The sequence below is a fragment of the Amia ocellicauda genome, chromosome 18 (assembly GCF_036373705.1).
Source record: "Amia ocellicauda isolate fAmiCal2 chromosome 18, fAmiCal2.hap1, whole genome shotgun sequence".
Taxonomy (NCBI): Eukaryota; Metazoa; Chordata; class Actinopteri; order Amiiformes; family Amiidae; genus Amia; species Amia ocellicauda.
Window position 1 is genome coordinate 12,058,359 of NC_089867.1, and position 60,948 is coordinate 12,119,306.

Consider the following 60,948-nt stretch of genomic DNA (forward strand, 5'->3'; position numbering starts at 1 on the left):
ATCGCAGAGTAATAGCCCCATGCTTGAGGGCAAACAGAGCGGTGTCATCCCAAGATGAGGTGCAGGCTGAATGTGCATGCAGTGAGAGCCTGTGGGGTCCTCAAGGTCAGCTCTGGAGAAGCTTTGTCTAACCTGTTTGACATCAAGGCCTGTTTGTATCTTCATCTCGACCTCCAAGATTCCAGAGCAAGAATCATCTGACTGCTATGAATGTTCCCCTTCAAAGTGGATTAAAACCACGAGTGTGACCCAACAAATCAAACCAGCAGCTGGAAACATCCCAGCCTGCTACTGTTAGAAGGTTGACACAAGAGATCAAAGGGTATCAAATCACTCAAGCATTGTTTTTAAAAAGCATCTCCAGCTCCGTGATCTTGACATTGATATAATGTGTTTTGACCTCTCAGGGAATGATGCACGGACACCTTAAAGCTTGCTGGAGGGATGGCAGTGTGGGCGGTGTTACACCAAAGCAAAGACATTGCATTTCTTTTTAAATTTCTCACCACCTCAAAACAAGTCTTGGGCCCCTGTTTGAAGACGTGCAATGTCATGCTGGCCCCTACAGATCACTCTGCTGGTTTGCCCAAACTAACGTTTAAACATTAAAACAATGTCCTAGATGTGAGTAGTGAGGTTGGGGCCAAAATCTCTTTGGCAACCAAATCTCCCTCAGAAGATATTTTTCAGGGAACCTCCATTCTTCCAACACTACCTGGTTCACTTGTGCTGTAGAAGTACTCAAGTAGCTATTTAACCCTGGGAACACAGTGGTGAAGTGCTTGCTTTTCTTTAATGGGGTGTCTGGAGAACATTTTGCACTTTCCTTCATATACTTAAATTATGGATGAAATACTAATAGGTATTTTTCCACTGGCTTTCACTGCATCTCTCATCACCACGTTCTCATTAGAGAGGGTTTTGAAAGCAGTCTCCATACCCACAGAGTATGTCTTTTGTTGTTGATAACAAGGCAGGGACTAAAGGATATCTTTCTGCAGGAACAAACTTTTTGTAATTAACCTTATTCAAGCACAGAAAAGCAGAAGACCAGAAAGTATATTAAAGAAAGAAAAAAAACTCTCGAACAAAAGACAAGATGTTCTTTGCAATGCTGTTTTAAAGCACGTTGATTCCATATGAGTTCCATTAATTTGACGGTGCTTTTTCTATCCCATTTACATCATACTTAACTTCTGGTACTTAATGAGCAAAGTTTGGAGATATTTTAGAATATCCGTGGGACAATTTATTTTATTTCCTATTAATGAACACAAAACCAGAGATGAATGAATGTACTGTTTACCTGCTTTACACAAATCCCACCAAAGGTCTGAAGAATGCCTTATGTGCTACTGTGGGATAAAGCACAGAAAGTCATTTAGTTCTTACCATCCTGACTGCAGAGGTGGCTTTCACGGTACTTGTATAAAAGTAATCATTACCTATGTTAGTGTCCTCAGGTATTAGTCTTCAGACGCTTTGTACTTCTTGCTGAATGAAAGTCATATTAATAGATTTTTTCCAATCCTTGAAATATGGAAGATTTTACAAAAAAATAATAAAAAAAATACAACCATTTTCATCTTTTCTGCTTTAATATCAATGTTAGCTTTTCTGGACAGATGAAAAGTTATCCAAATTTAAAGAGTAATTTCAAAACAATAGCCTTCTGCTATCTTGAAGGCCAAATATATTGAATTCCAAGAAAAATGTGAGTTTAATATTTTTATATTAAAAAAAGATGATGATTATTATAGATTCATTATTTACAGTATTTTGGCAAACAGTCTCATAAATACATAATACATAAAATTAATATATAAATTTATGGTTAAAAATTGTTTTACAAAAAGTAAATCTTGATCTATATTTTTCAGCATATAAATATTCACCCTAAAAGACTCTGACCCTTTATATTGTCTTTATAATATATATCTTGGTATTGTACATTCCAAAAGTGTTTTGCTTTACAACACCTACGCACATGTAACAGTTTCCTCATTCTTAGCAGACTTATTTTTACAGGCCTGTTAGTTTAATTTATTAATTAACACATTTTCTTATTTACTTTAGAAATGGTGAGATTTTTGGAAAAGGTGTTAATCTAAATAATAGCGAGCCTCTGATATACACAGTGCCTACTACATACTATTGTGTTGGTAGCAGGATGCATATTTCAGGCAATTCCCTGTCAATGGAAATATATAAAAAAAAAATCTATTAAACACGCTTTCAACGATTTTCATCTCAACATCGTTAAGAAAGAGTAATAGTGAAAAATGCTTTTCGTTAGTGATTCACATTGAGTAGTAGTATATGGTGTGATGAATCAAGTCTAAAGTGATCTATCCAAGGAGTGTAATGTTAGTCTTTCAGTAGGACACATATAATTACAGTGATTTTTATCTGCTCTGTCCCAAAGACTGAACAGTCCTTACACTGTAACCATACTGTCCATTTGGAGAGGTAATACCGGCTGCCCTATTAGATTTAAGCTCTGAAAAATGGGTGAAATGTCTAGACTAACGAAAGATGTTTCTCCACCGTGATGTCCACATGGTTTCATTTCATTGCCTGTACAATGGCAAAAACTCTCCATGATAGAAAAAAACCTCAGAAACAGTTACCATACATTTTTCTCAGTAGTTCATCACAGGTTAAATCAATCCCTGGGTATTACTTTTATTCCCACATTGATAATCCCCAGGACAATTCATTCCTCTACCTGGCACAGTGAGGCCCAAATGGCACAGCCTGGATGCAAACCCCTGACCACCAGCTGTAGCATACATCCTGTCTTCCACACACTTTCAGCTGCAGGATCGAGCTCATTTTAAAAGGCAATTAGTGAGTTGCTCTTCACAACTGCTACACAGCTTTCTGGTTTAGTGATTAAAATCCCATTCTGCCAGGTGTGCAGAAACACCCAAGAAGCAATATAATTCCCAATGACCCAGGTATCTGAAATAGACCTATACAACCACAAATGTGATTAAATACACCTTTCAATCCTTGATCAAAATCAACCGTGTTATCAGGCTGCTGAGAAACTAGTCTTCGTTGTGACTGGGATGTTGCGCTCTTGTTGTAGTACTTGACCCCGGCTCTATTTTGGCTATCAGATCAGTTTTTTACAGTTTTTATCCAACACTTGCTTACGCCGGGATAAGGCATTGCCTATGGAGATCACACTTGGGCTATTTAAATCACACCCTGACTTTCCAGTCTGAAGAAGTGCTGGGAAGGATATCTGCTTGTATTGCTTGAGTATAGAGGGTTCTGTCCCCTCCACGACGTATTTCAATAATGCCACCCTCACCATGTAACAAGATGACTGAATCATAACTATTATTAATGATTATTGTATCTGAAATAAAAAGAAATGAAGTTCCCGCATTAATTCAATAAAATGCAAATTAATTCTATTTCATAGTGGGTCAAGATATTCCAAAAATATAGACTAAATCAGACTGAGGAAAATCACTGCTGGGCATCATTTTTTGGAATCCCTTCCTCCTTCGAAAAGTTATTTATAGCACTGTAGTATAGTGTTCCAAACAGTTTATCCTTTTGCTGTCATTATCACACACACAAAAAAAGTGATATTTAATTTAATGGTCTTTTGTATTTTTCTACCGCCCACTATTGCATCTCGGTGCCAAGCGAGTGTGCTGTGTGCAGCTATGAGCTGGCAGTTTTCCATCTAAGGTTTGTTACATTCAAATCATAGATAAATGATTCAACAGTCAACAGTCTTTGATGTTGTGCTTGTGGTCCAAAGTGCCGAAGGAGTTGTGTGAAGAGGAGTTACTAGGATGTAAGGCTGCTGTATTTCTTTATCAGACCTTCCTCCCAACTTAGTCATTGCATCCAGAACGTTAACTAACGGTTCTGTCATCGAGTCAACAGTTTACTAATTTTCACTCATTCTGTCAAGTAGCTGCAGGTCGTCTAATAACGGCCATTAAAGTGGAAACTCTTTGTTCCACGTGTTCTTATTTTCATGTCTGTTCTGTGTTGCTGAGCCTTGTTTTAATACAACAATAACAACACATTTTCATCCACAGTAAACAGACAGTGAACAGACAGTAAACAGACAGGCTGCTCTTCAATATAATATAAAATACACAGACAGTATTAGATAGTACTGTAAAATGTAACAGGTTTGACTTTGACTTCCATGAAGGTTATAAAAGTACATTTTAGATTATGATATTCTTTTCTCTGTATCAATTGCAGTCTCATGTTTTTTTTTTTATTTGTTTAACTTTTTGTTGTTTTTTTAAATGGAAAATACCAAACCAACAGAAACAAGTGAATAACATTGGAAGATTACCATTTGGTAATTCTTTACCATCATTATATCTGATGATAATCCTCCTATAGTAAGTCTTACATTCTACCTATACGACTCAGTCATCTAAATCTATCCCACGTGGCAACTTCCTGTGCCCTTACAGCATTGTTCTGACTGGCAGCTCTCCAGAAAACCCATAACATCATATAACCTTGGCCTTGACTAAAGCACAGAGGGAAACCCAGTCCACGATAACTCAGCAATGCCACAGCAGCCCTGGTCCTACACGGCAGGGCTACACAAAAACAAAAACATATTCTAGGCTTGCCAACAGGCCATGTGACATCTGTAACCTTTCTCCCTTTTCCATCCAGTCTGGCCGAATTCGCTGCACTTCAGACATGGTTGTATTCTTAGATAATTGTTATTTTTTGTGAAACTGGGGACTTCATGTTTTCATTGAGAAGACAGCAAGGTGTTATGTTTGAAGCTATAAATACTATGAAAGCCCTTTTAAACTGTATGAAGCCTACATACTGCTGCTTAACATTATTAGACATTCATGTAATACTTGTTTTCACATGTGACATCAAAGAGTTTTTATACTAAAGGTCAGCCCACAATGTGGTCAAGAACAAGATCATACCGGAAAACCCAAGACTCAAAGAGGATTACTACACTGTTGAATGTATTTATTAATATATACTATTCTACTACTACACTCTCTCTCTCTCTCTCTCTCTCTCTCTATATATATATATATATATATATATATATATATATATATATAATAAATCCATACCCTAATCACGTGTTCTTTATTTATCTTTTTAATTAGAGCGTATGTTTCATTTCAGGATGTCTTTCAAATACTGAGGCTGCATGGCATCAGATGGTTATTGCTCAGCTGAACCTTTCCCAGCTATCTAGGCTTCAGCTCACCCAGCCAGCTCAGATACCCAGAAAAACCTGCCGTGTCAGAACCCGCAAAAACCTAGTTTTTATTTTCAATATGTATCTTTGAAAGAGGTTTCATTACTCTTTAATTGTCAATGTTGTTATCTATCCTCTTTAAACTGCTCAGTCGTTTCTGACCTAATTTTTCAACTGCAAACTGCACAAACCTGTTATTTTCAGTAGTGGAAAACATTGAAGTACAGGGTTGAATGGCAAAGCTGGAACAGAGACTGTGCAGGAGGGAATTAGGGTGAATAACAAAAGCAAAACGGATAATTATTTTTAAAGTTTAATTTAATTTGTGCTGTGTATTTACATTTTAAATCTGGACATTATTTTATCTGGAACGCTCTGCAACCATTAAAACGTGTTACCGCTTATTGTCTGTGGTAGCCACATATTCTGATATGGCCGTAGAATGCTAGAGATCAGCGGCAACAGGGACCAAACCTGCTCCAGGGGCCCCAACAGCCTGCTATTTTATGTGTCAGTTCCTTCATTGAGCTAATAACTGGCCCAGACAGAGTTTATTAATATTTAACCAGTGGAGGTGTCAAGTTAAATATAAAAGTTTTGAATTGCTGTTTTAGCCAAATTGAATTTGTAATGTTTGATGCCTTGTACTTCTCTGTATTTTTGCACTTTGTTTGCACTTATGTTGTAAGTCGCCCTGGATAAGGGCGTCTGCCAAGAAAAATAAATAAATAAATAAATAAATAAATAATAATAGTAATAATAATAATAATAATAATAATAATAATAATAATAATAATAATAATAATAATAATAAAGTATATAAGGCACCTGAATTATCAGACTTTTTGTAAGTTAATCCATATTAAAAGTCAAATGAAGCAAATTATAAGTTCAATTAAACTAACAGAGTTGCAGTTGGATGAAAAAGTAGTCCTCAGGATCAGGGTTTGCTACTGATTAAGTGCAAGGCATTATCTGATTGGTTGTAACATCCGATCCATTGCAATTATCAAATAAAGCAAATGAGTGATGGAAGTTATTCACCAGGCTGTACAATCCATGGTGTCTTGTCTGCCAATTGTTAACAAGGGTTTTTAAATAGTTGCCTTGATACAGTTTTGGGATAGGGACTTAGGGCCAGCCTCAGTCAAACTAGATCAAAGCCTCATTGGCAGAAGTGAATTTCAATACATGTGGATTTTTTTACCATATTGACAGAAGGCAATGAAAAGAGTAAGCTGTTATGTGGTTAAAAATAGCGACAAAATGTATTGAAGCGAATAAACAAAACCCTTCAAATACAGCAAAAGGGAGAAAACCAAGGCCTGCATAACTTACCAGTTTAGCTATAAATAATTTAAAGAAAATTAGGTATCATGCCACCAGACACTGATGTGGATAAACACACACTGACCTCTGAATATCATTTTGTGAATCGCAGAGGAACCCTTCCCCCGAGGAATGAAATAAGGCCAGATCTCGTAATTTTCCTTTTCCATTTCTGCTCCCTTTCTTCGCCAGGTCTGTTTCTGAACTTCTGCCCCCCTGCCTCCTGTGTGACCCCCTCAACGGCCACCCCACTCACACCGATGCAGCCTAACACCCCTGCCTGGTCACCTTCCGTCTAACCAAAGTGAGAAAATAAGATGGCATTGGATCTATTAACACATTTCCTTGAGTGTTACTGAGAGGCCAGTGCTGGGGCCTTGCTCCTCTGATTGCCACGGGGTCGGAGTGGGCTCGGGGCAGCAGAGGAGGGCTGAGGGTAAAGGCAATTAGAGGCACTCTGCACACGGGGAGCAGAAGCAGCAGGGGAACGGGGGGGAGTGCAGTCCAGACTTGTCCAAACAAACCCTCTCCATCATTACCTGACCCACATAGATCCGCTGATCGATATCTAATAACTGCTGCTCCCGTGTTGTGTCAAAGCCAAACGCACTACAAAATTAAATAAATAAATTCATACACAAAAGAGGAAAAGGGACACGAGTACCAAGCCCACATCCCTTGATTGGAAATCAAACTTGTTGGTTAATTTCTTATGACATACACTAATAGATAGCTCACCTTTCATCAGATTAACTGCACTGCAACAAGAGATGTGATGTTATATTTGTACCAGAACACTTATTGTTCAATATATAAATTAGGTGGGGCTTTGTGTAGTTGTTTGCTATGGAACAGTAATTATGGTAGTCATAGAAACTTTGAAAGTCTCCTTTGGGTGTGTTGTTGCTTTACTGAAGGATGGTGTTTTTGAAGTCTGTAACAGCTCTGTGTTGGGGGTTAATACAATATAAATAGGTCACATCCAAAGAGAATTGTACATTCATTTGAATTCTCCAGTATTTGTGTTTTATATGATCTGGTTAACACTATAAACCTCCTGAGGGTGACTAACTGTTTCAGAGTGCTGGATCACCATAGACTATCGACTGGCATCTCTTTCATGAGACACTTCGAGATTGGAAAAAACTGAAGCAGTCCTGTATTAAAATTAAAATTAAGCAACAAGTAGTTTTCGTGATATCCACACTTCTGCATTTTCTAAAATACAAGGGGAATTTGAATCATCTGTTGCAATATTTTCAAAGCTGGCTTTTCTTTTCCAATTATAGGTAGATTCATTTGTAGGCACGTTCATTTTATTAAAATACATCACAAAGCCAGTGTTGTGCACTTAAAATGTGATTTTAAAATATGAATAATTCAGTAATGATTAATAAATGTGGGTGCCTGTGGATCTTTTCAATACACAAATTATTGCCACCTTTCCATTTGTTTACAAGCCTTTCATAAATCTTTCTCAATGGGGTGTTTTTTTTTTGTCCTGGAAGTGAAGGAGTTAATCATTCAGAACATAGTCGCATAAATACTGACACTTATTAAAAAAGTGTTACTGTTTGTATGTTTTCAACATAATTTACAACACACCCTGCCATTACCCTCAAATCATAATTTAAAATTGGCAAAAGTACCGTTACTTCCAAGTAATCTAAGCCACTGTCCTAGCTTTTGAGGAACTGGTTTCTCTAAGTTTCAAATGAGATATTTACAGGTGTGAAGATACATATTATATATACAGTGAGAAATTCTTCTGTTAAGTGTATCTGTTCCAAAATGCCTGCTTTCTGAATTTCCTCTGAACAAGTCGTCTCATTTTGGCTCTGTTTATTAAAAGGAGCCGAGGCGTAGCAGAACACAAGTCTTAAGAGAAAGTGATAAAATATACAGTGAGAAAAGCTTTCAAAGTGATGGAAAATTAAGGGAGGGGGGAAGAGTTCAATTGAAGAAGACAGCAATCTGGTTGTTTGACTTAAAGTAGAATTTGCAGGGCTACAATGTTTATGAACTGAAGAGGAACAATGTCTTCCTTCTACAGGCACACTTACTGGTGGGGTGCCAGTCTTTCTTGGGACACAACCTGAGCTCTGGACACCCAGGAGCACTTTGGGAAGGTGAAGAAGGTATGTGAATTAGAATACAGCTCCCACAAAACACAGGAGTGAACCAGCACTGGGGCGACGGCAGGTAGCATAGTCACTGCTGTGATACGAGGACACCGACATTAAACACAACCCTTAAAATGTCTTTACTTTTTATAGCAATATATAAACAAATTAGATTTGAACTAATATACAGAATGTATAGGATTATCATGTTAATCTGTTGTCATGAGTAATTATATATATAAACATTGTGGCCTTTGGAAAAAGTAATTTGACACCACAAATATATTATACAAATAAAATAAAAAACAAATATTTGTATTTATATTATAGTTCTTGTTAGAAGAAGAAGAATATGTAATAGTACTAGTGGGACCTAAGTAAATATAATTTACCTGGAAAACAGTAATATATTTTAAGGGAAATAAATACACAGTATGGCAATTCTATACAGGATGTTCTGGAATACACTGCAATAACCTACTATGTGTATTTCAAACTGTATATATATATATATATATATATATATATATATATATATATATACATACATACATTCTAGATAGATGTATGTAAATTTAAAGACTATTAGTACTTCCCCCCTTTAGTCATATTTATGTGCTAATATATATCTGATATATATGGAGCTGTTAAGCCTGACACAGTTTACTTTTGTATCAAGTATGTTCTGATAACAAAGCTCCGAGCGAGTGTGTGTAAGCTGTAGAGTCCAACACAATAACCCAGCAGGGGAAAATGGCATTAGCTCTTTGGGCCCTCGTCCAAGTTATGGGTCTCAATGCTAACAATGAGCTTAAGTATTAATAAAGCCCAGACAGAATTAAAGTTTTTGTTCCATGCTAACTTAACGAGCTGCCGACTCGAGGAGGACCGCGCCGTAAACACAGCCGACAGAATGGTACACAGTATCTCCCCCAAACATGCCTTCCTAGTTACATGCAGGAAATGCATTTTTCACACATACATTGGTTGAGCAAATGTGGCCGGGGGATAAATATCTGGCCGAGTTTTGCAAATCATCTTGTTCTTTTCCTTATTTGTCTTCTCAGAAATATGCACAAGTGTGTAGTGCGAAAGGCCAAAAATACTCCTCCTAATAATGTTCAGTTGTATATCTTTAATTTATATATAATGTTAACATTTCCTAATAAAGTGTATGAAGGTTTCTGTGAATGCATACATTGAACTGATGGTTATTCATGATGGCAAAGCTAGGTGCTACTGCTGCATACATAGTGGCAAATGGAGATTACTAACAAACACTGACATCAGAAACAACTTGGAAACATCTGGACATGTTAAACAAGCTCTTTAGGAAAAATACAAAAAAAATACGTAAAATGTGTAAAATGTGCCCAACATCCCTTCTGCAAGAAATTCATTCAGTCTGAGCATCGTGGTAAAAAAAACTGTTTGACAAATACACTTTTCTTTTACTTTAAATTTGTAACAAATTCGGTAATGAAATCCTATACAAAACTGGCTTTACATTCACCTCAAAATTTATTTTATGAAAACAACAAAATCAAGAAAAGAACACAGCCAGTAATTTTAGAAATATTGAAAAAAATATGTTTAAAGAAGATATTAGTTCCTGTGAAAACCATCAAAGTTACAAATGTTTATACCTTCACATATTCAATAAATTCTGCTTTATTCATTAAAATAATAAATACATATATATTTTCTATAAATATATATACAGATATATAGAATATACACTTCAATGTTAATTCAAAATAAATATTTAAGGAAAATTAGATCTGAAAATGCACAACTGGTTGCATCAAAGGCTATTTATCTTAATTAATATTTACGCTCACTTGTACCCATTTGAGTATGGCATTGTTTAACATCAGTACTAATAAATAAATTAATAAACAGCTCATACTCTAAGCACCATAAGGATCGGGAAGCATGTCTGGAATTAAGGCTTACACCACATCACCTGTACTGCAGAGAATATCTCAGCCTATTCTTCTATGATTTCTAATTATATATCGGCTGAAGCTTCCTTATGCTGTAGGCAGTTTCCTTTTACACTAACTTCTCTTTAGCATTTAATTAAATTCATAGAGGTCCAGACTTTTCATTTAGTTTCCTGGAAATTAAAAAATGAAAGGAATAGAAGAAATAAAATAAGGAGAGGACAACGTTTACTTTTTTTTCCTGTATCTCCACTGTCACTGTGCATTTCTGTCCCCCTCTCTCACTATTTACAAACTGCAGTGTCGTTTCAATTGAGAATATCTGAGCGCTGAGGCCTCTTAATTAATGTATGCAATCTCACAGCTCTCAACAAGTTTTACATCTCTGTTAATGAAGGGATTAACAGCAGCATTAAAATGTATTTAACCTGCAGCACTAGCTCTGTTTCAATAAGTATTAAACAGCCTATTAAATGAAGTGGGGGCTCAATTAACACAGACAAAGGCCACTGTGCTGAATGTGGAAGGGAGGCCTGCATTTAGCATCTGCCCAAACAGCTTGCTGTGAGCTGGAAATAAAGCGCGTGACATGTTCTAGCCTGGAGCCATGATATAAGTGAAATGGTAATTCTAATTCATCTGGGTCGACTGAATAGATGACAGCATTGAAACCCACCGCCATCTCGCCATATGACAGTTTGTAAAATCAGAGTGCACCCAACGGTCACCGGCGAGCCTCCCGTAGTATTGTCTTCAAAGCGGCTCCCTAATTCAATGGGAAATCAAGCTAATCGCTGTAGGAAATTTCACCACTGGAAACCGAAATGCGCCCAGCGCCCTGTGCAAGCACGGGCCCCGCAGATTTTCCTTTTGTGCGAGCGCTTGTTTGTCCTCGCTCGCTTTCGCTTCAGTCTGAGGACACTTAACGCGTTATGATCCTTTCAAGTTTTTGTGTAAGCGGTGCCATCAAATCCGTGCCCACACCGTACTGCTGGCTGCACAGTGGAGACCCACATGGGCAAGCAGAGAGGAACACAAGGGCCAGGGAATTTGCGGCAAAGATTTCAGAAGCTGTAATAAACTGCATTGTACAGTAGAGCGCTAACTTGATTGAGCTTTCATTGTATCTCAGCTGTATTGTCTCGCACATGTTCAGACAGTGCTGGATTGTGTTTTTATTTTCTACTAGTTTCAGAATCAGTGTTTTGTCCCTTCGTTTAACCCTGTTTAATAAGATTCTCTCATGGAAAAAACAAACAAACAACAAAACAAATCAATATGAAGTTTATGAAAGTTAAAATATATTTATAAATCTGGTTTGTTTCTGCAAGGGCACAGAGATGTTCATCTCAGCAGGTTCCATATTTTATTCTCTAGTCTATCCAAATGTCTTCTACATTTGACAATAGAAAGCCCACTTCAATTGGCATTGTTTACCCCCTGTAAAACATTCCTTATTTTGTGTGTTTGGAATAACCAGTGCCTCGTTTAACAAATTTCTGTTTCTCTGCATGATGTTCGCCTACAATTCATTTGTTCCTCAGTGCGACACACTAGCACAATGGCACCGGCCCAGGCTCCGCTCTGGAAGGATTTTCATACAGCGAATTCTCTATAATTGGAAATGCACGTACCAATCAGCCATGACTAGTTTGTAAAGTTACGCAAGCTGATGTTAGTGTGATCCTGCTGTCTGTGTTTGGTACAGTGTTCCTAATTGTATCATGAACACCAGTACAAATGGGTCTTTTAAAAACTCAAAATGGATCTGTTTGAATTGCCTTGTTCCGAGCTAGATCGAATTACAGAGGGTTTCGTTGTAACATGGTTGTTTTCAAGGTACTAAAAAGCTTCTACTTCTACCTAACTCCATTTCCGAAACTGTAACTGTTATTGAGTCAAATCATGAGAGGTTAGGTTTCTTTTTCCTGATTTGTGCCAGTTGTTTTCACATCAACCTGTACTGATGACTAATCACATGTTATTAGTGTTCTGTGGAGCCACAGCCCTTGTGGGAGGAATTCTGAAACTTCATTGTTATGCTAATACCATCTACACAAAATCTTACCAAAGTATTTCCAGAGTTATTGTTTGCAAAGATAAGTTCCTCTTTCTCTTTGTCCATTACCTAAAAACAGTGCTGTTACTAAAAGAAAAAATAAATGTCCATGAATTCCCTTTCAGCCTTAATTGTTCTTGTGATACCATGTGTTTGATATTTGTTAGATCATGTCTCTTCATAGATTAATCACAGATGTATGCGTTTTGACTCCTTTATGTCAGTTCTTACAAAGACATGGCTTATTCTTCAATAAAACAATATGCAAAGTGCAAATACAAACTGTCAAACTAATTAAACGACAATTAGATAGTTTTTTGGGGGGCGTGCACCTTTTTAAATGTAAATATTTTACATTACAAAAGGACAATCTTAGTAGAAATTCAAATTACAGGACTACAACTTGGTCGGTAGATCAGAAGAGCAAACAGCATCTATTTTATGGATTCCTCGATAGCTTACAGTCCAGATGTGGAGTGATGTGTTCATTCCATTTGGTGATACATTTTGCATGACCTTGATCCTGGCAACTATTGCATTGCATACACCTCTCGTGTGTTCTGTGTGGAAAACGCATGATATAAGATGACAGACACCTAGCTGAGATGTGCATGCCAAAGGTAAGGCCTCTGTCCAAATGAACTCCTGGATTTCTGGGGATGCCGGCATGTCTCTATTTTTGTGTGGAGTTGAGACAATGTCCAGATGTCCCTGAGCATACAGAGAGTCTAAAGGCAATGGGACAACACCAAGGATTAACCATAACCGTCGTCTGCACTGGAGAGGGCCAGTTGGCTGTGCCACTGAACCACTTAACCTAGTGGCCTCTACAACCTGTTAATGGGTTGAGGGCAAACAACAACACCGTCTGGGACATCACCAGAAACACGACTCTTGAGCAGAACAATACTTTTCAATCAAAAGCGCAAACCCACTTGCAATCAACTGAAACTTCAGAGGCCCAGTTCACTACCTGCTTGAGTCTGTAGAACAGGTTGAGCTTTCTTCTTTCTTCCCTGTGTATCACCGTATAAAAACAAGAGTGTTTTGTGTGTCAAGAGAGATTTGACGGTGCCATGAAAATAAAAACACACAAATAGGTTATTTTCTAATTGTTAGAATTTCCCAAAATCCACAGCCCAATAAACAGGGGATGAAACAGACATAGCAGTCTTTGGGTAAAGAAGGAGAAAATGAATGCCCCAAACTGGTATTACCAATATCTATTAAATTAAGCTCATCTTGTCCTACACATCCACAGACCCTAAGCAAACTGTGATGTCAGGCCCAAAATTCATTTTGTTGGTGTGTTTTTTTTGCATTGCAGTTCCAAAATGGAGGCAGCAATTTCATTTTTGTGCGATTATAATAAGTAATACATATACAGTATTGAAAACTGCAAACAACAAATAAAAATAGAACATCTGTATAATAGATTAACAAACAAACAAATACATAAATACAAGTTAAAATAATGTGCTCAGACCTGTAAAAGCTTTCAGGTTTATTTCTATTCAGGATCCTCCAACACGCTCGGGATTAATAACAAATGATAACTGCCACTGCTTATTTTTCAAGGAATCCACCAAAGGAGATTTATTTGTTTCTGTAATATTAAATGTGGCAAATAATTCCTGTAAATTAAGGTTAAACTGTGAAGCCGTGGACCTCCATGCAAAGACCGTCGGTACTGCGCCAGCAAACCTTGCGCAGAAGCGACAGCTCCTCTTCAGGAATGTCACAAGCTGTTTGTTCAGAACACAAATCTTTTCAATTAGTTTCCTTTAACCGAAAATCACCTTGAACGACACTAATGCAGGAGGACTCATACATGCACTGTGGCAGTTAAACAAATATTTAACTGGCAGAACAGTTCAGGACCAAGCACGGGGGTCGGTCACGTGGTCCTTAAGTGCACTGGATGGCAGCTGACAAGTGACACATGGTATCGCATTTGTTTCTGCTGAACCCAATTCTTCTCTCCCTTCTCTGTGTTCTTTGGGCTGATGTAAGTTAGCGCTGTAATACTTTATATTCTGCGGCCTTCACTTGACATCAAGCCAGAGCAGCTTGAGTGCACCGTAACAGCTTTAAGGAATCGGCTGCAGTTCATAGCTTATACCAATTAGAAATGTAATTGTGCACATGCTGTCTTATGGTTTTTGTTTTAGTGAATTTACCCAAAATGAAAGCCACTGGACTAGCAGCCAGGCTGGGGCGCAGGCAGCCCTTTGTGTGAAAATCACCCACAAAGCCCTGCAAGAAGTGCACTGCCCTGACTAGAAAGACAATCCCTGCTGTTATGTATTGCAATATCCATAAAGCTGTTTACTGTCATTCACTTTGTGAACTGTACAAACTACATTAACAATCCAATTGCTGCCATAATAATAATAATAATAATAATAATAATAATAATAATAATAACTTTATTTATATAGCAATTATCAAGCACAATGCACAAAGTGCTACACAATCAATAAAATACAACAACAGATTTAAACAAGGAAATTAAAAGATAAAAAGGAAAAGGTGCCATCAGAAAGTACATAAAACATTTTAAACAATAAAGCTAATGAAAGTAGTAGGACAGATGTAGTAGATAAAAAAATAAAATATTGCAATAAAACTATTGTAAAAAAATGTTACTAACTGTTCAAAGTGTATTCAAGTGTAAAAAAAAATAGGTTTTTAGATACTTGTAATAGGAAGGCACCAGACCATGCAATGCTTTGTATGTGATTAGTACAATTTTAAAATAAATTCAAAAATTAACCGGCAACCAGTGTAGAGAGGCTAGTACAGGGGAAATGTGTGAGAAAGTTTTGGTCCTTGTCAGAATTTTGAACAATCTGTATGATGATTTAGACCTGAAAATAAGGCATTACAGTAGCTGAGAAGAAATAAAAGCATGAATCATTTTCTCTATATCACCAAAAGATAAAACAGATCTTACTTTAGCAATGTTTCTAATTTGGTATACACATAGCCATAGCTATAGTTCTATGGACTAAAATAACAACAAAGATCACATGACAGTATTTCATCTTGTGTTTCAAACTGCTTCCTCTTGTACTGAATTGATTACCATGGAAGATTTAGTGTTTATCGCTTCTGAATGACCAAAATGCCTATTTGACTTTAATGGGGGGTCACTCCATGCTGCAGTTCAAGTTCAGCCTGAGTTTGGACTGAGCTTGGCAGGGAGAAGTATTGGGTGGACTGTGACATTCAGCACCAAGCAGCATGGCAAACACCAAGGAGAATTAAAAATACATCCGTTATCCATGCAATACAGTTGTATTAGTGGAGTCATGCACAGAACCAGGCACTCCCAAGACACAAATACAAACATCATGCTGTCATATATATATATATATATATATATATATATATATATATGTACAATATACAATGCAGCTATAGTTTCATTATTTGTTTGTGAAACTCTAACACAGCTAGTATACACAGTGTGTGGATTTATGTGTATATATTTCTTTACTGAACTTAAAGCCGAAAGTATTTCTCCCTTTTTTGTCCTTTTCACTGCAGATGCTCCCGGCATTTCATAGTTAAAGGTATTTCTGACTCCTGTTGCCTTTGGAGGAATTTCCAGTTTAGTGATCTTGTAAAAACTCACTAGCGAAGTGAGCTTGTCGCCTTTATAGTGGCAGGCATCTCAGGTTCATTCTCCAGGTCACTGGCAATTTCTCCCTCTCCCGTGGGTGTTGTCATTAAGGCATGTTGATATGCAAAGGGTGTAAAAACAACTGGTCGGGGCGCTAAATGTTGAAAGTGAACCATGGCAGGGCTCGGAGTGTTTGAAACCTGTTTTGTTTTTTTCCAAGGGTGAACCTTCTCCTCTGTGTGCATAGCTATACACGGTGGTGCTTCAAGAAATCAGAGAAACACTCTGCCCTGGACTCATTCGGATTTCAATGTGCTGCGTGTGCAGAGATATTTACAGGTAGAGCACTTAATTATTTATGTACATCAATGGCCTGAAATATCACAAGGAATTATAATAAATCATTTTAGTTTGTTTCTGTTGTTTTTATTGGGACTAATACCTTTTAAAACGTATTTATGAAGGTACTTTAAATTGATGTCACAGGTTGTGTTACAAATGTGGAATTCCTTAACAAACTAGGTGTTTAGTGTAGGAATCCTTTTCAGGTTATTACTTTTCAAACTAAGATTCGAACATTAAACCCAAGCAAAACACAGTAAAAACACGGTACAATCAAGTGAGAAGCAGGGAATACCACACACACACACACACACATACACAAATCATGCTGAGACACAACGATCACAAAACAAAGCAAGATTAAAGCAAGATTAATTGCGATGAAGGCCCGGAGAAGAACTGTGAAAGCAGAGCGAAAGTGTGGAAGTGAAGAATGACAGCTTGGGAAAGGATAATGAATGCAGGGCAGGGCTGACATGTACAGTGTACTGAAAAACAGGGAATAGAGCAGAAAAGCCCACTTCCCCGACACCCGACAAATATTAAATGGTAAAGAACATCCAGTGAAACCCATCAGAAGGTAAAACCTTGACTATGTTGTTCTCTTAAAGTGTTTCATGAGTCCCTAGTTTAGAATTTTGGACTACAGTCTCTGTCATATCTGCAGAAGGACAAAAGCCGTGAAATTAATAGCCATATTGCTGCAAATTTTCCTATTATTTTCTTGCTTATATATGTGGATCAGCAACCTTCTGTACTCAATGTACAACTTATAATATTCTTTTAAGTGATGGGTCACAACCCGGCAAACTCATTCAGCATCAATTAAATAAATCAGTCACCCCCAGGTGCCTCCATGCACTCTGCAGTGATTAGTTCTTGCAAACTGCAGAGTTGAGTTTTCAATTCACACTTTTGTCCTCTTTTTTTCCCTCTCTCTCTTTTTTTTTTTTAAATGACTGAGCCAGCCTTCCACTCCTCGACTCCCAGCAGCCTCAAGCTAAGCCCTGCAGATGAACCATGGGAAATTCACAGTGACCTTACTGAGAGAGAAGACGACACACTTCACTCACAGCACTCAGCAGACAATCAGAGTAGATCCCAGTGACATTCATCGCAGCTGCTAGCGGCACCCTTTAATTCGTCTGGTATTTAGCCGGAGTGAGCCTCCCCCCCAAGCACTGTATCATGTTTGTTAGTGTTAGATGAACCCAACTTTGTGCTTGGTTCTCCACAGACCAGAAACTTAACACAAATTTGTGCCATGCTGGGGAAATGAAGTAAAGAGAGAGAGAGAGAGAGAGAGAGAGAGAGAGAAGAGTAAAAGAGATTCTGATGAGCTTAAAAAACCCTGTAGGTTATAGCTACGTGTGACAAAGATGGGACATAAGAAAACAATCTCTGCTGATTTCTCTCCCTCTCTTACTGATTTATCTTATGTATATTCATATATGCATGTATTTAAATGTATTGTCAAAGTTAACACCAACAAACTTATATGCCAAGCAACCTAGCTAACAATTAGCGTTAAAATATTATTTCACCTTATTCACAAGCAGGAACACTATTTGACTGATATGTGGTAATGTTTTTTCAATTTTAATAAAGGCTCATGACATCATTAGAATGAATTAGTGTGTTTATATAGAAAGAAGACTTTTTTACAAGTAGCTCAAAGGTAACATGTTACACAAAGTCCTCCTTGGTTTTCAGGTTCATATTATGTTTTTCCCAGGAACATATTTATGAGTAATTTCAACTTAAACATTGTGTTCTTTGCAAGATTTCTGTAGATGTATCTATTCATTAGCTTCAAAAGGGTGTCATGTGTATGAATTATGCTAACAGGATCTAATTAGCAGATGCAAATGAGTTTAGTCAAAATTGTACTGAAAGGCACAAGAAAAGCTCCATAGGATAGGTGGAGCGTGACAGCTCACCAACCGCCCCCACGCTGGGCACCAAATGTGATGGTTTGCTCCTGCTGCTGTTCTTTACAGGGGACAAGACCAAACCATAAACACAGACATGGGGGGTACCAGGGGCAGGGGGTCACATAAAGCCTTGACCTTCTGGTGTCAGAACTTAAGTAAATCCCATCAACTCTACATGAGGGTCTTGCTTTTTTTTCCCATTTTGTATGAGCACCCGGGTTTTTGCCTGGACTGAATTCTTCTGCTTATTGGGTGCCAACAGTGACGAGACCAACTGGCGTTATTCAGGAATCAGGTGCAAAAGGACTCACCAATCACAACCGCCTACTGATCACTGCCATTATGACATCATCACCACAGGCTGTGGAAGAACTGGCAGAGTCCGAGACCTTGCCTTCTGGTCTCTGCAGGAAGTGGGCGAGAGAGGTTTCGAAAGTGGGGTCATCAGTGCTCCTTCCTGCATGGCTCTACAGGGATCTCACAGTCAGAGTGGCTCTGCATCAGAAATGACCCTTTAGATGTGTCAAAAAGAAACACAGGGGATGCTGCTCTTTGGGCCCACCAGGAGAGCTCATGTTCTTCCAGGCCGCTCTGCCCACAGACCTGACCTGCCTCATTGTGGGGCCCATAATACTGCTCATCAGGAAAACATTCTCTCCTGAAATTTCTAGTTATCATTGTTTTTGTTTTGTTTTTAAAATAAACACATAAATAAATGTACTTTCTTCTCATAAGAACACTGAATATACAGGAGTGCTTGAGCAGGATCTTGGTGTTTGCAATTCTACCTGTGCAATAACAAAAAGTACAAGGAGGACCGAAATCTATAAATATTTAAATTTAAGGAAAATGAAACAAAAATAAATGGCTTTGTATGTATAACAAATCTAATCTAATCTAATTTTATAAAGAAGATTTTGATTTATTTATTTCCATATATATGTTTACGCAGAATTTTGTATGTACCATTTTCTTTGTTTAATTAACTAATAAAATTCAGTTTTCAATTTAAAAGATGTGGAAAAGGGACATTTTTTCAGTTTATTTTTCCATAAATGAACTCGGAAGTAAAATATTCTTAAGTAATGTCGCTTATGACTGTGCAATAATGCAAAGAAGTTCACATGAATATGATTCAGTGATAAGTATTTTTCATTTTGTTTGATGATGCAATACTGAGAGTGCAGATGGCAGGAACCGCTGAGCTTTGATAACACTTAAAACAACAAAACAAAACCGAGAAGTATTCATGATTAGCATAATAGATTGCATTTGTGTCTGTATTACTGTTTGCAAAATAAATATATTTATTATAATTCACAATTGTGCTTCTATGTATATTGTAACTCCAGGAACCTTCACCAATTTCTATTGAAGCTTGAGCTATAGTCATAATTACATTTGTGTAAAGAAAGTACTCAAGAAAAATGTATCTTTATGTCCACATTTGCTGCTGAACTGTTGAACTGTTGATTCTCAAGCTTCAATAGAAAAGTGAAGGTTCCTGAAGCTGGAATCACCCCCTTGTGAAGTTCACCAGATCGCCCCCTCATCCTGCCGACACACCGGTCTTCTGACACAGCCTTGCAGTGACATGGTCTCTGTCTTTGTGCTTTGCAAGTTGTTGAGGGGGCCGCAGGGTCAGGGTTACATCTGAGGAAGGCAGGGTTACCGTAAAGCAGGTGTATTCACCACGAGTCCACAGACACCGAAAGCCATCGACTGACATGACAGGAAATTGAGCACAACAGAGCACTGCAGAGAGAGCGGCTATTCAGAAAGGGCTCCAACGGTTTCTCACACACAGCTGAGCCCGGGCCTTGATGTTCAAAAACTTGACAAAAGTGTTTCAGACTGAGGTTCTGACCCTTAAAACTATTTTATGTCACTTTCTCTTCTCTTACTATGCTTAAATATGAATAGGTCAGCACTTAAATTTACTATAGGATTTTAACTGTGGTTTTGATATCGTTTTGCAGTGGTTTCCTATGAGTTTCCTATGAGTTCAATGTGTTTTACAGCTCTATGCCATGCAAATATAATTATTTCTACAGCATGTTTACAATGGTAGACCATGGTTTATTAATGGTAGAGTAATGCACAGTGATGACAAGATAAACCTATAGGAAACCACTGTAAAATTTGCTATCACCATAGTAACACCGTGTGAAAAGTGCAAACCTCCTGTGGGAAATTTGCCAGGGTTATCTTTCATAAGGGACAGACAATCTTGCGCCACTTGTTTTTACCCTCCTTTTGATACAGTTCCCCAGGAGGCTTCCTGAGTGGTTTATCCACACTGAACCCAGTGCAGAGACAATCCTTCATTCTGGAGAATTTCAGTGTGAATTTAGGCTGTGCCGCTTGCTAAGAAATCTATATTTAAAAAGCATACATATCGCCTAACCACTCCAAGAAGTGTTTCTGAAAGGCAGGGGTTTTTGGAGACTGAATGTGAGGTGCAAAATAATACAAAAATTGCCACAAGCCCTGTAGGTCCAGCTGGGCTTTTTACTATTTTTCTCCTTGGAATCTCCCCTTCAGTGCCAGCTTCAGGACATAAGAACACGGTGCAGTGAAATCCACGCAAATATATATATATATATATATATATATATATATATATATATATTTTTTTTTTTTTTTTAAATGTAGTAGTGTGATCAAACTGTTATAGCTGAGAACTAGGAGGCATGCTACAAAGTCTCGCCTGTGTTCTCACTTTGTCAATCTAAAGTAATTCGATCAGTTAATGTCACATTGCTGGGGATAAATCGTAGAAAGAAACTTAGTCTGGTGACCATGTTCCAACATATATGGCTTCCTCCAAGCAAATAGCAGTCAGGAAACAACCAGCTTTTGGTTTAACATGACACTATATCACCGCATAGCAAAGATGGCTGATGTCATTCCATCTACTATAGTATCTAGTAACAGTTTGGTTTTGGTTATCCTGTGAGATGAGAGTTTCTTTCCGGTTTCTTTGTCTATTATATACAAAAAATGTGTATGTTAATGATTCTTCCAAAAACATGATTCCAGTTGTATTTTTTCTACAGCTTAAGATGAATAAAAGTGACACTGCATGTTGCTGGTCTCAGTCAGATTGCAGTCGTGTCTCTGTTTATGCTTTAGGCAGCTGTTCAAATGACATATCATTCCTGTGAGGTCAGCTGATGTGAAAGGTACATGGGGGCAGACAGCATCCAAGCTGAAAGAGGTTTATAGTTTTCTTAGTGTTCAAAACGTAAAAATGGTGATCTGGGAAGGGAAATTAAAAAATCAGTGTTTTCAGTCTGGTAAGTTCTGGAGTGTGTGTGTGAGAGAGAGAGAGAGAGAGAGAGAGAGAGAGAGAGTGAGAGAGTGTGTGTGTATGTGTGTGGTATTGACGTCTTGAAGTATAGATACAGTATGAGAGAAGAATGCCCTGGATAACAGCAGCAAACTCCCAGCCATGTGTTTCATATAATGAAAACTAAACATTAATTTTAAAATGATCTCAATTCGAACCCTCTGTATCACCTACTCCAGTTTTACAACAGCCTTACACATCAATGTATACATTTATAAATGGATGTGTACGTGTCAAATTAAGCTCCTGCTACTTTAATATTGGTAGTTCAGTTTTGGAGGACTTCTAAGGAGGGCACATTTCCATACCAAATTGCTCCTAGATTTTATTAACTCATTATCTTAAGTATTGATTGTAAAAACAGCTCTCCAAAACCAGGGTTGGCCAACTTGGATATACGTGCAAATGGAATCGATCTTATGATGAGGATTTGTGTGTCACCCCCTCCCCCCTCTTGAGAGGGTCCATCCCACTAACTTGTTTTTCGTTTATGTTAGCTTCTGTAGCACAAGCACCTACCCAGGTATAACACCTCCCACACGTGTGGAGCGTACAGAAGCCCACTCTGCTGACATCACCTTTGGGATTCCCCACCTCAACCACAAAACTGCACAGAGGGGTGTTAGGGGGGTAGTTTTGGAGTGTGTGCCTGTTGAAACATCCTTTAATTTTTTGGTCAGTCAGCAAGTTAATCTTCAAAATGTATATACGGATTCATTTCATGCTTGTCAAGGGACTTCATATGTGACATCAGTGCAATAATATGAAGGGTTAGCCTGTGTACCACTCCCAGCATGCTTTGAGTGAGTGGAATATGTTTTCAATTTTGTTCAAATCCCCAACATTACCCTTAATATTTACAATGTCAGCACAAGAACATTCAATACGGTCAACGGTTCATTTTGGAATCCTGCTCGTTACCTGTGTCTTTCTTAACTTTGAGGGGCTTCTTAAGCACAATGTAAAAAATCAACTTGCTGTTTTTCTCAGTCAGTGGTTAACACTTGTCCCTAGCTATGCATGTTTGAGAGTGATGATATAAGAAGATATGGGCTCTGAATTTCTTCAGAATTTATTTTAATTCAAGGTTAAGGCATGTTCTAAGCTTTTCGAAAGCTTTGCAAAGAATGAAAAACAAAACAAAAAAATACATACAGTAACTGCAACAACCAACCTGATTTGTATATTTGAACAGAAAAAATGACACAAATGTAATATTACAATATAACAGACCAGGCTTGTTTCAAAGACATTATGCTGGTAGGCCTTTCTTTGTGTCTCATTGTGGTGCATCTTGTATTATTATACAGTAATGATATAAATTATCAAAATAATGTTTTGTTTAACTTTACATACACATATATATACCTGATTGATTGGATTCATTGATTATTTCCAACCAGGTTCAAGGTTCTGAACCTTGGCGTCTTTTTGAAACTAGTCAACTGTAAATGACACTCTTGATAGGATTGAGAAAACAACCCCTGAACCTGAAACCGAATTAGAATTCTATTTCAATGTGTGTTTATTACCATATCTTTTTTTAAATGATTATATATATATATATATATATATATATATATATATATATATATATATATATATATATATATATATATGCATTACAATAGACTGAGTAGGTTAAGCATCAACTAAAAATGGAAAAGATTGTTTAAGCAATTTTAATGTTTGTTTGTTTTTTCCACCGTAAACTAAAATATTTCAAATTCTATTTTTAGGACATATTGGAGGCCAATGAAAAGACTAAAACAACTAAGAAAGTTATCTCCAAACCCAAATGAGTAAACATTTCATAAACTGTGATGACATACATATTTCTAAATTGTAAGAAACTCATAGTGTTCAAATGACTGAGATATTTGCAATGAATATGCAGTAGTGATGATGCACAGAACAGATTGGTGTGTTAAATGGAAGGTAAGAGAATACAGAGCAAAGTGAACAAAGTTTATATTAACAACTTTAACTTTAATATCAGGTACAAATATAAGACTATTCAATGCTGAAACCCTGGCCAATAAAACGGTCTCAAAAACGCATGACTTCTGCGAGGCAGTGTTAAATTTAAACTAATCACAATTTCAATTTTAATATTATAATTCCCCCCCCCTCCACCCCCACCCAGTGAATACATATTCTCAACAGGTTTTGGGTACAGAAATTAAAGTGTTAACATGGAGGTTTTATTCCAATTTTAGCCCTGCTGTTGTATGGTAATTGGATCCAAGGAAGTCAGATGAACCTTACAGGGAGCCTCTTGTCAGACTGGGAATTTTGAGGATAGAATGTGGCCCATGTGGTTACACTTCTAGAATATCTAGCCTATTAGCACAGAAGGCAATACAAACACGTCTTTTAGGATCCAAGGGAAAAGAACGCGTTGTAATCAAAGTCTGAGCTTTTTCTCGAACACCGTTAACCCTTCATATTCTTGCACCGATGTCACATAATCTAAGTCTCTTGACAATACAACACGCAGCTGCCATTGCGCTACTGTGGACGTACTATTTGCTGGCTTCATTTTGGAAAAGTCTTGTATCAATACAGAAAACAGTCGGTAATTTCATTGTAAATAAGCAACCTGACATGTATCGTGTTGTGTTATTTTATTACAAAAAGGAGAAAGAACTTTAAAAAGGTGAAAACTAAACAAGGGGGTAAATATATAGGTTTTTTATATATTGTTTATGTATTGTCTTTTGCCAATTGATATATAAATATTAATTGATCAATAGATATTTTTTATTCCACAGTGAACCATTTCACTGTGGTCTCCATATGAAGGCATACAAGTAACCAAAACCATCTATAACATATTGTGCCTTATACCTGTGGCCAGTTTGCTTTTTTGTCATTTTGCGTTTGGAGTTTCTTTGATTGAACTTTCTGTCTGATTCCTCCAGAGCACTTTTAATTGACCTTGTTTGTAATGCAACACATTTTTTTTAAAGATTGTCTGTAAAAATACAAAATCTTAATTCATTGTACACCTGTAAATGCATTTTCACATCTGATTCTACCAGATTAGGCCTGTTGGTTTTGTATGAGGCAGGAAGCTCCTACTATTGCATGAAGGCTAGCTTTGTGGCTATCTATTTTGTGGTGGTGAGGCCTTCTTTTATCTTGTGCTTTAAAAGCAGAGACGCACTTGTGGCGATTCACTAACGCTGTGGAAACTGCCTTCGATGTACAGCTCCGCTTTCATGAATGGCCCACTTCTCTCCTCTGTAGTCCGTGCACGAGACTTCATCTCTTTAGCCATCTACACCGAGACAGCTTTTCCATCTGACTATAAATATCTGATCCAAGCCTTTCTGAAGGCAGAAAATACAGATTGTTGTAAATAATTTATATGTAAATACAGAGATGGTGCCTGAGCCTTTGCACAATATTGAGAGGTATTATGAACTCAGGACATGCCATAGGTCTGTGTTTATCCATTTGTCCATGCATGTGTACTGTGAGGTTCATTAAATCTTAAAGATGCTAGCCAATGTTTAGTTTTTTAGTTCTGTAAATATAAAGCTTTCGTTTGTAATTATATAGTATCAGATTTTTCACAGAACAGTAGGCTGGACATATAATTGGTGTTTTTTTCTTGGCATTTTTAGAAAATGTCTTTGTGGCTCATAATTTAATAAGGGATATGGGGCAATAATGTCATATATTGGGTCCAATAAGTACATCACACTGTAACCATTTAAAATTAAGGCTGTATGGCCCTATACATAGTTACATATTTTTCATTCAGGACCCTATGTAAGGTGACTTTGTATTATAGATTTTGAGTCTACGCCGGCAACACCTTATTTGGCAAATACAATAGTCCAAATACATGCAAAACATTGTCTAAAACATATAAGATAATTTCCCATACCTGGTCTTTCTGAGAACTGAGCATGAATTGTGTTCTCTATATCTACCAGCGCTCATTTGAGGAAAACACCTGGCCTCTCTCACTGAAACCAAAATCACACATTTACCAAGCTATGACAACACTGTGACACATGTCAGACACATAGCATTTATATCCCTGTCTGGGTTGCTTTCTTACACAAAATTTGGATGCCCTAGAAGTTCAAACTAATATGACAGGATACTCCTCTGACAGAAACCCAAAACCAACAGAATAAAACACTGTGCCAGCAAAAATGAAAGAAAAATAGAAATGTATCTAGATGCATCCTACCTCAAAAATGTCCTCTCATTGAAATGGGGCTAGTATATGTCATTAAAACAATAAAAACAATAACTTGATGGAGGTGTATGTAATAAATATAATTGATTATTTGCTTCATACCTATATATTTATATATGTGTGTGTGATATATATATATATATATATATATATATATATATATATATATATATAGGTATGAAATGAATAAGCAACTCTATTCAATACAAACACCTCCATCAAGTTTGGTGTCCTCTATTGTCATCAAATGTTTTTGTTTTGTTTTGTTTTGTTTTTTGTTTGTATTGTTCATTTTTCTATGTAATTTACAATACACTGGTTTCAAAAGAACATACATTTTCAGAATATGTGGAATATATATATATATATATATATATATATATATATATAGGTATAAAGAAAACATAAAATCTATTTAATACATATACCTCCATCAAGTTTGGTGTCCTCTATTTTCATCAAGTGATTTTTATTGTTTTTATTCTGGGAGAGTTAGAACTGATCACAAAGTGTTAAAATTCAACATTCACACTTCTGACTCATTGATTTAACCACATTGTGGAAGGAGCATAAAATTTGTGTGGTGTAAATCTGTTTGTGTTCCCTGTCCAAAAAAGGCATGAAATGCAGTTTCTGAGTCAGGATTTCCAAAGTGATAAAAGCCCACCTTGTACAGGCCTGACAGCGCTCATGTACCGGGGGGGGGTGTGGAGCCAGGGCTTCAGTCCCTGTCGTTATAATTGATGTGCAAGTCTGTGTGCCCCCGTCAAGAGTGTGTCTGTTAAATATGTTTTCTCTTTCAGCCCAGCAAAGTAAAATGCACACTTCTTGGCCATGTTGACATTCCCCTAGATTCCTGATACCACTAATCTTCTGTTTTAACTCTAATTAATAGTACAGTATTGTTGTTTTTATTCTTTAGGTCACATCCTGAATTTGACTGATCTATTAAACCACACATCTGGAAAACATTTGTGTTATTCCTCTAGCAATATATGTACAACAACGGAGAAGATCACAGAGAAATGTGAGGTTGAAATCAGAAGCTTTGCCGGAGCAACCTGGAAAAGAGGCCTTCACCCAAGGCATCAATCGGTCACAGTTCCTCAGATGTTTTCACAGGTCTTTTTTGTTTTGGTTGCCTTGCAAAGAAAGAAAGAACGAAAGAAAGAAAGATAATGATCTAATGGAAATAATGAGGCCATCAACCCCCTAGTGTTGGTGATATGGTTTGCAGTAGCCGTGATGTCAGCTGATAACCTGAAACCCACTGACCAGAAGTGAGTGGAGTGTCACTGTAGTGCACACCACTGGAGTACTGCAGATTGAGATATTTCTGGGTTGAATTAATTGACTTACATTGTATTCATTAAACAATTAAAATGGACTAGGTCTAGAAGTAACAAATCAGCAGAACTCAGACAGTTTTTAGAGTAATTACTTCAGCCGGGTTTAATTGAATAATTATAAAACAATATTTTATTTCATAATTGAATGCCAACATATAACCAGCATTGTGGTTTGTGTAAATTGTTGTGGTCCATTTTATGGCAAGACACTATCTTTTACTATATAATTAGACCTTATAAAATAAAATAAATTATTAACAATGTGACACATCCTGAGTGGTCTCCACCAGTGGTTACTCAATATCATTAAAATGTTGTTTTTTTAACACATTTCTAACTTTACAAAATCCCAACAATTACAACCTCAATTAGCTTTGAGCTGCTTTTTGGAGAACAAGTGTGCCTCGCTCAAGGTTTGTTGTTCTTATTGATGCTGTCTTGCTTTTCATTTCTACTTGATGTTCCCGGGGCTTTAATCTGTCAATTATGAGGCATTCAGAACTTTAACAATAGATCAATGCCCCCCTGATCTTGTTCTCCCCAACACAAAGCAGAGGAATTCAAATGTAATGCAAATAAACCCAACAGTTGTTCCTGGACAAATGGCAGACTGCATTTCAACAGTTGAAACTCATTAGGCCTCACAATGGCCCCCACTCAAGAGCAGGAGATGCAGTTAACACATGGTCTACCTGTGGCCTGTTTGTGCTATCATACCAAAATGACGCGTCAATGGGGGCAGTCTTCAGTTGGTGGATCATCTCTTTCACAGCCGCAGGAGGAAAACTTCCAAAACACAGTGGGAGAAAAACAATGTCAGAGACTTTTCCATTACCTAAAACGACCCGTGTGTTTTGCATTAAGATTGCTATCTGTCTTCTTGAACCCAAACAGCAACAACATCTTCAAAACAACTGCTAGGCATACATGTTAGGTTATCAAAGACCCTAGCATCAAAATATATTTGAATGTCTGTTGCAGATGTCACCTGCATCACCTACATCACCTATAACATCATATAGTTTTTGTTTTGTCTGGCAAAATGGACTTATGGAAAATATTGAATACCAAAAATATTTATGAATATAAAATATGTTAGCAGACTTAAAAAAAAAAAAGAAAAGCAATGTGATGGTAGTTTTTTTTTTTTTAATTAAGACATTTTTTCCTAACGCTAGTGTAGAGTTGGTACAATAGTTCTGCTCACAAATCATTTTTTTTATTTCTCAATATAATGCTGTTGGTATGGTATAATACTATTTTTTTTATAAAAATGGTTAATGGTAATTGGATCAAAAGCACACAATGTGCAGCATGCGTAGTCCATCTCAGTGGATATGAAAACCACGAATCCTTATTGTCATCCCTGCTAGTGGCTTCAGCCTGAACAATAAACAGTTGTTCTGAGATCTGAATTATTATTCTGAAAGAGCTTTCCTGTGGATTATACCATCACCACTGACAATGTGTTTGACGAGAGATACTCCGAAATAAGGCAGAGGAAGCGGATATATTCATAAAAGTAAAAAATAATAATAACTTCTATCTGAGCCTCAGTGGAGCTTACCCGTGGAAAAGTGTAAAACCATCCAATAGTGTTATGTATGTTTATGCAATCTGGCATTTACATCCATTACAAGTGAACCATCTGCAAATGAAATATTTCTGTGCATCCAATCTGATTGTTAGATGTACTGGTGTAAAGGCAGAACATAATTCAAGGTTACCAGAATCAATGCATCATATTCTTTCACCTGCTTGGGTCTGGCTTCCATTCAATAATACATATTATGTACTCCTGTACATGTAAGTACAATAGATTATATTTATCACATAAATTACTACAAAGGAGGAGACTACATAAATTGAATTACTTAATCTATAATGTATTCTCCTTAATCTTATTATCATATCATCTTTCTTTCTGTTTTATACGAAGTTCTAATTTTAAATAAGGGTGGACCTAATGCTATATAGTGTCCGTCTAAAATTAATAAGATCTGCATAGTATTTAATTGCATGTAGTTGGCTGAACCATTGCTTTTAATAACAGTAAAATAGATCCACAAATAGGTTTGCCTGGTGTTACACAGATATGTAACTGCTTACTTAGTGTTAGCAAAAAAAGACAACAAAGTAACAAACAAGACAAAAAATGGACAGTGTTAATATAACTGAGACTGTGGCAACTATAGTCAACCTCAGCCCCGTTTTGCCTATAAATGTGTTCTGTGGCATTTCTTTGTCATGAAAAGAGGGCTTTATCAATAGCAATGGGCCATTAGCAGGTGTTAACAGAGTCCTACCTCCTCCCTTCAAGTTAGCCTTTCTTTGAGGTTTGTAAACCATTACCAATCACTAATTGGCCTCCATTCATATTTAGCATCCTCACTAGGTGACTGATAAAAACTGAAGTCACAGCCATTTTACCCTCACTGTTCTATCTGTATGCAAACGCACAGAACAGAAAAACTACTTTTCAAGCCTTGTGTTTCCCGGGATGAAAAACTAAACAGATGTTTTTTTTTAAATGCTGTAGCTTTTGAATTTCTATTGTGCAGTATAACAGAAACACCGTGATTGCTCCTTAGCAGACCTAGATTTTGCAGAACAATTTATGATTACATTTTTTAAAAAATGTCACAGTTGCTTTAGTCCAATTCATACTTCTAATTTTAGTATCACGTTGTTTTGTTTAGATTTTTCAATAGTATTAGTTATTTTAATATAATTGTATTCATGTAATCTATCTTATGTAGTTTGTTTTAACTTTATTATTCTTTGACTTATGACTTATGACTTTAATTAATAATAATTTGTTTATAAGGTGCAGACAGGTTTGGGATTTCAGTTAATGCCCGATAGCATGGCATAATGGTTGGGGAACGCAGTAATAGGGTGGCAGTTGTAGGGATTAAGTTCAAGCAACATCCACACACTTTTATTTGATCAGGTGAAAAGATGATATTCATCTTGCCTTGAATGTCAGTCAATCAATATTCCAATTGAACATGTTTTTTATTTTTGCAAGCACACAAATGTGAAGTAGCATGCTAGGAGTTCCTTGAGGCACTACATGGCAACACAGTATGTCCTGCTTCTGGGACTGTGCCACTTTGATTCCCTACTGCTGTATGTTGCCAGCAAAGCTAATGCAGGGCAACATGTTTTGATTTTGATTAATGTCATTGTGCTGCCGTTACCTGGACAGGCACTGAGGAAGAGCATAGTTGCCTCAGAAACTCAGCTACTGGTGAATGATTAAGTTTCTAATAGATGGGGAGCTTAGGATATATTCAGCAGTCTTCAATTCTCCATTAGTACTTGTTCAGCGGACCTCGGCTTTTTTATTACTTGAAGTTAATTATATAATAAGTGTGATACTTATATCGTATGCATTATCATTATCATCTATTATGTGTGATTAGGTGTTTTTATCTTTTAGTTCTCTGCTTTGATCAACTAAAGAAGGGAAGAAATGACTCAAAAACAACAAGTATAAAGCGTGTGACACTATAATTCCAATAATTCCATTCACATTCATTATTTTTTTAGACAGTTCTATTTATCTTTCTGGTGAAGCCTAATAAACATATTAACCTAATACAGGATTTGTTTCCTTTTGCAGAACAATATTAGTAATGTTTAAAATCATAGAATCCTAAAATCGTTCCAAATCGTGAACCTGTTAGTGATCCGTGACCAATGTGTGCTACTGGAATATGCTGTTTCCCTGCTGAGCCTACCTGGCTATGAAAGACAGGGTTAACCTTTTGCATTCACCTAATCAATGACCTGGGTGTCCTGCTTCCATTTATTTTCTCCTCACCTAGCCAAAGAGAGAGAGAGGGAGGGAGGGAGAGAGAGACCGACAGAGAGAGAGAGACTTGATGTTAAAATGTTTATGGAAATTTCCCTGGGAAAAAACACGAAGACCAAAAGGTTTGGCTGATGAACGCAGGGCCTAGGATGCTGCAGTTGGTTCGTTTCCCAGCATCCCTCCCGCCAGGGGTCTAGGGTGCAGGGATGCACTAATGAGACGGAGTTATTAATCCTTGCAGTGGGGTACATGAATTCAGTGGCTAGCGAAGGCTGCTGCAGCCTGTTTGGCCCATAAAACCTGGAATGAGTCCCTTTCATGTGCTCTGCTGCTTATCTACTCTGACAACAATATGGTAAGACTTCCCTTCCCCTGTCGTGCTACCCCTGGCCCTGGGCCATCCAAGGTCATCCTAAACACACTGAGACTTTTATAGGTGGTCAAGGGACATGCTGACAGGTCAGAAACAGAGCTCCTTTATGAGAAGATATTTACTGCCGTGAATTTCAGCGTAACTGCTCTATAAATCAGTTTTTTTTTTTTCGGATTCAAATGGCTAAAATCGAATCTATACACGCATATATAGTCTATACAGTTTAGTGTCACAGTGCGCCACACAGTAGGGACAGCCAACTACACACATATAAATATATATACACACATATACATACAGCTCTGGAAACCACTCCAAGTTCAGAACTCAATGTTAAACAAAACTCTGTCCCTGAATCATAAAACCTGTGCTGGGTTGAAGATTTTCTTTATCAATGGATATTACCAATTCATGTAGAATCAGAATTCACTAAGAATATGAATGACAGCTATCAATAGACCATTTGAGAAACAAAGCATTTGTACAAAGACCCTGCATGAAATTATGTGTTGGTAACTGCACATGTTTTCTCGACTCTCTTGCTGACCTTAGGGGCGCTGTACCCTGTGCTTCTGCCCCAGACGTCACCCCACTGATATGATAGTCTCAATATACAAGGTAGGGGGGTGAGGTTCCTGGGTATAGGAGCCCGCTGCTCAGGGTGCAATGAAATTTTATTGTCACATCTTGTCTAGTTGTGGATGTGTGATGTGACAGGTCATGGGACGCCAGTCTCTACAGGTCTGTACCTTTGATATTGGCTCGCTGGCCAATCTTCTCATTAGTAGTAATTATTTTCCTCTAAATGTCACAAACACGCTTCTTTTTTTACGGATTTCATAAATCCCACCACTTGGGATAATGATCAGAGGGAGTGCGTAAAGTAGTCTTTTTTATTTTTCTGACTGGAAGAAGAGGAAACAAAGGAGAGAAAAAACAAATAAATTGTACTGGGGGGAGTAGGAATATGAGAGTTGAAAGAATAGTGGGTTTTACGGATTTATAAGTCTTAGAGTTGTAGAATTAAACATACAACAGGCATTATCTCCCAGAAACCTCTCTTTGAGACATACCTGATTAAACGTTTATCAATCAAAACGCTGCTTATGAATCATGATGTGCTCCATCTACAAAATTAAAACAAAAATATGTCCAATTGTCAAGTTTAATGATCAGGACATAATTTCTTTCAGATTTACCTAAAGAGGAACACCACTCTACAGTGTGTTTATTTGTGAAGATTATTATTATCAATATTATTATTTTATTATTATCATCAATATCTCAATTTGTATATCTTTGTGTCTTTGAAAGGGTATGCAAAGTTCAGTGTGTCTGTAGCTGTGGCAGCTGGGTAGCTTTTAGGCACCTCTAAACAGGACAAGCAGAGCCTGCAAGTCACGGTAAGAATGTGCAGCATGAAATACAGCCCAGGTAACTGACACATCCAGGGTGTTAAAGAAACAAAGTGTTCAAATGAAGCCACTTAGTAACAGAATAGATCAACAATAACAATTGCCTATTATGCATGCTTAGTGTCCTGGTTCATTGTGTTAAGTAGCAACTGACTCAGGCTGTCCAAACTGCTGGTATAATGCTGTGACCTGGCTTTAATACAACATGGAACCTTATATATATGATATAAGGTTGTAAAACAGCTTCAAGTGTTTCCTAAGGTTTCCAAACACACAGCAGAGCACATACTTTCAAGAGTAGACTATTGATTTATGATCTCTCGGCATCAGAAAATCAGGAAGTAGCCAGTAACAATCACAATTACAGTTACAATCAATCAATAGCTAAAGATGACAAGAATCCAACTGCCTTTTCTGAAGTTGTATTCTTGGCTCCACCAGAAAAGAAATGCTTGTTCCCCTATTGACATGGTTTGGTAGGTAAGGCAGTGTTTTCCAGTAGCCCTTTCATTTTAACCAAGGCCTCAGAGAATTAAAAGACAAAAAAACAACATTTAAGACGGCATCCCTCATGGACTGACCCATATGAGTCTAAAAGCGAGGTATTGATTTTGAGTTACCCAGTTTGAACTCTGCTCTCCTTCCTCTCATTATATTCTTACGTGTACATATTTCTATAAACTCCCTGGTAGATTTCTATGGATATTTGCTTGAGAGGGAAAATGAAATAAACCCCCTGCACAACACCCACATCCAAAATGGACAATCACTCAGCCCTAACAAGTCCCAGTTCACCAAAGCCATAATTGTCATTGAGCACTGTACTCCAGAAGTCTGTGTACCACCCAGTGGGGAGAGTTTTATTTCCTTTTTTCACCATGAGACAATTCACTTCCAACTGTGTTACCTCCTATAGCTTTTAACAGATTTCTGTTTGTTTTCCCCAATTCCTCCCCCTCCCCCACCCATCTTTTTAAAGTATGGTAACAGTTATTGTGGTGCCCAGCAATGGAGAAGTACTTACAGATTCTGTGTTTATGTCTGAGCAAATGTCTGCTGACTTTTTTGTCTTTTTTGGGTACACAAGTTTATATTTAGGCATGCACAGGCATTCTCACAGAGATGTAAACACATAAACACAGTGTAAAAAGCCTGTCTAGTCAAAAGTGCCTTTAAAAAGATTATACCAAATAAAAACTCGAGGCTAGCCATACTGATTTTGGTCAATGTGCAAAATTCACGGTATTAAAAAAAGAAGAAGAAGAAAATTGCTTAGAAGATTGCTTTATCAGTACCCATCCATGTTTTTGGAAACCACCCGAGAGATCTTTGCAGGTGGGGTGAGACGTATGGGCAGGAGAGGATGATCATATTTCCACGATAAGGGGAGGCTGTTTACAATAGTTAGTGTTATGTGTAGCTCCCATACAATATGTGACTACAGAGACAAATGTCATCAAGTATTCTCACATTAGTTCTTTAGTGCAATGATCTGACGTAATCTTTCACCAGGACTGTAACCCCACCATTACATTACTGTGAGTACACTGCTCACTGGATATTTACTCGCAAGACTGGGTAAGGTTAATTGGTATGTTGCATTAAAAAAATCCTCTATTAAGATTAAGGATTTCTCAGTGGTGCTGTATATACCATTCACTTTGGTACTGAAAATATTAATATGAAAACACTATGCCCTACTTCCTACAAAAGCTTTTTACAAAATGTTTTGTTTAGTCACTTAAATATCTTAAATTTACTTTATATACAGATCTGGAAAATAAATAAGAGACCACTCCAAGTTCAGAAATCAACGTTAATTTTTTTTCCAGAGCTGTGTATAGAGCTGTGCGTAGTTGCCAATTCAAAATGATGGCATTCATGTTCTGGACCTCAGCATTCGTGGGTGCATGTGTGATCTTACAAGACAGCAGAAGAAAAAACATGCTGAAATTGTCAAGGGTGTCAAACTTCATCTCAGGAAGTGTGCAGAATTACCCTAACTGAAAAGGTGACAACCTTCTTAAGGAGGGTCTCCATGTCATAAGTAATAAAGTGTCCTGTGGTCACTCTGTCAGCAGTGTCACGTTTGCAGTCTTTTTCTCTATGAAAAGATGGCTAATACAGGACCAATGAATTCGTGTAGTCAATTAAACAATTATTATATATTGTTCACAAATATTTGTTATTATGTGTTTCATTTCATTACAATCTGGTCCTGTTTGAACACGAATTGTGTACCACATTGACAGGTATTTATAACTGATTTATTTGCAGTCACTGACAATAATCATATGATAATAATAATAATAATAATTTATTTATTCGATTTTAAATATTTAACTTCGTAAATAAACATAAAAACCTTTTAAACCCCATTCGCAAAGCACGCTTAAAGACTGACTTCGACAAACAAGCTAATGTGAATGTGTTGCATTGAAGCATTGCCCTTTCTTAGCACAAGAGAGCGCTATAAAAGAGACTGGATCTCAGTCCTTTTCCCACCCAAACGGAAAGAGATTATAATTCTTAACCAAGAGAAAGTTGCTTTTCAATTGTTTGTGCAACAGAGTCAGCTATATCTAAGCTTGTGTTAACCGACGAACTTATTACAATTTAAACAACTGCAAAAAGAAAAGAAAAAAAAACACACATTTAATTGAACCAATTAATGAAGTAGACTTTATGAAGAACTGCATTGGTAAGTATGCTTTATAAAATTGCATGTCGTTTTTATAGTTGATAGTTGAAACCACAGTGCAAAATAAAAAAAAAAATGCATTATTTTAGCATGAATAACATAATAGACTGTTGACAATTCTGAACACTATACAATATATTTTCTTATTAACACTTAACAACTACGAACGTGTCGCCTTACTGGGTCTTATCAAAAGCAGGGTCCACTATATAGTGGAGTAACTGGTTGAGGGGTGCCGGGGTGCCGGTAAGCTTCATCCTAGCCCGGTACCACCGGCGTGTGTATGATAGCTGTTTTAATAATGTTGCGTCTCCTTGGCCAGCTGTCAGTCTCCTGAACATCACAGGCTCCTTCACACGGAAAAATAATGGGCCGCTTTCCTTCTGCTCGGAGAGGCCGCTCCGCTGGGATTTTTTATATCCATCTAGGGTGATTATTATCCAGACAGGCTAAAGTACATTTACATTCAATTACTTATTATTCCACGTGTAGGACAGCTATATTGTTTATTGATGTGCACTTAATTATAGACGTTTTATTATGCATTCCAAATATGGATATGTATATGCGTGTGTGTATATATTGTTTATTGATGTGCACTTAATTATATACATTTGATTATGCATTCAGATTATGTATGTGTGTGTATATATCGATTACTTTACAAACTCTCATTACAAACAATTACACTTGCATTACAAAAAAAACAGCTGATGGTCCGAAATGCACCAGAGAAAATCAAAGTGGTGCCGTTTGTTTTGCCGTTGACCATGTCTGACTGTGTCCTTGCTTTAAGGGATGAAAGCAAGGAGAGAAACCCCGAGTGCTCTAGTGCACACATCCCTCATCAAATACAAGCGAAGGGAGAACCTGAAATAAAGAAGCGAGACACCTTCTCGGGTGTTAGAGAGCGCGAGCCCACGGGCGTTATATTTCCACGGCGCGCGCTTCACGCCTCTCTCGGTGCGTGGACTCCTTGTAAACAAATCAGTACAAATTGTCATCTGATTTACAAGAAAAGGGTGATCGAGAGCATCAAGAGAAAGAAAAAGAAATTACAGTCACTTTTCGAAAAATTGGTTGCTTAGTCAAGTTGAATGAGCACAACTCTCGATAAGAGACGCAAAAAAACAGACGCCAGCACCTCATCTATACTAAAATAATTGCATTGCATTTTTAAGAACGGGATATATATATATATATATATATATATATATATATATATATATATATATATATATATATATATAAAATGTGTGTATCAGCTACATTGCTATTAGAAAATTGTGCTATTTTTAATTAGAATACATATAGTATATGCATGAGGACTATACCGTTTGTGACCAGTTATATAGATAACTTTATTTAATATTTAAGACTGGCGACACTGCATTGTTTTTGCGACGAAGGCGTATGAATGGGTTTAATCTTTACATTTATATATCGCTTTTTGTGTTTCAGACAGCAATATCATTATGATATAATAATAACATTATTCATAATAATATTAATAATTATAATTTTATTGTTAATAATAATAATAATAATAATAATAGGCTATAGTAATTTGTTACACATATAGTTAAAATCTTCCCAGGGTTAATTAATTAATAAGCCCTGAAGAGTATCCCTCATGCACACGTGTGGGATAGAAGCTCGGTAACTGGCTGCTAATTGGAAACCAGTTTTCGTTAATGGAGTGGAGATGCGCTCTTGATATTAGCGGGTCAAAATAAGAGGCGTCTGGCGTCAATACACAAAACTGCGACAAAATACCGTGTTTACATGAGCTGGAAATCGACGGGCAGGGAAGTATTTCAGGCTGCGTTTTCAGGTGAGTGGTGGAGAGCTTTTCCCTTTCACGCAGCGTATCTTTTAGATGAACTCTAGAATTGGCATGCATTAAATGCATTCGGAGAACTAAATCCAATGAAGGTGACATAGGCATGCATTTTATGTTGGAATAACCTCAAATGTTTCCTTTTCAACGCTGCGTGTCAGTTTTCACTTAGCTACCCCAAATCCTATTCCGTTTCTAAATCTTAGTTTATAAAAAAAAGAGGACGTATACCTTTCACTCGTGTCGTTTAAGACGACCAATGTATTAATTACATGTTTTATGGGGGGGAAGATCGGGATATTTCGTTTTAAAGGCGAGTTCTAAAGTCCCACTAAAGGTTTTAGAGTGACTTGCGTTAATTGGTAAATGTCTAATTCAATTAAGGTCAGCAGAGTCGGCCAATGGGCAGGGCAGGCTGGGGATGTGTGCCATGGGTATCCCAAAAAGCCCCTCCCATGACGCTCTCCAGAAACTGGGAGTGTGAAGAAGGCGATCATATATAAGCACCCTGGACCCAGTTCATCGCTTACAGATGATAAACCCTGGAGGTGTGGCTGTTCAGAGCTATTGGTGAGCAGCAGGGAGGTTCATTGCCTATATCTACACATGCATCGAAGATAAATCGCCTTCTCGCACGGCACACCACTTGCATCATCTAGTTGCATTTGCCCAAATCCGTGGACCCTTTAGGTGGCATTTCATTTTCTATTTGTTGCTTTAAAGGATGCAGTTAGGAGAGGCGATCTTGCCCAGCCCAGCCATCAACCTACCCAAGACTTTCTACAACCTCTCCTCGTCCGAAAGCAATCACAACAGCCCTGGATCGACGCAGTTGGACTTCCAGGAGGTGGACCAGACGGACTCTGACCCCGGGAGTGGACCCAAGAAGTATCTGCCCGGCGGGGGACACACCATGCTCAGCGAGGGCGAAAGTGAGACCTTCCCTGCAGCCAAAGCTGCCCCAGACGCCAGGAAGAGCTCCCCAGCTGCGGGCGAAGACGACCTGTCCACTGCCGGTCGTTATAACCTAGACGGACTGGGCTCCGACAGATATTTCCTCTCCTCCACCGCCCAGCAGGCCTCGGAGGTGAGCAGCCCTTGCGCCCTGTTCCCCTACGCCGGGCAGCCCGGGGCGGTCTATGCTGCGGCGCCCAGCGGCTCCCGGTACCCAGCCTCCCTGCATTATGGATCTGTCCTTCCGCCCACCGGGTTTTCATCCGCGGTTTGCTCCGGGAGGGGCCAGTTTGGGTCGGGTTATCAGTTTGGACAGGGTCCCGGTTGTCTATACCCGTCTTACCCGGGAACAGGCTCCGGAATTGGCTCGATTTCCCTCCCGGGGACGGGCACGGGGGTGCGGGCGCAGGTCTACCTCTGCAACCGGCCTCTGTGGCTCAAGTTTCACCGGCATCAGACCGAGATGATCATCACCAAGCAGGGCCGGTGAGTGAACTTTAAAGCCCAGCAACTTTGGGTCACATTCAAGTGTTTTAAGTCTTTAACGTGCTCTTAAATTTGCGAAAGCATACATTTTGTTGTCATCGGTTTAACTGAATTATTTAATGTATATATTGTTTCTGCTAATGTTTTGAAAATGCTAAAATTAATAGCACATGTAAAATACAAACCAAAGCGAATATAATTCGTGGTGAAACTAGAACCGTACAGAATTTCTTTAACTTTCAATTCGGGTGTGATTTTGAATTTATTTTATAGTTGCAATACCCATGTTTTGTTTGACACGTCTTGGTTTGTGAATCTTGAATTTTAAAATGTAATAAACGGACTGCTTTCTATACGAGTTATTTAGCATGCAAAATGTACACTGAACTGGATATCGATGTATAGAATGTACCCAGTAAATGGTAAAGCGTTGGTCTTATTTCGTTTAATGCCATTTCAAAACAATGTGGGGTTAAATGTCCAACTGAAACCTCTGCTCGGACCAAATGTATAATAAACCTGAAAAATAGAAACATTTACTTTAATTACATTGAAAGGCATTAGTTCTTACAAATATTAGTTCTTCCACAATTTGTACAACAGCCGATTTACAACTTATTTTTAGATTTATTTTCAAATGTTCAAATATTCTACTAATTAATAGGATACATTTTATAGTTTATTCTAACCATTTTAATCCCATAAATTATAAAATGTCTCTTCTAACAATTAGGTTTTAATTTGAGTGTAGGCTAAACATGTAGCCTAATTCATACGTGTGTGTGTGTGTGTATATATGTGTGTGTGTATATATATATATATATATATAAAAAATGTGTATATAATGTGTGTGTGTGTGTGTGTGTGTGTGTGTATATATACGTATATTTATGTGTATTTTATTTTTTAGGATCACTTTAATTTTCATCACTGCACGCGCATTTTCATTTCTAAAACATTAAAGAACAAAAAAATTCGAAACTTCAGAGAAAATACAATACTGACAATGCAAGTCTTTCCAATATGTCACAAAGTTTAACTTTCGAAATGAATGTTTTGTTTTGTTTCCCCTCGACATTGTATAAACCCACTTGAAGGAAAGTTTTCACAACCTTTCACAATTTGATTGATTTTTAAATATATCACGATTTAAACTTAAAAAACAAAGAATCCACTTTAAAAAATTTAAAACCATTTAAAATTTGATACCATTTTTTTAATTTAATTTTAGCTGCCTAATTTCACTTAAAACGTTGGATAATTGAATTGTTTTTTTAGCGGTAAATATTTTTACTTTTTTTAAATGGTTTTGTAATTTGGATTGCAGGCGCATGTTCCCGTTCCTCAGTTTCAACATCACTGGGCTGAACCTTACGGCCCATTACAATGTGTTCGTGGAGGTGGTGTTGGCTGATCCGAACCACTGGCGCTTCCAGGGAGGAAAGTGGGTCACCTGCGGGAAAGCGGACAACAATATGCAAGGTATGAAGAATGAACAATACAGTCAGTCATGTTCGAAGATTAATGCATATTATTCAAGTGAGTTTTCTACTTTTAAATAAGCTGGGGGGGGGGGGGGGGGACACAAATTATCAGCTTTATGGATGATGCCAAATAAGTAGTGACCATTTTGAATGTGCTTGAATTCTTTAAATTTGTGCTGAAGCAAACCATGCAGAAGTCTGAATTTTATAGACCAAAGCAATTCACTTTCTTAATTTGGCTTCTCCCACTCTTTTCCTCAAGGAAACAAGATGTACGTCCATCCTGAATCTCCAAACACCGGAGCTCACTGGATGAGGCAGGAGATCTCCTTTGGTAAACTGAAACTGACCAATAATAAAGGGGCAAATAACAACAGCACCCAGGTGAGTTGGACACCCTTTTGCTTCATGCACAATGGGTTCAGTCGTTGCAGTATGTAAATAAAGCTCTTGCATCTTCTATTGGGCCTGTGGGTGAGGGAACCTGGGCAAATGTCTAAAGGGAGATCTTCTTCAAAGTGCTCCTCATGCTCCACTTTGGCAAAGTGACTGTAATTGCAGCTTGAGTACAGATGACACTGGAAAATTAACTTCTTGCCAATCCCTTATGATTGCAAAATGAAACTTGCCTAGGTTACAGCTGCTCCATGCATGTATATTTTTAATTATTTTTCAGTGCTTGGGAATGTAGCTTTTACCAGTCCTGTAGCTTCTGTAAAGTTGCATTGGGGGGTGGTAGTACGAGATAACATTTTAATGTGGTTCATTTGGATTTCCCCCCCCCCCAATCTTGTGTAGATGATCGTTCTGCAGTCTTTGCACAAATACCAGCCACGGCTTCATATAGTTGAAGTCACGGAAGATGGAGTTGAAGACATGAGCAATGAGTCCAAAACACAAACCTTCACCTTTCCGGAGACGCAGTTCATTGCGGTCACTGCTTACCAGAATACAGACGTAAGCAGATGGTTTTTTTTTTTTTTTTTTTTTTGTTTTTGTTTTTTGTAATGATCAAGAACTAAGTCAATCCCACCCCTGTCCTGTGACTTACATTTTTATGTGCTTTATCTGTTGCAGATCACACAGCTTAAAATCGATCACAACCCTTTTGCGAAAGGCTTTAGAGACAACTATGACTCGTAAGTATTTTTTCCCATTTCCTAATGCAATTATACCAAAATACTGTTGGTTCATATTTTCCACATTACATTTGTTGGCTACATGTCTGCTCAGATTACATTTCATATTGTAAGACTGTTCCCATCTTGACTATTTATCTATACAGGTAGTTAATCATATGGGACATTGTCCACTTTCTCTCGTCACAGAATGTACACCGCTCCAGAAAATGACCGGCTGACTCCATCTCCAACTGACTCGCCGCGCTCCCACCAGATTGTGCCTGGAGCGCGTTACTCTATGCAGCCTTTCTTCCAAGATCAGTTTGTCAACAACCTTCCCCAAAACCGCTTCTACAACGGTGAGAGAACTGTGCCCCAAACTAATGGCATCCTGTCCCCACAGACTGAAGAACCAGGTGCTCCATCCACACAGAGGTGGTTTGTTACACCTGTTCAGCAAACAGGCTCCAATAAGCTGGATCTTACCTCTTATGAGGGCGACTACTCCACAAGCACCTTGCTGCCCTATAGCATTAAGTCTCTGCCCCTTCAAACATCCCATGCCCTCAGTTACTACCCAGACTCTGCTTTTGCTTCCATGGCTGGGTGGGGATCGAGAGGCACATATCCACGCAAGATGACCACCGGCCTTCCCTGGTCCCCACGGCCCAGCCCTCCTGGCTTCCCGGAAGACCACCTATCCAGCAAGGATAAACTGCGGGAAGAGAACACTACCTCTACTTCTCCTTGGATTGAGACTTCTCCCTCCTTAAAATCCCTGGACTCTGCGGATTCTGGCATTTACTCAATGGTCTGCAAGAGGAGAAGGGTATCCCCCAGCAGCTCGAGCACGGAAAACTCGCCAACCATCAAATGTGAGGATTTAGCCACTGATGAGTACAGCAAGGAAAACTCAAAGGGCATGGGCTACTATGCTTTCTACACAAGCCCTTAAAATCTTGCATCAATGTTTATTTTTATTTTATGAATGCTTGAATGTTACTTTTTTTTTGTGCTCAGGTTTTTCATTAGTATCATTCCCCCACCTTTTATTTTATATAAATATATATATAAATATATAATATATATAATTATATATATATATACCTTCCATCTTCAGAGATGTGCTGTTGTGTGTAATTCTTACTGAAGGTGCCAAAGCTTTTGATTGTTCCAAGCAACAGTTGTACTGATATCTGCCCCTAATGTGACTCCCTTACATTTATTTTTTGATAAGCATGCATTACATTACTTTTTTTTTTTTACAATGCTGTTACTTATTTATTGAAAGCAATCTTTAATGTACAGTATGTGCACTGTAGTATGTGAGGTATCTTGTACAAAATGTCTACATAGCAGTGTCTATTGAAAGTGGGTAATAAAACAAAATGCTTTTCAGAGTGCTTTTGGTTTCTGGCTTTGGACAATCAAACATTTCACATTTTGAATGCTTTTATATGGTTAAGCTTGCAGTCATTAACCCAGCATTAAATATGTCTTTAAATGGATGAATTATAAATGTCATTCTTATATTCTGGAAGGCTTTGTGCAATTATTTATAGGGGGGGGCTTCATTGAGTACATCCAGTATGACTCTGAAACTGTATACCCACTGCATCTTTTATAAATGTCAACCATCCACACAGTTGGGCAGTTCTCTGGAAGCACAAGTGACAAAATGACTGTGCTGACAGTTCTCTCCACCCATTCCCCTCTCTCTTTTCTAGCACATTCATTGGTTTGTATGCATATTGCCCAACATGATCTTTATGCATTAATTTTTTCTTACCCTTTCCTTAAGAGCCCCTAACTTTTACCTGTATTGTACTAAATCGTGTTGATCAGGCCATGCGACTGTGTAGGTTGTACTGATGGGACTGCGATTTAACAATCCGAGACCACGGAAAACGGTTGACTTAATGAAACCCAAGATGAGGTAGGCCTTGGTGTTGTACGGTCTGCTCCACTTGACATCCGCTGCTCTTAACCCCTGGCTATGCGTGCATGGCTCAGTGTATTGCTCCCATGTGTGCGCTGTCATGGTTTCGTCTGAACCCACTAACCACGCAAGTGTCAATCCATATGACGTCACTCGCCGTCTATAGCATGTTTACCTGCTCCCCACCGGTCAGCCTACACGTTTAATAAACCGGCAGGTGCATTTTGTGTGCGTTTAATTAATACTGTACTGGCAACGTGAACCTGATGTCTGTTTCGCAAATTCTGCCCATAATGGGAGTACCATATAATGCCAACATCGTCTCCAATCCACGACGATCCAACAGACGTGTTTTGTGTGTGTGTGTGTGTGTGTGCATATATATAATTTTGTAAATTTTCTCCCACTCAATTTGCAATTGAAAAGCCAGTGTTTGATGCCTGGTTTCCATTGGTTGAAATCAATCTACCAGCACATTGAGTGGTGGATTGAACTGTAAATGCCTATTTAGTGTGCAATACAGGCTGGTGTTGGACAGGTCGTTATACTGCAGCAGTTATTATCGGTAGTGTGTTGGGCAACATATTTCGATATGATATATGCCTTAATATGAGTAAGTAGTACAAATGAAACAAGCTAGTGATTCGCATGGTGTCTTTGATGTTTAAACACTGTTGTAGACTAAACTAACCTTGATTGTGAAGTATTTAAGCTATGGTGCAGTTCAAGCCTGGGGGACGCTTCAGGCATTAAGCGGGTGGATAATCGGTTTAAACCGGTAAACCGGCACATCGCTCCGGGTGTCTCTCGGGTCCTGGCGGCACAGGATGCTTAATTAATTAATTGATGTTGCTGCTGCCTCGGTCGCCCCGTCTGGTACCTTCATCGGTCCCTTCCAGCGTCTCTTGAACCTGTGACATTTCTCAAGAAATTGAACTCACTGCTCAGTGCGGTCGTGCAAGGTGCTATCGGTCAATATCTGCTTCTCTTCGCACTGCAGCCTGTTGCCTCCGTTTCCTCTCATGCAACCAAGATCACCACTTAGCAAAGTGCACATCGTGTCTCGAATAATTATAATCATGCTTTTATTCTATACACTTATAATCCTACCCTTGCATCAGCGTATTGATAAAAAAAAGAACTACGTCTTCACGTTTTTCTAAATATATATATATATATATATATATATATATATATAATCAACACTGCTTCTACTAATCATAATATAAATGTTGGGACACCTTGAAAATAGGATGCTGTGCGCACACATGTTTAACCCCTTATTGACTCTGATAAACTTGTAATTTAGTTTACTGAAGAGCTGCTCCCTCACAGACACTTCCTCCCGATTCCAATTAAAACTTAATTGTCTCATACTGTCGCTATTTTGTATCTAAATACGTTACAAGCTAACACAGATTTCACTATATATCATTTAAATCTTTTTACCCAACCCCACATGAAGTGAACAGAGAGGTTGTAGCCCACTCAAAAAAGGGTTTCAGCCCCAGATCAAAAGCATAAAACCATCCCCAAGTATAGCCTTAGTCATTCAGAGAAATGTGGATTTCACCATTCGAGGTCACATGTATTTCACCTACATATTATTTGAATGTGCTCTTTTCCAAGAAATCACAAGACATGCAGCTTGTGCATTATTTGTAATCTAGGTCTTAAATAAAAATAGGTGGTGTGTTAAGTTACCTGCAGAGTGTTTTCCTTAGGTTTGTTTGTCCTCTTCCAAAATCCAAAATGTCAGATATTTCAATTAGCCACATAACCAGACATTTTAAAGATAGTCACAGTAGCAGTTTACTAAGTCACTTCAATATTTAGTTATAAGTACAATATAATTTGTAACAACAAATGTATTTTGACTGATAAATATTTCCCGTGTTTTCCTGATATGGGTTGGCAAGGTGATTCATTTATCATTTCCATCCCAAAAGTATAATGTTTTACGAAATACTATTAATACTATATTAATTTCGTTCAATATAATTATTTTATTTAACAAAAATACTGAAAATGCTTTATGTAACTAATACATAATTTTACATATATGTCGGCCTGTCTTATTGTATTTGTTTTTATGGGTTATAAACAGCCCTACTGCCGACACATTTAGCTTTTACAAAATTAAATTACGTAAACGTATAGTCTGCTTGCATTTCACATTTCACATAAATAAGAATCGTTCCGTAAAATAAATATTTATTTAGTAAGCAATAATAGGTTTTTTTTACATGAAAGTATTTGAACATTATATAAAATATTATAACGTTGCCTTCTTTGGCTTCTGCATTGTTCATTTGCGCGTTATGTTCTATATTTCTCTTTATTTTTTATCAGCTTTGTTTAAAAAAAACACGTTTAATAAACCTGCAAAATTAAAACAAATACTACAGAATAAATGGTATTTACCATTTATTTTAGAGGTTATTCATCAGATTTGTTATAGCAACTATAAAATATCATGCTAAATATTACAAATATTTATTATAAACGAAAATAAATCAATTATGTTGGAATCGAAAGTCTTTTTCCTTTTTTCGATACGATCTCGTTTGAAAGTTTGTGTGACATTCATCAAGCAATGAATCGACACCGATAATAGGTAGGCCTTTCGCTATTTTATGTATTTCATGTCATGTCTTTTCATACATGTATAAGCAGTGTAACAGATTATTCACACTTTTTTTTAAAGTTCTTAATCAGTTTCCATTTTGTAATCATCATGGATAACATATTTTTCCAAAGATCAGCATTATTGTAATTTTTATATTCTCCTGAAGTTGCATTTCTGCGTTCTGCCCTCACTGCTACAGTGTAGGAGGGTGAAACATCTTTCCATTGTAACTTTCAGGTGTGTTTTTCCCCCTGTATACCTCTGTCTGGGCTGATACATGGCCACAGGAAAAAAAAAGTATGTTTTGAAAAAACAAAAAGGCCTAAATATGTATTTTCTGTGTTTTACCTCATGCAATCGCACTGGTCTGTTGTATAACAGCTGATAGAGGAAGGGAAGTTTGTTGTTTTCACAAACTGATTTAAACAAATTCTTGAACATATACATATATACACATTAAATGATTCTAAAAGTCTAAAGCTTTATAACTACAGCAACTCTCTGATCAAAAGCTAAGCATTACAGTTCAGAGATTGTTGAAGTGGTCGTGATGTATGTCAGATTATTCATGTCCGTGTGTGCGCAACATTTTAACCAAATTCACACAAGGCCCTATATCAACTCTAGACCTTTGTCATGCTTGTATTAAGGGAACATAATCAAGAGACAAACTCATTGGGTCAGACTCTCTTTATAATCCAGGATCATTTGCCTGGCATAGAAGGAAACTAGTATCATTTGTGCTACAGTTCACTGTAAGTGTTCCCAAAGTAACTATCCAGTGTTTTATTTTGTGGAAATGGTTAGTTGTTTTATTTGTGAGTGTAGTGTTTTTTATGGTCCAGTTCTACTTGCTAGAGTGTAACTAAATAAAAAGTTCAAACAAATAAATAAATATCACAAACCTATAAGGCTGCTGTGAATTGATGTTAGCAAATATTTTACCGATTTAGTGTCAGGCTTCGAAACATGAACATGACATAGTATCAGGTTTGTAAATCTATTACTGTAGTATTTGAATTAGCTCATAGTTTGATTTCATTAGCTCCACAGCATTCTAAATCCTGGAAACATTGAAAGATTTCAGGATTCTCAGTCGTAGACCCATTTTCTTTCCTGTTTTTAGCTATTTATCCTAGATCTGCAAGCTGAAACTAAGTACCTAAGTATACGTTATTGTGATTGTTGCTGATAGATAACTTCCTCTCTAGATAAACACAAGCTCATAGTCCAAGCCAGTTTATCAATTTAGCTGGGGAAAATTCACATCTCATTATCCTTTTTTAATTGACTCTGCTGTCATTAATCATTGAAATGAATTTTCATCACAAGGGAAGTTTGTTCTGGTATTTCAGAGGACATTTTGATAAAATAATAGATATTTACTAACATCATAAGTCTGCAAATATATAAGTCAACTTTATGTTTTTGCTATAGGTTTTAGACTCAAGAAGAATGTTTGGGGTAGAAGAGATTAGTAATTTTGTAATGCCAAGTCAAGACAACAGATTTAAACAGCATAGCTGGAATCTTATTGTACGTACAAATTGCTGTCCTTTATATCCTACCAGTGCAGCATTTACATCTTAATACATTTTAAAAAATTGAATTAATTTCTATAGCCAAGCAATTTTATTTTTAGTTAACTCTGCAGTCACGCTCCTTGACAGAAAACTAAGCGTTTGACTAAGTCCAATTAACACCTTCTAATTAGGTAGAGTTCCTATATTTTGGTGTCAGACACTAAATTTTGCATAAATGTATCTAATTAATCCTCTCAGGAAGCCTGCTGAAATTGAATCCTGAGGCGAAGATCAAGGCCAGAGAGAGGCCTGTTTGTTTGCTGTTCTTATCAGTGAGTTAATTTTCTAAGCTTTTGCAACAAAATGTTATTTGCATATGCAAGTAAACAGAGTGACATCCACAACACAGTCAGAGCTGCAAGGTTCGCATATAGTGTTTGCACAGTCATTGCTTAAGAAAAGAACAAAAAAACGCTGATAACCTGTTTATACTTGGGCCAATCATTGCCACCTCCTGGAAACCCGTATAGTCTGGTTAGAATTAGGGATTCCAAATAGAATATAGATCAGGAATATTGGAAGCAGATTAAATATGTCTAAATCACTATATAATACATCTAAAGCCATTCCTTATTTATGTACATATTAATTTGATGCTATATTCATACATATGTATATATTTATAGAGACCTTTAGGTTTCACAATGTATATTGTAACCTCCCACTTGGCTTGCTAGCATTTTCTCCCTCTTTCAGTATCAGTGATGGGATTTATCTGTATGCACCTGAATGGCATGTGTGGTGGTATTTAATTACAGTTTTCTGACTATATATGGTTCCCATTAAATGGTATAGTAAAATTATATATGATGTGTATGCATTATAGTGGTGCCTTTTGTGCACCAGGCTGATTGGTATTTTGAAATAAGTAATGTACGACTTCTAGATGGTTCTCTACTGACTATTTATCAGAAGTGCACCAATCATAGGTTATGCGAGACATTGAAAGGGAATAGTTTTATTATCTCTTCGTCATTCTTGTCAATCTCTTGTCTCCTGTTGTTCTCACTCCACTGTACTGGCTCTTATCAAATGTGTCTTTCACAGGAAGATAAGGCTCAATAAATCCTATCTTTGTGTTAGGGCATCATTTCGTAACTGGCTTCTGATATCTCTCTCTCTCCCCACGGCTGCTTAAGGGATCTATAGCCAACAAAACAGAATCTCTTTTCCGGAGTGCCCTGGGAACCTTCGACAAGTCGCAATGCCAACAAGTCAATAACTTAGCGCTGGTCTCTATCATTCACTTAAGAGAAGCTGCAGTCAACACGAGAGTTCTGAATTTCTTCTCATGTTAGCTTGGTCAGCCTTGGCGGTGGATTTCAGCGACACTAAACCATGATAGAGATCGATAGAAACATGAAATAGCAGTCGACACGAAGAAAATTACAAAATATATGCAGCGTTTCTGCATCACATCCTGAGAAGATTCCTATGCCCATCAGTGCTCTTGCAGCATCTCAACTTGTTAAATGTCATTTTAGCTTTTGTCTTAGACATAGAAAACTGAGGAGGAGGAAGAAGAAAAAGCATCATAACACTGATATTGCTTAACTGTGAGGATTTAATAGAAATGTATAAGTATACAACAGAGGTGGTATTTTTGAATATATGGAGTTGATCAAATTCCCCAGCTTAGTGCAGAAACTATTTATAGCTCATCTTGTTTCAGTAAAAACTGTTTCAATATAATCAGAGTAGTGGAACTTGGTCTAAATTGCAAACTGCTGCTCAGAATAGCACGCTACTGTCAAATATGCATTTCCATAGAGTAAAGGTAGGCAGACATGCTACCACAAAATTCTCGTAACTCCTCCTGGTGGTTTTGACAGCTCAGAAAACTGTTCAACTAATTGTTACTTTAGCTGAGAAAAAAATGGTGTGTTTGGTTATCACCCATGTTATACTGTAATCCAATCTTTTTCAGATCAAAACACAGTGGTTTTCTTCAGCCACCTGTTAGGGACCTCTCAGAATGTCAGAAATCACGTGATTAAATATCAGACATGTGCTTATTACTGATCCTTGACTTGGTGGTGTCTGGGTGTCCCCAAACAGAATCACACGTGACAATAAGACAGAGGGTAGTGGTGATTGTAATGGCAGTTCAGTGTAGGGTAACGAGAAGTCAATACAGATGTTTTCGAGATGTTGTAATGAAATGAATAACTGAAATTGATCTTTGGAGGACTGCTATGTGCTTTTGTTAGCATCTTTACCTGGGATAATTTCCACTTTGCTTTTTGTTTCTTTTTCGTAGCATTTGCTTGGTGAGGCAAAATGCGAAGAATGCTTTGCCCCACTAACATATTTACTTATTTATTTGGATTTAAGCTAGAAAACTGGGAATCCAAGTCGAGATGTGTAACAAAGTTGCATTTAAGTCATCCCCTTTGGACACCTGATAGCCTGAGAGTTATCTTCTCAGAGTAATATTGTTGAAGGAATAGACTTTTCATCATGTTCTCAGGTATAGAAATTGGTACACTGCTGCTCTCGTGGTTTTGTTTTCAAGATGTCAGTTTGCAGAGAGTGCAGCTTAGGAGGTGCCCCTGAGCTGCCAGTCTGTCTGTGTGATGTCACAGCTGCAGAAACAAGGCCCACGGCCGCTTTCATGGTTTTGAGATTTGGAGTAAAGTGTCTCCAGCAGCTGAGAGGGACGCTGGGCAGCCTGCAGCCTGGAGAACACTCCCTGCTGGGTGGAATACAATCCTGACATCTAGAAAGTGAATCCAACGGATGTTTCTAAACATCTTTGAACAAGCTTTTAAGACATTCAATCACTACATTATGTAAAGATGTGTAGCAACTAATCAAAATGTTGTTTTTGTGCTTTAAAGTACTCCATTATTTATCTATATGTACTATACATTGGTTAAAAAGTGAGCATACAGCAGTGTAGTTAAAGAGCAATATAGTGCTTGGTGTGTGTTTGCAGCCACATCAGTGCTTTCTTCACCCTGAAATTTGAATAACTTGTGCACAATGGTTCTGCTGGGGCTCGTGTGACATTATGTCTTCTCAGCTTTCTCTACAGGTATTAAGCAAGACCCTGCCACACATGCAGCCCTGCAGACATTCTCCACACTGACCACAAGCTGAGATGCTGTAGTGAACAACATACATATCTGTGTCAATACAAACATCTACCCCCCAGCCAGGCTTTACATCCCACCTTGTCATTCACCACAGCATATACGAGCTTTACTTTGAAAATAAAATCTTTCATGTTTCGCCTCCAGACAGCTTACCTTCAGCGTGATATGCATGTTCATTTTCGTTTGCTTGTTTTTTTTCCTGTTCATGGCTGCAGATTAGAACCATTATAGCATGAATTTGAGATGCTGGCATCCACATAAATCAAATGCTTGATGTGCAGTATATGTTAGACAAATCCATGCATTTCTTAGACAGCAGGTATCTATGTTTCAGTTTTTATTTCCAAAGCTGTTTTTTTTCTGTATGTATGGAAAGAGAAAATATATTTTAAGGGATAGAGTCCTAGCAACACCAATTTACTTTATTGTTTTTACATAGCTTTGTTAAAGAAGTGCTCCTACATCGCATCATTAGTGGTAAGTCAGCACATGCAACCACAGTGAGTGCAGACTAAGTGTTTTGATGAACGGACATCTAATGCCTACTATCTGATATCAAAATAGAACATTAACAGGCATTACATTTTGTGGTTCTCTCATCACTGGCTGCAGATATTGGTTTGCAGGACTGGTCTCACTGATGTGTAACTAATGGCACAGCAAATATCCTGCTATAGAGGTGCACTTAGCAGTGAACTTATTAGACACAATAGCACCCCGGGGGTTTTGTACGGTACCCCCATGTCGCTGTTCCTATAGCTCATGCTGCTGTTTCTGTCCATTTAGATGATTCACATTCAGTGCGTTTTTGAAAGCCCACTATTGGCTCTCTGGAGACCGCCTGGCCGGCCCGCAGAAGGTCCAGGAGCACTATAGTTCCAACACGGCGACGGCGGAGTCAGCGGAGACCCATGCCGAGAATGCGCCCATGTGGAAAAACATCATAGACTCAATCAATGCATTGGCACTTTGGAGAACACCTCCCTCAGATTTGGGATTTTCAGGGTCGTGCCGAACGCTTCAGGACCTCGGAGAGCTCCGCAATTACAACAGGCTCACCCTGCAGGGCCGTCCACTCAGGCTAAGGTTGAAGACATGAGGGCTTGGACAGAAATTGGGAAAGATGAGTTTGTTTTTCCTGTTTTATTCTTCTCTTTTATCTTATCAAAGCATTAGGCAATAATACACCAGTGTGTGGCTCATCTGTATGTTCCATGGTCACAAGGCAGAGGCCAGATTGCTTTTCTGTGTTCATTACTAGCTACCTAAACTTAGCAGGACTTTGTGTACCTCTCATGTGTTGGAGTCATTCTGTTGTATGATGCGTCTGTTTTTTTTTTTTTTGCTAACATTTCCCTTTTAATATGAGACTTAGAAATCCTACTTCTCTGCTGTCAGCTATCCAAGAGGATCTGTGCAGCTGCTGAGAAATTGTCTATTGGTTTTGTCTATTTGTTTGTTCGGTTTAACGTCTGTCTAAAAACCTATGCTTCTCTTCTCTCCAGTCGGTTTTCCAAATGATCTTCACAGTAAAAAGCAACTGTCCCATTCTTTATGTTTAAATACACACTTTACACATATTCTAATCTAGGGTTGCATGCTAGTTAATTACAAAAAAAATGACAATAATTGTTTTAGGAAGAAGTTACATTACAAGATAGTAGAAAGATTACATGGATGTATACATAGATACATGATAGATAGATGGATACATAGATAGACAGACACTGTAACCACAGTTTTTCTACATTAAGATTAATTGATTGATTCAATTGCTTCAGACTTATATGTAGTCATCTGGGATTGAGCCAAATCACATTGGAGCTGTGAAAATCCTTTAACAAGTAATCAGAACTATTAACGGTTTACACACGATGTAGCCTTCAGAAACACTGCTATCACAGAAGGACGGAAAACACAGATAGAAGGCACGCTTTCTCTTTGTGCTACATGCCTGTGTTTTATTCTGAATTATCTGACATTTGTCTAATGTGTCGAATTTGTCTTTCAGGGCAAGATCAGAGCTTTATTACAGTTACGAGACAGCTGATGTTTGTCTGCAATGGATCTCTGTATATAAGCTTTCTTTTCAGACACACACACACACACACACACATGCTATATACACACATTGCACCTTGGGTGGATTAGTTAGGTGTGCTTACTTGCAGTCCATTATTAGGTAATTTTGTGTTACAGCTATTTCATAATAGTTAGTATTATTATTATTATTATTATTATTATTATTATTATTATTATTTGGAGAGTGCACTAGGTCTTATGACAATTTCAAATCTAATATTCTTTGTCCTTCCCTTCACTCTTTCTTTCTTTAGGTTCTAACAATGACAAACATACGACACTTGCTGGGCCTCTTCAGGTTTTCTCACCGCTTTTGTCTGCAAAACCGTGCTAGTGTTAATTAATTTGTTTATATATTTTGCAGTCACAGAGATCAGTGGGACATCATTTGTCAGTAAATTCTAAGTGTAGAGTGACATGAGCAGCTGTCGGATGAAACAGAGAGACTCGCAGCAACGTTATGTAAAAGATGTCCATGAGCGAGAGTTCTACCTGCAGTTGTTGTCTGCACGGAGAGAGGGGACGCAATCAAGTACCAGGGCTCCAAATAATGCCGTGATCAAGGGTGACAAATTGCCTTTACACACAATTGAGGGCCTAAATAATAAACCTCACTGTCTGGCAGTGTCCCCTTTCAATTATACTTCTTAACTGTACTTCTGTACAGTTTATAAAATGGCATACTTCGTCAGCAGTTGTGAAATGAAGGCAAATTTCAAAAGTATGGCTTTGCAGATATGAACACATGTACCCTACAGATAGCACCTTAGGTGTGAAAGATGATAACACTGTCGCTTCATAACTAGAGGTTCCTATTCTCTGTGCAGGAGCCGAGTGTGGAAAAATGATTTGCATCAGTTTGGCAGTTTTTGCCTGCGTGCTATTCCTTGCTGCTTTGTTATACATGAACTTAAAATAATCTTCAGACTGCACTGCTTGTCCTGATTGCTTATTTATGCAAATCAAACTGCTGGCTTAATGGGCCATTGCATCCCAATGACAGGTACAATTATGAGGTGGTGCATTTATTTCCCTATTTGCCTTATTTTAGTTTATTTTTAATTGCAGGATGATTTCACCTCTTAGAACACCATTAAAAGGCAGGAATTAGTTCATCCAAACTGGTAAGCAATTATGTCTTGTTATTTAGAAGGAATAAACTGCAGTTTAATATCCCTTTCTTAGCCTTCATTCTGTATGTTGGTTTTGTTGCATGATTTAAGTCTGACTTGAACCACAATCATTCCATCAGGTACATTAAATTATAATAATATGATTAGCTCAAATAATAATAATAATTATTATAACAAAATAAAATAATATACAAATAAATATAACTTACTTGTGATTTAGATTAAAAGCTGTGTCTTTATGCATACCCTGCTAGTCTCATTAATGACACGGAAGAGTTATCTGCTTCTTACAATAGGAGCTGTACTGGTCTGCCATCTAGTGGCGTGATTGGAAAATCACTGACTCCAATTTGCACCAAATTGGAGCTACTCTCTCACAACAGTAAAGCCCTCAACACTTATGCTTAAAGACTCATGATCCCACTCCAGGTTTTAGCTCCTCAGATTACACACTGTAACATTCCTGAATCACTGTGATACAATTACTCACTCTGTAGATATGCGATTTACTATATGCTTTGAAAATCACAGCATTTAATTGAAATACTAAGAATGCCTGCTTCAGTTCCTGACACTGTATTTTGTTTTAGATAACTTTGAGTTGACTTAATCAAGAGCAATCACACATTTTCCCCGTGAGCTCAACTAATGCGGCAGATTGACTTTACCACTTTAATTGCAGACTATTATATGGTTAATCTAAAGAATACCTTCATTACAGGAGCATATGTTCATGCTGGGTGAAATATCAGATTTGAAAGTGCGAAAGAGAACAAGCCGTGGTGCTGGATTTATTTTTAGCTTGTAAAGACTCTTTCTTTATCAGCATGATGCCTTTAACAGATACAAGACAAGGGAAAAGTTTGGATTGAACCCTTAGGAAAGACTAAATGAAATGCCATAAAAAATAGACAACCCTTTGTGCCACTTTGTGTATCTTTATTTGGCAATTATATCAGGTCAGACCCAGGTATTAAAATAGTGGCCTCTACTATAAGTGTTTTTATTTGGTTAGTAATCAATGAATTCATTAATTCATTAATATATACCATGCATGGCTTCCTATTTAAAATCAATAATGAGAGCTTGAGGGCTTTTCTCTTCAGAAAGCAAGATGTCTTTAGACACTGGAAATATCAACTGGTCTCTGTGTACAGAAATGCACTCAAAGGCAGACTTATACCAACTCTGCTTCTCACAGCCTGGGGGTGAAGATTAGGTAAAGCTACACAAGGTTATGAAATCAAAGTGAATGTTCACTGCAGGAATCTTTTTATTTCCACCGTAACAAGATACTGCCCGAAGACATTTTCTGATGTATGGATTATAAACACAGACTCAACTAATTTAAAAATGAAATCTTTAAAGCCTCTCTTAGACCAAGTAGTGAAACATCAAGAGGGAATCATATATTTCCGTATATATATGGAGACATCTAGAGGAGACCGTCATCCAGCAGTTGATTGATATAGGCTGATTAAATGCAATCAAATCCGTTTGTTCTAACATGTCTGTTGTTTGAATAACATTAAATTAAAAAAATCTATCTCACAAAATGTACTTTTTTTTCTGTACTGCTTTGTTTCGTTTTTCACACTCTAAGTTATTGTTTAATGATGTCACTTTCACAAAGTCTTTAGTATGATGTCATATGTTGTATACATAAACTACCCAGAGTGGATTTTAGGTGATCCTTAAGGCATTTGTGTTGCCAACATTTTAATAATTTTTATCTTTAGGCACATAGCCCTTTATTTGAACACTAATAAAACCTCCAATTTGATGTGAGTTTGTTTGACTTAGGGCATGTTAGGGTTCAGGCAAGTGCATGTAGCACTATATGTCTTTGATCCGTCCAAATGGCAACCATCACAAAGAAGGCCGTACAATTCGGATTTGCACTCCACTGTCAAAACTCCATGTGCATCCATCTGCAATGAGCATCGTGCCGGCAGCTGCAGCCGAGGGTACTGTAATGCATACCTCAGTCATCAGCTTGTAGCTCATGACTTCTGACTTCACACAGATTTGACTAATACTGTCTCTGAGGATGAGGCAGTAATGAAAGCCGCAGTATAGATCAAATTGCAAAAGCTCAACATTAGGCATTATTAAGTTGGGCGGCTGATAAGACTCATCATCATTTCCTGATAATCGGGGTCTCAATTAATTTGACTCAAAGGATTAAGGTTGGTTTTTGGTAAGATTGCAAATAGGAAGAGCGTAAAAAAAAAGAAATACCATTGCAATCTCTTATGAAAACTCATACATACATACATACATACACACAAAAGAAAAACCCTGCAACCCTCTCCATTTTAATAAAGTCGGTGGTATAAGCCGCGTAATGGTAGTTGTCGCTATACATTCAGCTTCTTATGCTGAAAATTCCCTCCAGCTCTGAAGCAATTTGTGTATCTTGAATCCTTAGAGGGCTGTCTCCCTTACTTACTGGAAAGGTGATACAGTTCCCATCAGATGTCTTAAAATTTAGCCCTGGCGTGATGGTACACAGAAAGCGCGCCACCTCGGATTAATCCATACCTTCACTGATGTGGAGGTCATTCAATCTGCTATTCAGAAATGCACATCGTGCAGTGGATGTATTGATTTCCATCGAATCCTCGTGCCTAGAATGCAGGCTAGATGGGATTTGAAAAGAATCTGGTCTCGTCCTTATTTACAATTGAGGCTTTCCTTCCTCAGTCTATATTTGTGATTTGTCTGTTTTTTTTAGCAGTGAGATCATGTCTTATGTTTTATTGTTTTATTGCTGTTGTTTTTAGAGCATATGAAACAATATCTGAGAGGAAAATGTCAGCCACCGATAACAGCTAACGTTCTAAGTATCAGATTGATTGTGTTTGTGGTTTCTTGTTTTTTAAATTGATAATACTACTCTCTTTCATTTAAATCCCAACTGATCGCTTACTGAAGCCCATTTCTACAAATTCCAAATGGTGAATATGACTACACCTTCCTAATGTTAACTCTCAACCCAAACCTAATATTTGATCTATCCTAAACCTACCAAATCAAGAAGACCAAAAACCTGAATTAAAGTTCCACCCCTTCTTCCATGGCAGTCAAATGGAGTTTCCTCCTCGCTCTGGAAGACTTTGAACTGGTACAGTTGGCCAGTGAAGAAGAGCTTGGATCTCAAACCAAAAGAAAGAGCCCGTGACAGCCATTGAGATGCAGCTTCCTCAGTCACTTGCAGTTAACACATTTCTGAGGTGGCTTTATCAGGGTTTAGTGCTGGGTGACCCTGACTTAACTCCCCAAGCAGATTTAAGTCACTTACAATCTCAGTCCACCCTTAGCCGTGTAACTTAGAGAACTGATATTCTCTTGAAAGGTTGATTTTATTTCTTGGACACATCTGCTCCACTGTACCATGGCCCAGAGCTGGTCTACCATATTTTGAGGGCATTTTGTCACCTTTACCACACTAAAGCCTTTTGACCTATTGAACTGTTTTTTTGTTGGTGCCTTGTTCTTCAGTTATCGACTCTCAACCGAAGGCAATGCTGGCTGAAACGTGAGAATAATCCGTACTCTGTTTAAGGTTAAATTAAAAACCCTTCTTTACTGTCGCCAGATCTACACTCGATGTTCCTATTTCTGTGTCAGGGGTCTATAAGGAGTCATGGGGAGGATAAATGTATGGTTATGTCTATTTTCCCTGCTTTTTTTAATTTGTTTTTTTAAATATGAAAGAATAAAGTTTAATTTATACTGATTCTTTTTTACTCCTCACCACACAGCTCCACCCCGTTGAGTGAAAAACCTCTACGCCAAAAGACCAGGTCTCCCAGTGTTGGGTGTTTATACACCATACTGAGGGGTTACATCACCCTAATAAGCTCCAGCTCACAATGAGCCCTGTTACACCGGCATGGTATGAATTTAAAGGGCAATAAACATTTCAGCCTCTTCTTTCACAGATATGACTAACAACTTCTGTCTAGGAACTGGTGATCTGAACAGCCATCAGATGGCCCTTCTGATCAGACAGTCGGGCTTTGGAGACATTGTACTGAGTAGGAATCTCCAGACATTGAACAGAGGCTTGCACTAGGAAAAAATGCTCTCCGTGTTCGGATTGAGGAATACACCGTGTAAGTGTGAAATCATCATAATAATAATATTAATAACACCTATTTTTCTTGAACTTTAGCATAGTTTGAGGGGGAACAAATGTTGTAGGGTGTCTGGAATTAGAAAAAGAATAAAACATTTTTTACAGTGAAACAAAATGGCTTCCCATGGGGCTTTAGGGAACCTCTATTAATCTTCAATTGAATTCTACAGTAGACACTATCCCCCAGTATCCTGTGACGGTGTGTGTTTCTCTGCCGCAGTGGAAAGCAATGTTTGGCCCTGTGCTGGCTGGGGACAGAGAGCAACGAGGGCTCCAATAGGATGTATGATTCATGTGCTATCCAGTCCCATTTCCAGCCCATATCTCAGGTATTGCTGACTTTCTGCTTAGCACATTCTCATCATTAGCACTTGTTTACCTCTCCAGAGCAGATTTCTGATTGAGCGTTCCTTGTCTTATAGTATGTTGTCAGGATGTTAATGTACGCTGGATTTAATTACCAAAGAGAAGCCCGTTTATCACCTCCTTGACAGGTTCGTCAGATACTTCAAAAGGAGGGGAGGTGGATCAAGGGAACGTTTGAAAACAGGAGGAAAGCCTTCATTTCTGTGAGCATTAGGTGCCTAATTGGCACTAACAGCAGGTATGAGAGAACTGGTGTCCCTTGAATGGAGCCAAGTCTCAGGGAATAATCACCTTAAAAGACGTTCATCAATTCTGTGAAGCAACCAAGGCTATACCGCAGGCCTACTCAGTAAAAGCCCTTCAGCTGCTATAGATCATATTAATAGCTGATAACAAAACTAAAGAGCAATCGTCAGTCCGTGATACAATCCTACTCTCTTTCTTTGGAGCTTCCTGGATAAAAGATAGGGGTGAGTCATAATTAAACAGGAAGGCCTGTTGCTGAAGAATTACTGTATGTTCCATCTTCTTGTTTTTTTGCTATTTAAGTACAATGATTTGAACTAGCCTTCTGAAGTGCAGTTCTAATGACAGCTGCATTTAAATCAAGTTGTTCCTATTACATGGTCAGTAAGAGGATAAGAGCATTGAACTCCTGGATTGCCTCAGCCCCAATCTCTGTAGTCCAGACACCGCTGGTTTCAATCTGGGTTTTGACATTGCTGACAGAGAAAAATACCTGGGAATTATCTAGATTTGAGCTGACGCCTCTGAGAATTCTGGGTAATTGTCCATCATTATGTCCATAATTTCTGAGTCTGCAGGATTATGCATTTTGCTGATAGAAAATGCTAGAAAGTTTGTCATATGCGCCCCCATCACTTCATATGGGGTCAAATGCAGTTGAATAACACAACCCTTCCATTGGAACAGATTTATGCTCAGCACTCCCCAGCCAGCAGCATGCTACGATTTTTGTTCATATAAATAAAACCATTTATATACCTGTCAAGATCCCAGGTATGAACAAAAAAGTGGACAGAGGATCTTTACATTGAGTGCAACAGTGTATTCAACTAGATGCCTACATTCTCTAAAATCACAGAGAAGCGTGTGTGAGAGACCCCTGCTGGCTAGAGAGACTTACAGCATGTGTAACTCTCCTAACACAATGTTTACAGTTTCAAACTCCTCTATAAAGAATGCTTCTGGATTGCATCCTGTCCGACTGGCAAGCATGAGGCCTCGAAAACGAATCCCAGCACATACGGGAAATCACACAAATCTTCACAGTGGGGGCTCCGGAAAGAGAAAATGTGGCCATGTGATCAAGAAAGCTGTTGCACTTGACTGAAGGATTCGTCTCTCACAGAGATGCCAGTAAACCAGCCCTTTCCCACATTGCAGCAAGCCTCGGAGCCACCTGGCCAGGCCTGTAATTGCCTGCTATTGCACAGTGGACTAGTGGTGTGAACATCACACATCCCTCAATTCTCAGGCGCAGTGTGTCCCCTCACAGCCATCAGCCACCTCCCACACAGGCCTGCAACAGGGCGCGACTCTCCACCGAGTACAGTACAGTGTCCCTGCTAATGAGGTCACATAAACCACACTCATACAATCTCCTGGTTAGTGGAGCTGGGGATGCGTTTTATGTAAAATCTCCTGGTTGACGGAAATGTCTTTTTCTCTTTCCTTTGTTTAACACTCAGTCACAGCAACAGAAATTGGAATCTCTCTGGTACACACTTCCTGAGATAGGGCCACCCACCATCAAAGAGCTCACACTGGCCTGGATGCAGTGTCTTTTTATCTTAATGATCTAATTTTGGGCTGAAACTCAGGTTCCCCAGAAAGAGCAGGTCTACTGGGAACAGGGGATTGATTGTCTAACATTAGATTTCCAAGTGGGGACATATTTTTTGAGCCTAGTACAGCCCATAAACCTAGGTCCCCTAGGTCCATAAACATTTGGACAGCGACACATTTGTCATCATTTTGGCTCTGTACACCACCACAATGGATTTGAAAGGACACAAGATTTAAGTGTAGACTTTCATCTTTAATTTGAGGGTAGTTGCATCCAAATTAGGTGAACGGTGTAGGAATTACACACAATTTTTATAGGTGAAATGCTGCTCAATTGGATTCAGGTCAGGTGATTGACTTCATTATTGCAGAACATGTCACTTCTTCGCCTTAAAAAAGGCTTTCACAGTATGCTTTGGGTCACTGTTCATCTGCACTGTGAAGCACCGTCCAATGA

At 38.0% G+C, this 60,948-nt stretch overlaps 1 protein-coding gene and 1 long non-coding RNA gene across 4 annotated transcripts; both read left to right on the top strand.

Annotated features, from left to right (window-relative positions):
- The first annotated feature begins 8,470 nt into the window (after positions 1-8,470).
- On the top strand, positions 8,471-18,424 carry LOC136713807 (uncharacterized). The gene is made up of 3 exons (XR_010804978.1): positions 8,471-8,700; positions 16,539-16,657; positions 17,629-18,424. It is a non-coding gene; the product is annotated as an uncharacterized LOC136713807 (long non-coding RNA).
- A 17,249-nt stretch (positions 18,425-35,673) lies between these two features.
- On the top strand, positions 35,674-43,216 carry eomesb (eomesodermin homolog b). Of its 3 annotated transcripts, none has more exons than XM_066691078.1 (8): positions 35,678-35,823; positions 38,048-38,233; positions 38,387-39,103; positions 40,431-40,585; positions 40,850-40,971; positions 41,386-41,544; positions 41,665-41,726; positions 41,916-43,216. In XM_066691078.1, the coding sequence occupies exons 2-8, from the start codon at positions 38,196-38,198 to the stop codon at positions 42,661-42,663; spliced, it is 2,001 nt and encodes a 666-aa protein (XP_066547175.1). In that variant the 5' UTR covers positions 35,678-35,823; positions 38,048-38,195; the 3' UTR covers positions 42,664-43,216. The 3 variants fall into 3 exon arrangements, with proteins under 3 accessions (XP_066547176.1, XP_066547175.1, XP_066547174.1); XM_066691077.1 differs by lacking the exon at positions 35,678-35,823 and adding an exon at positions 37,474-37,657; XM_066691079.1 differs by lacking the exon at positions 38,048-38,233 and having other exon boundaries at positions 35,674-35,823.
- The last annotated feature ends 17,732 nt before the right edge of the window (positions 43,217-60,948 follow it).

Coding starts and splice junctions, on each gene's coding strand:
- eomesb (XM_066691078.1), top strand. CDS start 38,196: ATGATAAACCCTGGAGGTGTGGCTGTTCAGAGCTATTG. Junction 39,104..40,430: donor ATCATCACCAAGCAGGGCCG/GTGAGTGAACTT, acceptor TTTGGATTGCAG/GCGCATGTTCCCGTTCCTCA. Junction 41,545..41,664: donor CTGCTTACCAGAATACAGAC/GTAAGCAGATGG, acceptor TATCTGTTGCAG/ATCACACAGCTTAAAATCGA.